Genomic DNA, 72,089 nt, shown 5'->3' with positions numbered 1-72,089 from the left:
GTCATAATCTGTCTGGTTTAGTAGGTTGATCGGGCATGGTCGACAAGTCAGAGTGTGAGTAAAGTGAGTGAAAGGAACATTTTGACTGAGATTTGGCGAGTCCTATGTGCACCAGGACAGACCCATTGATCAGCTGAGAGTAAAATTTCCAGGTCGAATTTTGCTTGCGAATCTGGGAGACCGAGAAAGGAGTAGCTGTAAGTGTGCAAAGAGCCGTCAGTGAAAAATCCGTAAGGTTTCTGAAGCGATTGTGTTATTGTTCCTGTAGTAAACCAGCAGATTTGGTTCTTGTTTTTTGATTAGTGCTCGCAATTTGTGCATTAGTTCGTGTGAATCGGAGTTTGGGAGGACAAGCCGCAAGACTTTGTCAGCCGCAGTACGCGTGAGTGTGATGTCATTGGAGCCACGCTGGGATAGGTCGGTTAGTGAGAAGGGTCACGCACGGATTGGCAGCCGTCCATGAGAGGCAATTGGTTGAGAATGTAGGTGAAAGGAATCTTGGGATTAAAAGTCACTTCTGATTTGATTTTGAATAACAAAAAGGTAGAGAAGATGACATTTTTCAAAGCATTAAAGAGTGCCTTAAGGGGTGATACGTATATTACAACGAGTGTAGGCGAGGCTACATCGCCAGAAGGTATACCAGCTTACATTGTAATGGAAGTGAAGGGTGTCACGGCATGTCTTTGGCTAAAGCAATGGTGCAAATTGACAGAAAAGGATGGGAACGTAGCGTTTCCTACAAATGGGATGTTCAATTTGAGGTTTTGGAGCATTTAAGGATGGTGATATATATGAATCGAAGCCCGTTCCGAGACCAGCACAGTTTGAGGTATTAGCAATTTGGGAGTTAGTAACCTGGCAGCAACAACAACAGAAATTCAAGAGTAGGATGAGAAAGGCAGAGAAGACTTTAGCAGAGGCTAGGTGTGACAGTGTTCAGAGAGTTTGGAGGATGGAGACTTTGCACGGAATAAAGTTGTTTCCGGCAATTACACAGGACAATGAGAAGGAAGGAAGGAAAACTACTAGGAATACTAACAGAAGTCCATCCAAGAGTAGGGAGGCTAGAAAGCCTTCAATAGTGGAGGAAGAATCAGGTGAGGATGAGTTTGTTACAGTTATTGAGAAATCACCCACCACAATATACAGCACATGAGAGTGGTCCAAGTACCAGTGCTGATCCCGCAGCTCTGACACAGGTTAATGGGACAATGAGTCCGATGCAGGTTAATGCTAGCCTGACACAGAATGTGATGCAGAATGGTCTTAATGTGCCTACAACTCCTGTAGTGCAAAACCAGGTGCGTCTGCCACAGGTTCAGAGAATTTATCCCGATGTGCTCATTATGGAAACGACTTCGAACTTAATGGTGCCAATGGAACAGGTTTACCCAAGATCGATGTTGGATCAGACTGTACCAACTCTACTTATACTGCCCCAAGTGCAGCCGCAGGTCATGCCAAGATTCACTCCAGTAACAGGGACACTGGCAGATATGACTCCAATGATGAATCGGAATATGGGAGTTACTCTCCCACAGAGCGTAAGTGCCAGAACAGCCCCAGATGCTAAATCTCTACCAATTAACGTTGGTCCAGCCGTACCCTTATTTGCACAGAAGAAACCTACTGTAGGTGAACAGGGAGCAATGCCCCAGAATATAATGAGGGGAGGACATAATGAAAATGTTCAGGTAGTCTCTCCTGTGGGACAGACTTTTGACGGCTCAAGATCATTGTTAGACCTTAGTCCATTTGTAGCACTTCCAGATACTATGGCAGGATCAATCGTTAGTCAGAGTTTGAAATTATTGACACCACAGACCCCAAATGTAGTTGTACAGCAGGTGCCACCAGTCCAAGCAAGTAGCATTTTGTTGCAAGGATTGACAGCCCAGCAGTTGACTGAATGGTAGGACAAGCTGAATACCCCACAGAGTGCCCCTAAGGGAGGGGAGTATTTGAATCGTGCTAAGCTAAGCATGGAAGCGGGTGACCTCATTGAGGGAACTATACGGGTGAATAGGTTAGAATTCTACACAGAGGCAGAGTTGAGATATTTGTGCCTGAAGATTACGAGAAAGGTGAGCACTGTTTATCAGAAACTAGCAGACTTGGCAGAGAAGTAAGGCATGGAAATAGAGAAAATGAAGCATTTGAAAAGGAGTTAAAGATTAGATTTTGAGGCTAAAGATTTTGAACACACGAGGTCTGCCAGAATGAAGGCACACCTTAAGGAACTGCTTCAAAGTGCTCAGACCTGGGGAGCATTAGACAAATGGGAAGGCAGATGGGTAAAGAAAAGAGACAAAGGAAAAAGGGATTCTTTGGAGCTGACTGCAAATGTGCAGCAGGATAAAAATCCAGTGACAAATTTACCAATGAGAGAGATTCCGGGGGGAATCTTATTCAGGTCCTGTGGAGCAGAAGTGACATTCTGTCATTTACAAATGATTATCCAAAATTGAGAGAAAAGTCAGTAGAGTGGTATCAGCAGACAGACAGGTTTGTGAAACTTGCAATGTGCCTATGGAAGGACTTGAAAACATTACTATAGATAGTGGTTCCAGCTGATCTGTGGATCAAGTGTAAGAGGAGTGTAGATTGTCCAACAAGTGAACCAGAGAAAGACAAGAATACAGGTGCACCGTCTCCTGAGGTAATGAAATATTACTATAAGGTGATTGAATTTTTGAAACCAAGAATTTCTCCCAAGAATATTGATTGGCAGAGGATTGACAGGACAGCTCAGGAACCAAAGGAGTCGATACATGTGTATTATGAGAGATTGTTGCAGGAATTCAAGCATTACAGTGGTACAGAGACAATTGAGGTGAAAGACATGTTCCATTTTGCGTTCAGATTTGTGGAAGGATTGAGACATGAAATTAGCCAGATGATTTAGAGTCATTTGATTTGCTGGCAAGCAAAGCCGGTTGATGGGGTGTTGCAGTATGCAAAATACTGTAGTGATGAGACTGAGTTGAAGCAGAAAAAGTTGAAAGAGAAGGCGATGGTGATGCAGATTAAAGCAGCTCCAACAGGGCTGCAAGGGAATTTTCCACAGCAGTTACCACAGCAGCAGCAGGGGAACATGATATTTCAGCCTCAAATAAGAGGTAGAGGTGGTGGAGGAAATGTGACTCATGGTCCAGACTTGAGTACTATAGTGGTTCAGCATAACGTGCAGAGAATGAAGAAGTTATTGCCCTGTCACGTTTGCAGAGCCATTGGACATTGGAAACAATAGTGTCCGATGATGGTGCAGGAAGGTGTCTTTCAGCAGAGTAATTACATCAGTTCATTCCAGAATGTGAGATGACTGAGAGGTCCTAATCCAAATTTTCAGAATAATGTGAATCAAGTGCAGAATTTCCAACCCATGCAGCAGGTGCAAATGCCATGTGTACAAATGACACAGTTGCAGCCAATGCAATAGCAGGTTCCCATGGTACCTAGACAGCAAATACAAATACCTCAAGCCCCGATGGAACAGCAACAGATGAGGCTTTCTCAACAGGCCACAGGTCAGAGGCTTAACCAAAGTAGTAACACAGTGCACCAATTCCCGTTACACAGTGAGAATGGAATAAATGATGATTGGATGAGCGACAGTTCAGATGAAGAGCAGTGTGTGCTTGCAACTACCTTACAAGGAGATCAAAGAGGTCCCTAGGTGAAGGGAAAGGTCATGGGTCACAGAGTTTCATTCTTGGTTGATACTGGAACTACACGCTCTACAGTGAGAAGTGCAGAAGTTCCAAATTTGCCCCTTTCAGGTAAAACATTTCAGGTTGTGGGAGTAGCAAACCAGTATTTGACAAACCCGATTACAGATCCAGTTCAAGTTGAGATTGGCAACTTTCAGGGATTGCACAAATTTGTAGTCTGCGATTCAAGTCCGGTATCCCTACTGGGAAGAGACTTAGGAGGTCATTACGACCCTGGCAGCTGGCGGTAAGCTGGCGGTAACACCGCCAACAGGCTGGCGGTGTTCCGCCAGCTATTATGACTGTTGCGCAATAGCCACAGCCATACCGCCGGCCCCTCCAACATACCGCCAGGCTTCTGCCTGGTGGTCATAATCCCCAGGGCAGCGGTGCAAGCATTATGAGTCCCCGACCGCCAGCCTGTCCGTGGCGGTAAACACCGTCATGGAAAGGCAGGCAGTAAGGGGACTTGGGGTGCCCCTGGGGGCCCCTGCACTGCCCATGCACTTGGCGGGCAGTGAAATGCGCGACGGGTGCTACTGCCGGCAGCAATGTTGATGTGACTTTTCCACTGGGCCAGCGGACGGTAACACTGTTTCCGTCCGCTGGCCCAGCGGAAAAGTCATAATAGGGAGCCAGGAATACCGCCGGCAATTGCGGTATTCTGGCTCCCACAGCCTCTGCGTTTTTTTTGAAAGACCGCTGAGTTTGTAATGAGGCCCTTACTGTTTAAAATGAAGTGTTCGATAACTTGTTCAAATGAGGGGACTGAGATCCAGACGAAAAGAGATGACGAAGATGACCGAGCCCCAGAGATAGAAGGTGAAACTACAAATGAGGAATATCTTCTGATTGAATTCTTCCTGATGCTCACAGTAAAAGAGCTTCATCCTAATTTGCAGGGAACGGTTAAGGAGAAAGTGTGGGATTTGACAGGAAAATAAGTAGGTTTGATAAAGGCAGTTGAGCCAGTTAAAGTTACTGTGAACCGGAATGCAGTTTTCCCTCAACTTCCGCAGTACCACATGCGCAAGATGTCTTTATGAAGGTTGCTCAGATAATTGCAGACTTTGTAAAGCAAGGGGTTCTGAAGGAAGTATTGAGCAGTCCATATAATTCACTGATAATGGGTTTACAAAAGCCCTGGGGGAAAATTCGAATTGTTCAGGATTTGAGAAAAATAAATGAGATTGTGGTCAAATGTTGTCCCGTGGGCCAAATCCAGCTGTGATAATGTTTCAGATTCCATGTGATGCTGAGTGGTTCACTGTCATTGATTTGTCACAAGCCTTCTTTTCTGTACCTCTTCATAAGAATAGTCAGTTTCTCTTCTGTTTCAAATTCCTGGATTGTGTTTATTGCTAGTGCAGAATTCCTCAAGGGTTTTCAGAGTCACCTTCCATATTTAATCAGATCTTGAAAAATAATTTGGAGTCGTTGGAATTGCCTTTCCAATCAACCTAAGTGCAGTACATTGATGACTTGCTGATTGCATCCAAAACAAGGTGCAAGTATGATGCAATTGCCCTGCTGAACAATTTGGGAAAGAATGGTCACAAAGTGTCTCCGCTTAAATTGCAATACTGTCAAATGGTAGTGAAATATTTGAGTCACCAGATTGAGAAGAGTTCAAGAAAGATATCCAGAGAAAGAATTACATCCATATTGCAGATAAATCCCCCGAACACACAGAGAGATGTCAGGTTGTTTTTAGGAACGGTAGGCTATTGTCGCCAATGGATTCCAACTTTTTCAGTCATTTTGAGACCATTGCAGAAGCTAACTCATGAGGAAGTCACTGATCCCATAGTGTTAGACCAGTTTGGAATAAAAGCGTTCACTGAATTGAGAGAGAGTCTGTGCAAGGCTGTAGCGATGGTATGCTTGATTACACGAAACCTTTCACATTGTTTTGTCATGAGCGTGATGCATGTTCTTTGTCTGTCTTGACACAGATCCATGGAGGTGTAAATCGCCCAGTAGCATACTTTTCAGCTACTTTGGACCCAGTTGCAGCAGCCTTACCAGGTTGTTTGAGGTCAGTTGCAGGAGTTGGTCAGAGTCTTACACAGTGTTAAGGTATTGTGATGGGACATTCCCCTGACTGTAATGGTCCCTCACTCTAATGAGATTCTACTTACAAGAACGAAAACTCAATACTTGACTGGTGCGAGGTTGAACAGATATGAAACGAGTATCCTAGGGTCACAAAATGTGTCATTGAAAAGATGTACAGTGCTGAACTCGGCAACCTTACTTCCAAATGAAAATGTCCAAATTGAGCAAGTGAAAGATGTTGAGCATGACTGTCTTGAAGTAACTGACTTGTGCACAAAACCGAGACCTGACATTAGAGACACCCGATTGGAAGAAAATGACTAAATTATCTTTGTTGATGGTTCTTGTCTGAGAGACAATGCAGGGACACTGAGAACAGGACATGCCATGTGCACAATTACTGGTATTTTGGAAGCTTCTAGGAGTGTATTCTGCCCAAGTTGTGAAACTGGTAGCCCTTACTAGAGTGTGCCATGTTCTGCTCAGCTGAAAGTTACAGTCTATACAGATAGCCAGTATGGAATTGGAATAGTCCATGATTTTGGCCAGTTGTGGTCACAGAGAGGTTTCATTACCTCTTCTGGTTCACCAGTGAGAAATGGTGAGAGAATTAAATAATTGTTACATGCTATTCAAATGCCTGAAAAGATTGCTGTGGTGAAATGCAGTGCACATCTGAAGTCCCAGGACTTTGTGTCATTGGGAAATGGATATGTGGATCAAGTTGCAAGGTTTTGCGCATTGAACTGTATATCATTCAAAGACAAGGGGAACTGTTATCTGAAGAAGATGAAATTTGTACAAGTTATACATTGAAAATAATTGACACTTTGGAAGAATTGAAAACATTACAGAATAATGTTGACAGGGAGGAAAAACGTTCGTGGAGCAAAATGAAATGTGTGCAAAGACAAGAAGAATTGTGGGTTTTAGAAGAGGGTCAATTGGTTTTGCCAAATAGCCTGTTGTCTCAAATGGTGAGGTACTATCATGGTCAAGCACATATTGGGAGGGATGCAATGAATCGGTTGTTCAAACATGATTGGTTCAACCCAAAGTTTATTTAAGTTGCTGAAGCAGTTTGCCTTCATTGTGCCAACAGTTGAACGCGGGAAAAGGGACAGTGGTTAATTTGAGCCGCATTGGAAGAGCTGGAGGTCCATTCAGCAGAATGCAGATGGATTTTATTGAGATGCCTGTATGTGAAGGTTTGAGATATGTGTTGGTGATTGTTTGCATCTTTAGTCAGTGGATTAAAGCTTACCCTACACGAAGACATGATAGTCTTACAGTAGTGAAGCTACTGATTAGGGAACTGATATCGCGTTTCGGGTTTCCGATCTCTTTAGAATCAGATAGGGGAAGCCACTTCAACAATGAAGTAATTAAATTACTGTGTGCAGCATTGAACATCGAGCAGAAGTTGTATTGTAGTTACCTGCCCTGAAGCATCAGGACTAGTGTAACAGATGAATGGTACCCTGAAGTCAAGAGTTGCAAAGATGTGTGTATCCAAGAATTTGAAATGGCCTGACGCATTGCCTTTAGTGTTGATGTCAATGAGAATCACACCCGACAGGATTGTCGCCGCATGAGATCCTTATGGATCTAGCCATGAGGTTGCCAGCTGTGCCTGCAAATGCACTTGTCAACATTACAGATGGTATGGTGTTGGACTACTGCAAAGGTCTGGCTGATGCGGTTCGCTCTTTCTCTCAGCAGTTGGAAGCCACCACACTGCAACCGATCCATGACCCAGGGCACAACCTGAGAGCTGGAGACTGGGTTTTGATCCGGAAACTCATGAGGAAAACATGTTTGGAGCCTCGTTGGAAGGGACCTTATCGGGTAGTTCTGACAACTTCCACAGCTGTAAAGTGCACTGAAATTCTGAACTGGATTCATGCGAGTCACACAAAGAAAGTGGCATGTCCACTGGATCATGAAGAAGAAGAGTTGTTGAGAGTACCAACAACAGTGACACAAGTCTCAGGGCCAGAAAGAGAGCAAAGGGGAACTGAGACCGGATCTGAGCCCGTTGAGGACGGTTCAGTCACTCTTGTGAGAGACGAAGGAGAAGCCCTCCAGGGGGGTGACGGACAGCCTATCTCAATTGAGGCAGCATGAGAGTCTAGTCAGAGGATGGCTTTTCCAGAAGCAGACGATATTGAGAGACAAATAGAGCAATTGCCAGACCCAGAGGGGAAAGGAGTTGAGGTGGATCAAAGTCACTGTGATCTGACTCCTCCTGAACCGATTGCAGGTCCGTCAAGAGAAAACACTGCAGAACAAGGTTCAAGTTCGACTCTGAAGAGAACACTGACAACAGGCCCACTAAAAGGAGATAAGTGGCCAGTGTTGCAAGTAGAGAGAGGAAAAGAAGTAGTTGCTGAGACAACAATAGAGGAAGAAGTAGATACCACAAGGAGAGAAGATCTAAGTGAAGGAGAACTAAATGTTGATCAAAAGTTGAAAAGAAAGAGAATAGCAAGTCAAAGATACGCAGGGCCTGAATGGGCATATGCAACTACAAGTGAGTTGCAGCAAGAGTTTTTGTCTTGATAGAGACATTTCGGGTCAGTATTTTGGCACGTGAAGTAAGCTGATGAACTGAACTGTTGAAACAATTTGAGAGAACATTTTTGAGAAAAGATACTGTTGAAAGTAACTGGGAGAGACATTGATAATCTGATTTGACTTTTGAAACCTGGATTTGACAAGCTGCTTACCGAATCTGACAAGGGATCCTGGAAGTGAGACTTAGAGCTGTAAATAACTGCTTGATTTTTGCTGCAAGTTTTTCTAAATTTTCTTCTTCTTTCTGATTCTGTACAAATCATGAGTAACATTAGTCAACAGGGTAAGAATACTCAGTGCTGTAAATATATGAGTATTGGTTTGGCAATTATGTGTGGGATATTGTTTGTGGTGTTGATTGTGGGTATGTCTGTTCTTGATAAGAGTGAAGCCAACCATATTTCTGCTTTTGAGATGACTGCTGCACTAACGGCAAGAGAGAGGTTTAGGTGAGATGAGAAATATTTTCATGGGGATACTAATGTGCAAGGAGGACTTTCTTCTAATGTTTTCTATCATTTGTTGAGTACGTTGAGGCAATGGAAGTGAGGAATTGTTTTGTGTGTACGCGGATTCCTTCATCAGTTCAGGAAGGAGTTACCTACCATAGTTTGCCATTAATATATGGAATAAGTTGTAGTCTGCTACTAACAAGATGTTAGAACCAGCAGTACATACAGTACTTTTACTCAAATTATGATGCCATGGTTTTGTTTGTTCCTATAATTAGGTATTGGAGTAGGGTAGCTAAGGATAATGACAGGTGATAGTTAGAGGTTTCTTTGAACTTACATTGACGTCTGGCACAGCTTATGCGCACAAGAATAATCATGCTTGCTTGCACCTTTAGAGGACAGCTTTGTAGATCACAGAGATGACAGGAGAAAGTCATTAAAGGAGAAATTAGACAAAGGCTTAGAGAAAATGACCTACAAGAATGATTATGCTTATAGTGCAATTAAAACACAAGGGAAATTAGCTTTAGATGCACAACACATAGGGAAACTTTGTAGTTACAGGCCTAAATCATGAACTGATACTTTATTTGTGGGACCAAGTGAATGTAAGCATGTGTTTTTGTTTCAGAGTAGATGGACGTTTATGTTGAATGGACAGGACCCCGCGAATTCCGGGATTTATTTATTGTGGTCTTAATGCTTAATACCGTCTTCCAAAAGGATGGTATGGGATATGCTATTTGGGGATTGTTTTCCCAAAGATTTATCAAATGGATGATTTGAAAAAGTTTCGAAAGTGACTGAATTACATCATATGAGACAGAGGAGGGAGTCCTCTTCTGGTATAGTGGGAGATATATTTGGAGCAGTGATTCCTTCAGCATATATGACAATACGTTTTTTTAAACTTTACATAATCTTACTCAGGTGGATAGTCCCAAAACGATAGTGCACGGATGTGGGATTGAAGCCTAACAGTATCATTTAAAATGGCCATAGGATCTCGAGAAATGTACAAAATCTAAAAGATCATATTTTATCTGCAGAGGTTTTTGTTAGTTGGGAGCTATTCCTAGATAAGAAGTTACTTTTAGAAACTGCTTGGATTTTGACCTATCAAAAGGAAAAGGCCTACTTACCTCAAAAACCTCCTGTTCCAATGACAGTGTCTTCAATGGTTAGTTCAGATATGTACCCATATCTCTTTTATCTGCCTTTACTTCGCTTATACATTTTAAGAATCAGAATAGGTACCAATCCCTTTAAGGCTATCCTCATTTTGGCTGAAAAGCTAGGGAAAACAAAGGTTATTGTATATGCACTTTTCAAAGAAAATCCACGATTACTCATGTACTAATCAATTTCCCTCTTTCTTAAGTAGGCGTCGGACACTTTTAAGACCATTATTTTTAAAATATGGTGCCTTGTCACATCTTATTGCAATTGATAGTTTAGAGAGTATTACATTTTTTGATGAACCTGTGAGCTTGGGGCATTTTTTATGATCAGTGGTAAACATGGACTGTCAGTAATTTTATAATTAGATAAATGGACATTTTAATGTACCTGTACGTAATTGATGTTTTTAGCCAGTATCCATTCCTCAATGAAATTGTGGGTATATGGTGTTTTTTATGTTCTTGGAGAAATATGAGAAATATGAACAGTCATGAATGAATCTCGCAACAAGATAGGTAGATATTTCAAAATATGTGATGTAAGAATGTATTATTAAATTGTATTCGTTTTAAGGACAAATGTCCAAATAAACTTATTATTTGATCTTGATGTCTGGAGTAAGGGCATACCAGAGATTAGTTTGGGGAAATTTTGTGCAACTCAAGGGATGTCATATAGGTGCGGAGGAGAAAGGTAAAATGTACTTGCTGAAAGGCTGCACTACTGAACACCATTGGTGCTGGAACAATTTACCTCACTAAAGTCATAAGTCTCTGAATTTATAAGGATTGTGAAAAATCCAAGCATCACACAAAAACAAAGATAGCAAATAAGTTACTCCAATTCAGTTAGAAGGTGGTAAGGATATGCTATGCAGCTCATGGTACAGTTGGAACACATTGATGCAAATATCTCACAAAAGCATGGTGTGGTACCACACTGTCATTTGTAGACAGCATATTTTCAATTGAAGTAACCACAAAGGTCACACTGGCATGTCGTTTTACTGATAAAACTATATAGCGCACATATAAAAATGTGTGGAAATTGGGTTTCAGCAAATATTTATCATTTGCACATCACCAGCTAAAGGGCCTGATTTAGTTCTCGGTGGATGGGTTACTGATGCCAGGGTATAATAATAGGGCTCTCAGACCTGCTCCTCGGTTCACTACTGACTCTGTGGAAGGACTCTCAGAGGATGCCTGCTGCTGTGGCCTGCTGTGCACTCTGTCAGACTGCTGCTGTACCTGGAAGAACTGCTTTGCTGCTTGGAACCTGCTTGGAACTTTCATATGCCAGACCCGCTGTAAAGCCCTGTATCACCACCTGCACCTAGGAATTCAGAAGGGTTAGTTTAACTGGCCTTCTGTGCTGAGCCACAGGGACATAACAGGCTCCCAACATCTTAAACCTCCACCTGGACCCAGCCTGAGTGAGTCTTGAACCACCAAAAGGTCTCCATCCATTCCTGGGCCCTTGGTTGTGGAGCTAAAGATGCCCAAGTGGCAATTTTCTAAAACTGAGGACTTGCTATTTTGAACCTTAAACTTTAAAAAAATCATAACTCCTGTTCCACAAATTGGATTGTGATGGTTTTGGTTCATGCAATTTATTAAATGTTTTACTATTTGTCTAAATTGGTTTCAGATTTGTATTATGTTATATTTTCACTGTGTTTTTGTTTGTGTACTGCATAAATACTTAGATTAGCCTGACTGTTTTTTTGTGCCAAAATACCCAGGGTTAAGCACAGGTTAATTTAGTTACTTTTTGTGGTTCACCCTGCCTGCAAGGAATTGTGGCTGTTGCTTAACCAGTGCTCACACCCTAGTCAACCAGCAACCCAATTTCTCACAACTAGAAATAGCCAAGAGTGTGGAAATTACAATGTATTTGGATCAGATGACACTAAAAAACTGGTTCAAACTGTACGTTCTGACAGCACAGCAAAGAAAAAGAACAAAAAGATAGATGGCAAATGAAATGTTTTAGAATGCTATAGATGTGGTACTAGAAATCATCTAGGCAACACAACTACATGTCCCGCAGTGGATTAAACTTACACAGCATGTAAAAAGAAGGGTAATTTTGCATGGGGTTGCAAATAAAATTCTACCTTTGTAAAGGTAAAACCCCAAAACATCTCTCAGTTGATAATGCAACTGAACTGAATTCCAGTTCTGATATTGAGGAAGAGAATGTAGTCTTGGTGATTTCCTAGAGGGGAGTCTGAAACTTGGCTCCACAAAGAATACAAGACCGGTTTGTCAGGTACACATTGGAGAAATGTCCATTTCTATGATGTCAGATTGTGAATTATTTTCCACTCTGATTGGTCCTGATGAAAACAAGTTTAAAAATGTCAAGTTGTAGAAATCTCAAGTTAAACGTATTGCTTATGGTGGAAAGCCAGTGGAGGTGTTAGGTGAATTTGTTTTCATTTTGAGTTTTAAAGATTGCAGTACCCCTGGCACAGTTTATGTAGCTGTGGATAGGTCATGATTGTTAAGAAGGTTGGAACAAAATAATTTAGGAATAATTCTAGATCCAAATATTTCGGAACAAGTTTTTTAAAGAATGAGTGGAAGAATGTGTTTGTGAAAAAGCTTTTCCAGCAGTTTTCAGTGAGAAAATTAGCAAGAATAAAGGTTTTCCCAAAAGTATAATATTGAAAGAAGGGGTGAAACCAGTGGTTCATAAACCCAGATGAGTGCCTTTTGCCATAAAAAAAGAAATGGAACAGGAGTTAGAATTGTTAAGCCAACAAGTTATAATTGAACCTGTTGGAAGCTCAGAGGGGCTGTCCTCAGTGGTTTTGGCGAGAATAGGAATTGGTAGTTTAAGAATGTGTGTAGATTTAAGAGATCTAAATGACAGAATTTGGTTGACAGACATCCTTTGCCAAATATCACTGAAATGTTAAGTTCCTTGAAGGGGGCAAAGAGTTTATTAACACTCGATATGTCATCTGCATATCATCAAATTTCTTTACACAAAGAAAGCCAGCATCTTACATCATTTGTCACCCCATTTGGTGAATGTAGGTGCAAAAGGATGTATTTTTTGGTTGGCTTTAGCCTCAGTGGTTTCTCAAAGAATTCTAGAAATTATTTTTCAAGGAGTGTCACATGGCAAGTGTTTTCAGGATGACATTTTAGTATTTGGTAAAGGCAAGGAAAGTCACAGCAAGACATTAGGTGAAGTGCTATCCATTTTGACTGAAAAGGGAGTAATTTTAAAAGAAGAAAAATATATGTTTGCAGTGAATTTTGTGGATTACTTGGGATACAAATTGACTCCACAATGTATAGAGCCCAAGGAGAGTTTAGTGAATTTCCTGTTCCACAGAACAAAGATAAATTTTGATCATTTTTTGGTATGTTGGAGTTTTATGCTCATTTAATTCCCAATTACAGGGGTAAAACGTATTACATGAGATCTTGCATGAAAAAATCAACAGTTTGTATGGGCTGAGGAACAAAATCAAGAATTTGAAACTGTTTAGAATGAATTCATTTGCAGCCGTTTGATACCTGTGCTCCTACCGTAGTGGTCACTGATGTCAGCCAGCATGGTTTGGGAGTAGTTCTCTTACAGAAAATTGAAGGCAGAGAAGTAGTCATAGCATTTGCTTGATGGGCATTGCAAGGTGTGGAAACCACATATTCAGTCATTGAACGCGAGGCCCTAGTATGCTGGTGGTGAGTAGACTATTTCAGAAGCTATTTATGGGGTACGGATTTTGTTATCTGAATGGATCACAAACCTTTGATAGGTGTTTTCAACATTTTGGGTGACAGTAAAGCTACTCCTCGCACTGCAAAGAGGCATTGCAGAATGTAAGAGTTTCAGTTTCGTTTGGAGCACATTCCTTGTGCAAAAAATGTGTTTGCAGACTGTGTGTAGAGATTACCACTAAAAAGAAAGAAAATGAGGACAATTTAGAGGACGGTTTTTGGGTGGTTAATACTTGGCAAGGATCAGATTAGGAGTGTATTGTGGAGGAGGAATGAAAATCACCTGTGCAAGAAGACATAACTCTTCGACAATTGGCTAACATGATGAGTAAGGGATGGTCGGATAAAGATGCAGAGGAAGATATGAAGGCTTTTAAACATGTTTTCCCTGAATTAAGTATGCATATGGCGTGGTGAAAAGGAGGGATTTACTTGTGGTTCCACGAGCCATGCAGATAAGAGTATTGTCCTTGTCACACGAGAGTCATGTGGGGTTGAGAGCTATGAAAAGAAGAATTAGAGAAATATTTTGGTGGCCTGGAATGGACCATTGTGTGGAACACTATGTGCAGGAGTGTGTGGCTTGTGCAGTGAGCGATAAGACACAAGTACATTTTCCCAATCCTGTGGAAGCTATACCTTTTCCATACAAAATTTGGTCTAAATTAGGTTTGGACATAATAGGACCTTTGTAAGTGTTAAATAAGCAGAACAGGTATGGTCTTGTATTGGTTGACTATGCTACTAGGCGGCTGGAGGTGCAATTTGTAAAGATGGCAAATACAGAGGAAGTAACACAGGTTTTACAAGCAGTTTTCTTTTTTGAGGGAAAGTGCCCCAATTGAACTGGTCATTGACGACGGTTTCTAATTTACATCAAGGGAATTTCAGAAATTTCTATCTCATTGGGGCATAAAACATGTTAAGACTTCCTTATACCATCGCTGCAGCAATGGTTTTTTTGAGCACTGTAAAAGGCAAATAAAGGATAACATCCAGTTGTCTGTGGATTGGGTTAAGTTGAAACTGCCTGGTATAATCTCTAAAGGTCATTCAAAAAATTCTGTACCAATGCAAACCATTGCTGTCAAAGACAGAGTTGTTCAACCTGAGGATGGAAAATGGTGAAACAAAAAAAGATTGTCCATGTAAAAGGATGTGAAGAGTTTAACCAAGTTATCTGATAATCCTTCAGTAATGAAGGCGTACAAGATGTTGTTAAGGTCAGAGGTGGAGAGAAAATCATCTGCTTGGCACAATGATTACATTCAAGCTGTGTTCTGCAGTAACAAAACTTAATCATTATCTGAACGAAAAAGGTGCATAGTCAAGCAATTGGTGATATCTATATTGTGCTGATGTTTGTACTCTTGTTAATATGTGATCTTTGGTTTAAGTTCTCATTTATCTTATTATTTTGAATTTGCTCATTTATGTTGTTACTTTATTATAAGGGAAGAGATGTGCTAGGTTCTGTGCTCAGAACGAAAAGCACGCGCCTTCGCAACAACATAACCAAGGTGGATTAAGAGCTTTGCAAGTTTGGAGAGTGATAGTTGTGGATTGCTGTCTGCCCTGTTAGTATGATGTCACGTTCTCTACAATAAAATAAATATTTCTACCCGGAAAGTACTTGCAGCGCGATCCTTTCTCTGACATTTAACCACTGTCTTTAATCGCATAGCAAATATGGCAAGATAGAAACAAAATGTAAGGGCCTCTGTATTTCTCATCATCTTCTGAGCTCCAGCATGTTTATTATGAGGGTGTTGCAGTGGTGTTTGCAGAAAATATCAGACAAAAAATATTGTTTAGGCACAATAGCGTGTCAAGAATATCAAGGACAAAAATATTGTAAAGGTAAGTTTCTATTGGTAAGCAAATCTTAACTATACTTAACTATATATATATGTATATCTTCAGTGAACGTAGATGTGGAGTTAAGAATAGCAAATCTATACTTACCTCATTGCACTTACCTTCTTGATATTTTTGACATGATTTTGAGTCCCCATTATATTTGTTTCCTTGATGTTCGCTCAGACAACTGCTGCAGCACCACTTGCACCCTTATATTCAGTGCCTATGCTGGACAACTCCTGTGCCTTTAGTTTACGGAAACAACAGACATACCAGAAAAGTCCAAAAGGAGCTAAAAGAATAGGTGTAACCTAAATTATTTAACTGCAAGCTTCAAACACTCTTTAATAGTGCACCAGGTACCAACATTAAAGACAGTTCCTTTCCCGTTTTAGAAAGTGGACCAAAACATCAGCTCTGGCGTATTATGTCCACAAGCTGAAAAATAGAGTTGCCTATTGAAAGGGGTCCCAGTATAGCTGATGCAACAAAGACGTAATCAAAGTAACTGTTACAAACCTTAAGGAAATATTGAATTGCCAGCTTCAGTTCTCAAAAGTTTAGCCTGAGCCTACCTCCTGCAATTACTGAAAAGTCACACACCTTCTTGTCCTTTATGACTAACCAGTACATAGATGTGTAAGACCCAACTAAAGTTCTGACTCTGTTTTTTGATACTTCAAGTTGCTTGGGCCATTGAACGCTATAACTGTTACTCATGAAATAGGTGCAATGGTACCGGGGCCCTCTGGCGTGAGAGTTCACTGCACCCCAATTATGGTAGTCTTTTAATATCCATAAGAGTGCTTTGAGAGCTCATTTCCTTTGCATAAATGCCCCTGGCACTGTTGCTGTTCTACTGCAGTGATACAAGCTCCCATACTGATTTTAGGGACCTGTGTGCTGTGTGCTAGTATTTCTATACTTGAGGCACAAAACCAACATAGTCTCCTAGCTAGTGGGATCTTACTCCATTTACTCTTTATGTCTAATGTGAGTCACTGTGATGGTCCTGGGACAGTTGAAGATTCAGTCCTTGTCCCCAGGCAGAGAAGTAGCAGAGCAGCAGTACAATCAGGGCAGCAATCCAGCACGGCAGCAGTCCTTCAGAGCAGCAATCCAGCAGAGTGGCAGTCCTTCTAGCAGCACAGCAGTCCTTCTTCCTTGCAGATTATCCACAGGTTGAGAAATGTGCTAAAGAGTGTGTCTGAAGGTCCTCTTTTTATGCCCTAGTACACTTCTTCTGGAAGGTGGAAGAAGCTTCTGAAAAGGTTTTCTGAAGGTTCATGGAATTTTCCTGACTCTCCTGGCTCCAAGCTGGCTGCAGTGACAATCTGAGGTTTTTAGGACCTTTGTGTGAAGGCAGAGCACAGGCTATTCAGTTGCAAGTGGGGCTAAACTCAGCTCCGCTCCCCCTTCCTGACAGCAGAAGGTCCATTAAGGCACACCTATTCCCTCTATTGTGTGACCGTCTGGGAGGAATTCACAAATTCTAAATGTTAGCTACTCCCAGTTATGTGACCCAAGGCAGGTTGCAGGAGCAAAGGGGTAAAGGAAAGAAAAATTGCAACTTTCTAAAAGTGGAAGTTTTTTTCAAAATTTTAATTAAAAATCTGACTTCACCATTACAGAGGGTTTATCATTACACATCCCTAGGTACCTTGTGATAGTTACTTGCTCACAATTGAAACTCACAGCTTATTAAATGTAATAAGGAAACCTTAATATTATCCTATGAAAGGGGTAGGCCTCACAGTAACATCAGCTTTAGGAGTTTTTCATGACCATGATATGTGAAACTTAAAAGTACATGTACAACCTTGTAATTGCACATCCCCTGCTCTATGGGCTACTTAAGGTCTCTTAGGGGTGACTTGTATGTAATACAAGGGAAGTTTAAGGCTTAACAAGGTGGGTTAAATGCCAAGTTGACCTGGCAATTTAAAACTGCATTCAGACTGCAGTGGCAGACCTGGGACATGTTATGAAGTGGTACTAAATTGTGTGGCACAATAAGTGATGCATTTCATTTAAAGGCTCTGGAAATATGGTATACTATTCTACACAGGACTTACAAGTAAACTAAATATGCCAAGCAGGTCTTTGCCAATCAAATCATGTTTAAAGGCGAGAGCACAAGCACTTGTGTCCCAAGACCAACAAAAACAAATTCAGCATAAAGTGGAGGGAAAATGGCAAAAGGTTTGGGGTGACCTTGAAGAGAGAGCCAGGTCCAAAATTTCCAATTGGTTCTGTCTTGCATATGTAGTGGAGTCGGCCACCATTCTGTGAAATGCCACCTCTCCATGTCCAGCAACAGAAGCTCATCTACATAAAACAGCAGCTAAATCCTGGTAGGACCTAGCCATGGCTGTTTGGAACTGGTTAGCTCCAAATATGACAAAAAAGTAACTAATAGGGATATTATTTAAATATGGGAAAGTTACACATCTATATTTAATGCTAGAATGACATTTCATCTTATTGGCCCTCAAATGCACCGTGACAGCTTTTAGTGTGAAGAATGTCTTGATAGAATAGAATAAGTACTAGGTTATGTGGGACTCTCGTACTGTGTAATGTCATCCATAGTTTTGGACATGGGACACAAACACATGCCTTGCTGAAATCTATGAATGCACATTTCAGTGGTGCAAATCCAATCTGAGCACAAATTGTACCAGTTGGATACAACACACAACAATGTCCAGGGTCTTGTCTCAGAACATTTTCATAGATTGCTACATCTCTAGAGAGCTTTCCACCAACTCAAAATACAACCACTCTCTAAGACACCTTTAGATACCATTTTAAGGATGGTGGGCTGCCAATGCAGGGGCTGCATTAGGAGGTTTACCAGATCATTCCTCACGGCTCGTTCCTGCTGAAGATTTGATTTCACTAATCTGTCAATAAAGACTTGTTCAGGCATTCTGTTAATTTATCTTTCATGGACAATCTGGTACTGATGCAGCGCCCCAGGATCTATGTTTAACACCTCTGGTCTAATGTAATCAAAAGCAAGGACAAACATCTTCCAGTCATATTTTCCAGTTATAGCTTTCATGTTGCTGCTATTGGCCTTTGGCTGAACGTCTCTGAGCAGTTCATCTTGCTCCTAATAGGTATCAGGTAGCCCATCTGTCCTAGCTCTCCACTCTTTCCTTTTTAGTGGTTTATCTTTATAATAGCCTCTGTGCCATACCCATGCTCATTGTCTTTTTATTTCTCATGCTTCATCAGGAATCGTTTCCTTTCACTAATTCGTTTGTTAGTGATTATTTGTACTTTGTTGGGTTTTGACCGAACCAATACTCATGGCTGCCCACTTATGCTTAGCAACTATGGATTATATGTAAAAAAAAAAAAGAATGGGTATTGCCATGTCTGCTTGCTGGCTGCTTTGCTTCTTGGTCGTGTTCTTTTTTATGGAGCAAGAGTAGACTTTTGTAGGTGTTTCATATATTATATGATACTGAATTATTCAGTACCTACAATTGAGAGAACCTTCTTTGTGTGTCCACATACTTTATCACTATGTACATCTGTATGTCATATTTAAATTCTTTGATCTGTATTTCCCAGACTCACATCGATCCCCATGCATAGCCTCTAAAGTCTGTCCGTATATATTTTCACACCAGGAACCTACATCCACTATTGAGTGGAACATGGTGACAAGTCAGCATGGTTATTCACCAGTCTGTCTCACCAGCTTTAGTCTTGCTTAACGTCTGGCACTTACCCGCCAAGTGAAATTTGATAACTAGTTCGTTGTATTTAAAGAAAAAATGCGATCAGCAGAGCAGCATAAAAGGTTTGTTGAAACTAGCATTTTTCGTTTGCTCCATTCCACTTGGAAAAAATAATTTGTCGTTTTAGCCACTGTTTCCTGGGATTTCAGCAAGTGTACATTAGGTATGCAATATGTTATTCTCTTTTCCTCATTAAATCTAACGCCTTACGTAGCTAATGCTTTCTGGTGCACACTTGAGATTTCCATCACTCCAGGACTCTCCCCAATAATCTGTGAGTACAACTCCTCCTCAAATTGATCAGCTACATCTAGCTGTGTCCGGTTGCCATTAAGAGACCGTCAGACGTTATTTGCATTTAGAGTCAATGGTGGCTCCATTCCACCAATTTCCAGCATACAGCTAGCCATTTCTGTGAGTAACAACACACCAGTGATTCCATCACTGCAGGAGCAAACAGCAGCAAAGGTCTGACCCCGTGACTTTAACAAAGACTCATGTCTTTGAACTTCCGTACTCATTTGTGATTTCAAATTCTCCAATTACTGCACTAGGTATATACCAGAAATTGAGTTAACAGATTGTTTGTGTTGTGCAGGCTACTACTGCACCTCTAGTTATAGTCGCCATAGTGTACAAAGGCCTCATATTTCAACTTGTACACCTGATTGTTGTGAACCACACATGGTAAGGTTGTATCTAGTATCACATATGTGCTGTGGAATCTTTTTGACAACATATATTTAAGACAACCGCTTTTAAAACTCACATGCTGACAGATCTTTGTTGGTATTAATTTCATTACCTCCACAACCTCTTTATACATCTTCAAGAATGTTGTAACCCCGGTGGGGGAAAGAGAGTGCTTATAGGACTTGTTTTTGTGCCGTCAGTGTATCCTGAATGTAATTAATCTGTCATTGCTGTCAGTTGCTGTCAGTGTTCGGGCCAGATCAGTGCTAAAGTTACACTGTCCATTCCCATCAGTTTAGACATACCAACTAGTTTTAGATGTGTTTGTGTCTTCTGTGACCAGTGATCCGTAAGCATAACTGCTTAGATAAATTAATAAACATACCTCAGGTGTCCTTGTTAACAAGAGATGAAGTTCTGTACATCTACCTCAACTCCTCAAATTGCTTGTACCCCCTTCTAATATTGCCAGTAATGCTGTCCGTTCTCTATAGGGTCTTCCAGGCATATCATTTTGCGGGATTTCATTTATCTCCTGATTTGATGCACATTAAGGCCCTCATTACAACTTTGGCGGGCGGCAGTTGTATCCACCGCGCGGCTGCCAATGTGGCCACACTCCTGCGGTGGCCAGTTCAAGATCCCCGCTGGGGGAAACTAGGTTTCCGCCCGCCAGCCCAGCAGGGATGTCAGCCGCAATACGGGAGCCGGCTCCAAATGGAGCCGGCGGTGTTGCGGCGGTGCGACGGGTGCAGTTGCACCCGTCGCGCTTTTCACTGTCTGCTTTGCAGATAGTGAAAAGCTCCATGGGCCGTGGCAGGGGGCCCGCGACTCCCCTTTCTGCCAGCCTTTTCATGGCCGTTCATACTGCCATGAAAAGGCTGGCGGGAGGGGGACTCGTAATCCCCTGGGCAGCGCTGCCCTGGGGGATTACAACCGCCAGGACCAAAGTGGTGTGAGACCGCCGGTTCCGGTGGTGCGACCGCGGCGCCTCCGCCGCGGTCGTTATTCCAAGGAAAGCACCGCCAGCCTGTTGACGGAGCTTCCGATGAAACAGCCCTGGAGGTCTTTGACCGCCAGGGTTGTAATGAGGGCCCAAGTGTTAGATTGATGAAAGACATTTTTGAGTAGTTACACAGGTGCTCCAGTAGTACTACTTCAAATTTTATATAAATTAAGTCAAAGTAAACATGTAAGTGGGGTGAGTGATTTTATTGTAAAATATTGTTCAATATGTTTTTTGGAAACTAATTAATATATTTGAGTTAATTTACAAATGAATACAAAGTTAATTTTGAGATGTATTTTGTGGTATCTTTTTCTTTAAGTAGCATGGGTCAATATTATTTGTTTAAATTAATTTTTATAGTTTTTTTACATTAATTTTGCTGCATATTTCAAACAAATCAAATCTTTAATAATTTCCCTATATTTTCCTATAAATAGACCTCGGTCCCAGTGGTGGACCACTTCACAAATAGGTGAAAATAGAAAAGTTACTAATAGTCTTTTAGGACACCTAGGAGTAAATCTCTACTTCGAAATGGTGCACTGAAAAGATGTATGTTGCAGGAGTAAATCTACGCAAGTAGATCTACAAAGACAAGCATACCATAGTTATTTTACTTTATGATTTCCCCCAAAAATATTTTATTCTTATGCAACTTAAACAACATCTCAAGTCTCCTCATTACATCATCACTTCTGCCTATGACATTCTTAACTCATTGTCAAATCTGACCCTCCAGACAGATGCACACACCCCTCATCACATAGTCCTTAAAAGTCAAATCATTTTTCCCACCAACATACTTTTATATCTTCTCAAGGGCACGTCACAGTTAAGTCGGGAGCAAGACACATTTCGCAGAAACAATATTTGTGATTTGGGTCCATGGTACTTAGATAAATTACCACAATACATAAGTTCTCCACCTTGTCTTGTCCCATTACAAAGAATTTTCCAAAGAAACCTGGGACATCAATTTTAGACCCATGCACATTGATCAGTGCAATTCCAATCTGTCCTCATCATTAGCGGTTAGAAAGCCCAACTTAAATTCCAGGAATTTTTTCAAAATCTGTGTATTCAATAGGCGGTATTCCTTCAGCATCACTATATTTATTTTTAGTCTTTTATTACATCAGCCCATTTCCTTTCATAATGAAATTGTCCTATTCTCTAACATTCCCGGTGAAATAACTAATCCTAGCAATACTGATAATCCGTAATCAAACCTTTGCTCCATGCCAACATATTTTCATCCAAGGTAACTCTAATCAGTGCATTTTCTGGCTAACATGAACCTTTCATTCTTTTTCATTTTAATTTGCAGTTTAATGTCCAGCAATGATTAATGTCATCTTTGTCATCCATCAATGCCCTTCAGTCCAACCCACACTTATCTCCCTCTAGGCTATGTAAATGCAGTCTATAACAGGTGCTGCAGCATCTTGCTCAAAACGACCCTAAACACTCTTTAAATCCTGTCAACCAACTAGACCTGCATAATTATATACTTCAGTCTTAAGTCCTTTCAACAGTTTCTCTAAATGGTCACCAATTGTTTTTAGAAACATGTCCCTTGTCAGAATTCTGCCATCCTGCCTCTAGGCACCGCACACGAAGGCCCTCTGGCCTCCTGCATTTATCTCTTAATATGAGGTTATACACTTCTACACCTTGCCTTCCCAGTTACACTTTTTATTCCAGTCCATACCCCCACCCTGCACTCTATTGTCCTGATGTATCATAGTCTTTGTAGTTTCCTTTTTCTTCAGACCCTTCCTGGCTCACATCCTGGTGGTGGTTTCTTTTTCACTAGATTTGTTCCTGGATCCCATGGTTATTTTAAACTCTTTATGTCTGTGTTCTGAACCCATCTCTATGTTTGCTGCGACCCAAACTCTGTCAAGGTTTTCATATTTCCTTTCTTGTTTCTCCTGGTTTCCTTGGTCTTACGTCCTACAAGCCTCAGTTCAGCCTTCCCTTCATTGGCGGTTCCCTGATTTCTTGCACCTGGTGAATTCCTTGCGCCTGCCTCTGTCCCTGCACCTGTGCTCCTCCCCTGAACCTTCAGATATTTCATCCCTGAGAGCGCAGAGTGCGCCAGCTTGCAACTGACTTCTGTTGAGCCTCCTTGTGCTCTGTGTTCCTGCTGCTGTTACTACAGGTTTGCCTTTTGATTCTGATTCCTTTTCCCCTTTACCTATTTTCCTGTTTTTTTGGCTATATGTAATATCCGTTTCTATCCCTAGTTTTCCTGCATCCCTGTTTCAGTGTTATTCACAGTTCAAAGTCTCCTGACTGCACTCTACTTGTTCTGCCCTGTTATATGCAGACTCCCTGCCTTGTATTCTGTGTTCCTGTTTGTCTGCATATTTCCATCTTGCCTTGTTTGAGTGCAGAACTTTCCTAGCCTTGTTCTCAGATTTTTAGGGCCAGATGTATCAAGCGTTTTTGCATTCGCAAACGGTGCGAATCGCAAAAATCGACCGTTTGTGAATGCAAAAATGCCTTTTGCGATGTATCAAAGGCATTTGCAGCGTAAAAATAAGGAATCACAAAAATTGCGATTTTTTGCAAACGCAATGTGGTTTTGCGTGTCGCAATCTGCGTTTTGCAAATAGCAACATGAAATCCCAAATCGCTATTTGCACATCGCAAATTGCGAGCTAGAATTGCGACTCGTGAATAGCGATTCTGTAAATCTTGTTGCTATTTGCGAAACGCAGATTGCAACACGCAAAACCACATTGCAATGCCATGCAGCAAAAATTCGCAAATTGCGATTATTCGCAGAATGGCATTTTGCACATGCAATTTACCGCAAATTGAAACCAGGTGGAACCAGGTGCAAACTATAAAAAGAGGCCCAGAATGACTCAGCCTCTTTTCCACTATGCCTGCACTCTACGTGATGGCGAGGAGAATGAGGATCCTGGCAGGTTTGAGGAGAGGGAGGAGGAGACAGGAGCGCATTTTCAGAGTGCGCATAACCCTTTGTGACAAGACAGAGGAGGAGATTTCTGAGAAGTACAGGTTGAGTTCGGCCATGATACTTGACCTGATAGCTGAGCTACAACCCATGCTGCAGCGCCCAACACACAGGACCAATAGCATACCCACCAATGTGCAGGTATTATGCTCCTACTAGCCTCAGGGAGCTATCAAGGAGTCATAGCAGCAGCTGGATGGGTATCACAGAGTGCCCTCTCTAGATTTTTAAATGCATTTCTCAATGCCATACTTAGCAGAATACACCAGTACATCAGATTCCCCCACACCCCACAGGAATTACAGCACACTAAAATCACATTCTACCATATAGCACAGTTCCCACACGTCCTAGGTGCCATAGATGGGACACATGTTGCAATCTGTCCACCATGTGTGCCGCAACCGTAAAAACCAACATGAACATACAGGTGATATGCAATGGCTCCGACTTCATTATGGATCTCGTCGCCTGGTACCCAGGGAGTACACACAATTCGTACATATTCCGCCACAGCGGGATTCACACAAGACTGCTAGCTGGGTAATTTGATGAAGGCTATTTTTTAGGTAAATTGCCCCTTTACAATGTTGCATTGAGGTCAGTGTGGCGTCAGATGGCACAAGTACTTATTTTACTCTCTGTTCCTTCTAGGAGACAGTGCCTGCGCAGTGCGCACCTATATGATGACGCCCTACCTGAACCCTGCAACACCAGCAGAGTGGAGGTTCAGTTCAGCACACAGGGCAACCCGCAATGTGGTGGAGCGCTCTTTTGGGCTGCTGAAAAGCCGCTTTAGGTGTATCCACAAAAGTGGAGGCGCACTACAGTACAGCCCAGTGACAACATGTAAAATAGTGGCCACATGTGCGATCTTGCACAAAAGAGCAACCACCAAGGGCATACCAGTGTAAATAACGGAGCCAGACTCAGATGAGGATGATGATCCCATACCACCCCTTCACCCAGCAGACAGGACCAGTGCGGCAGAGGCGTGCGGACATCACGTGCAACCATTTCTGATGTAAGTAATGAAAACACAACCTCAACAATATGTATTCCTGTAGTCAGCATCTTTATTACCTTGACCTCAGGTAACATATGTGTCAATAGGACATAGCTATGCACTATAGGCAGACATGAGCGATTAACAGTGTCACACTATTAACATCATAGTATAACTGTATTGCTACATGTGAAGGTAGTCCCCCGTAGCCCTCAATGTCACTTCTTACGTCCACGCATTCCACTTGAGTGCGTAGTGCCCTCGCTGGCACCCCTAGTGGGGTCAAAGGCAGTACTGTGTCTGGCACTGCGACGCCTAGGATCCATCACAGGGGCTGTTAGACTGCTGAGGCTAAAGGACTCCTCACTATCCCCAACACCCAGTTCATTGGTTGTAGCACTCCGTGCTGTCTGCATTGCATCCAGAAAGTTGGTTATTTGCACCAATCCCTGTGCAACGTCCCGATTGCAATGTGCCATCTCCATCTGTGCGGCCATAGCACGCCGTGATATCAAGCCAGTTGAACTAGCGAGCCGATTAACGGATATGCAGAACACATGGAACATTCCCATGAATTGGTGATCGCGTCTGCGATGGTTGACACGTTCATGCTTCATCTCAGTGCAGAGTTCCTTAATGGCGTTTGTCAACTCCTTAGTGTTTTCTGCTGCTTTTTGCTGTCCCTCATGCAAAGACTCCAACTGTTTGTGCAGTACTCCCATATTGTCATTATGAGACTGCAACTGCCTGTGCACTGTGCCCATGTTATGATCAATTGACACCAACTGCCTGTGCATTAAACTCATGTGTTTGCATTGCAGGCGCTGCACGTTCAGCATGGATGCTTCAAGGCTGCCAAAGATTGATGGGCCCTCTCATTCATCTGTGCACTGCCTGCCTGCTTCGTGACGCCTCCTGAGGGGAAGTGATTGATGCTGGGGCAGGGATTGCTGTCTTCCTGTGGATGTAGCTTCTGGGTGTGGTGTGTGGACTTAGTCTGAGTCCATGTTCAACTCTGGGAGAGGTAACACCCTTGCCCTGCGCCTAGTTGGTGCAATACTCAATGACTCACTGGTGTTCGAGTCGGACTGTGGCTGTGTTTCAACATCCCCCACATATCCACATTCTGCTGCGGCAGGTCCTGAGACATCTGCAACAACAATGTGCAGCATGTCATTTATGGATGTACCACAAAATGTTGCACAATTTTAATATATGTACACTTACATCGTATCAATGTGAGTTGTGTGTGTTGTTCCTCTGTGTGGCTGTACACTTACTTGCTGTCTATGTGTTATTTGCAGGTTAGGGTTGTGGACTAACACTCCCATAAGGCATTGGTATGCTGTATATAAGATGTGGCTTGGACTACTTATCACATTGCATTGCACTGATATCTATTTTCTATGGGGCATTTGTACATGCACATATGGGGATACACATCATTACTGGCCTTACCTTTGCTGGTGCTGGGTGTGCCTGAGGTGTCAATGTCAGTGACCCCACTGACAGCTTCAGGGAACCGTGTGGACTCCACCATGTCCTTCAGTGGTGTAGATAGTGGGTTGGTGACTGGCCCTTCTCCGGTGCTCCTTGCCTCCTGTAGCCTGCTGGCTACCCTTCTTTGGCACGGGAACGCAGGTCATACCACCTCTTTCGTATCTCCTCCACAGAGCGCAGCACAGTACCCACTGCGCATATTTTTGTCTGGATTTCCAACCTTTTCTCACTTTCTGGCACCTGTAGTGAGCTCTTTCCAAACAGTCTGTCATGGTTCCTGACAACCTCTTCAGTGAGCACCTCCAGTTCCTGCTCACTGAATTTGATCTTGCGCTTTCTGTCTTCCTTGTCCTTCTCCTTCCCATCATTGGCCATGGTGCAGTTTGATCCTGGCAGGCTCACTAAGCTGGCTCCCTGGTGCTGGGCTGTGTCTCCGTGCCTGCTCCTGTGGGTGTGGCTCCTGAAAACAGCATGGGCTGACTCACTTCCTCGTTGTGATGTCATCAGGCTGTTCCGGTTTGCCGTTTTCGCAATTTGCGATTTTCAGATACTGAATCGCTATTCATTTTGCGATTCAGTATTTGGACCTCGCAAATTGTGTTAGCGAATTTTAAGAACTCGCTATTTCCGACTCGCAATTTTGATACATCCCATTTTGCATGTCGAAAATAACGATTTCTTAATATTCGCTATTTGCGATGTGCAAACCGAAATCTTGATACATATGGCCCTTAGTCCTGTTCCTGACTGTAATTCCAGTCCTGCTTTACCTGTGCCCAGATTCTGTTTTGGTGTTCCTTGTTATGTTCCCTGATGCTATGTCTTGTATTGTTCTCTAGATATGTACTGCTTCCAAGGTTGCCAGTTAGATTCTAAGGTGCTTGCGTTTGACAAGAGAACCACCCAGCGAACCTTCTCCACGGGAGGTGCTGGGTGCCTCCCAGAACTGTGAGATTAATCTGCTCCTTGGTTTGGTATAAGATCTTTTCTCCTCACAGAGAGAGCATTTTGAGAAGAAGACAAACTATCATTTATGATAGTTTGTCTATTGTTTGACTGCGTTATATTCCTTTTGTGTGTACTTCCTGCTTCCCTTCCAGGCTTTTGACACTTTCTTATTTGTATTCCCTTCAAAGACCACACACAAACCTAGTAACCACCCTTGTCCATTCTCACCCAGCTTAGTCTTCTGACCACTCACTCTTGTAGTCGCCCTGATAGATACCCCTGACATCCAGAGCCTTGATTTATGACACTACCTTTCTTCCTCTACGTAACCATGTGCACATATCAATTTTCCCATATGCTAGCCTGTGACCCACTCCATTTCATGTACACCAAATAAATGCCAGTACATTGCTTACAAAGGACATAAGGGGTCACTACAACTTTGGCGGATGGAAAAGTACGCCCATGGAAATCCCACCGGGGAGGTTGCAGCCAGTGCAGCTGCCTCCTCGCTGGCCCAATCACAAGTTTTCCGCTGGGTCAGCGGGCAAAAACAGAGTTTCTGCCTGCTGGCCCAGCAGGAAGTGGCCTACAGCATTGTCTCTGGCTCAGAATCGAGCTGGCGGCAATGCTGTAGTGCGTAGAGTGCACCAGCACCCGTCACAATGTCCACTGTCTGCTAAGCAGACAGTGGACATTGTGACGGGGCTGACCAGCGGGGCACCTGCGCTGCCCAAGCCAAGTGCATGAGCAGTGCAGGGGCCCCCCTGGAGACAACTGCACCCCATCTCCACGAGCCGTTTCATGGCAGTGCTACCGCCATGAAACCACTGGCAGAGAAGGGAGTCGTAATCCACAGGGCAGCGCTGCTTGCACCACTGCCCTGGTGGATTAGGACCGCCAGCACTGCCACACCATTGTGTCGATGAAAAGTAGCAGTGCTGGCAGTAATGTGGCGGTCAGACCGCCACATTGGCAGTGGTACCATCGCCACCGCAACCCTGGCTGTCATTGGACCGCCAGGGCGTAATAAGGCCCACAGTTTTACACAGAAATTTCTCTTTTTCTACATGAAAAGTGACTCAATTAGGCATCATCATATGTCCCCAGAAACCTCTATCATCTGGGCTACTAGCCTATCTTGTCGAATACTGCTCAAAGGACTACACTGTTGTGTGTGGAAGTCAAACCTTATGAATGCTTTATAGGCAAAGTTTTGAGATTGGTGGAGCTGACACAAACCTAAAGGGGGGATAAAGCTGTTCTGCAAAGTCATTCATGGACTTCTCCTGTGCCATTGCCTTCTGTCCATATTGACCACCACTATGGCAACCTGGTATTTGATTTAAACATGGGGGAATTTGGCTATGATTGTTGCAGCGAGTATTCAATAAACACTAATCAGAGGAGTGGGGAATCAGTGGCTGAGAGTACAGTGTGATGGTTGTGTCTATAAATTAATGGCCTGGTATAGAGCTGGCAGACAGGGTAGTCGCCACAATGTGGCAGACTACCCCACCTGCCAAAGTGACAGAACGTGCAATTTATTTTGAGACAGGTGCACGATCCTGTTTTTGAAAGCAGTGCCCCGCTGGCTCTGCCATCTGAAGAAACCCTATACCGATGGCTTGACAGTTTTTGTATCAGACGGTGTGGCCTATATAACATATGGTCAAATGTTTTTATTTTTCAGGTCAGGACCAGCAGAGTTATGAAATTTTTGCTTTTAAAAAATAAACTGCCTCTTTGGCAGATTGTTTTTGAAGACATTTGCTGAGCAGCCCTTTAAAACATGGCAGCCACTCAACAAACTTTCATTGCCTTGAGAGGAGTTGTGTCTATGAGGAGGTTCCTCTGATGCCACAGAGATCTCCTTAGGGCTGGTGGAGATCTCAAAAGATGGTGGGCTGTAGTCTGGCCAACGTGTCAGAGGAAATTACTTCTTCTGCCCTGATGGATGGCGGGCTGCCCACTATAATCTGAATCAGGCTCTAAGTTTGCTTTTTTAACTGAATATCTTTGAAAGTTTTAACAAAAATATTATCTAAAATTATTTTTCTGCTATCAGAATACATTTTAAAATGTTTGTATTATGATGCTCTGCATGACTATCACAAGGATTACAAATCCCTCGAAAGAAAATGTTTTATCACTAGGTAACTTATTATAAAATTTGAAACCCTAGTGGGCTGTATCAAATACACCTATCATTTGTTATGAACTATTAAGGTTGGAAAGTAGTTCTTAATTTAGTGCAGTCAGGTGCTCTTATCTCCCTCCAATATATGGCCCACCCCTTTTGTACTGGAGCTACACTAGTCAAAGTGCTCAATGTGTCCAATCGTATATAAAGAGATGCAATACAGTTTTTATTTGTCAGTGAACACCATCTCTAAACGCACTACTCAGTATGATAATCTACTACTAAATGTAGTTCACAGTGTCTTCTGGTTGTGCGCTATACATATGCTGTTAATTACAACTGGAAAATGTTTTATACCAATACAATGTTAAACCTTGTATCTCTTTTTAGGTTCAGCCTGCACGTGAGCTTGCGCGCATGCTTGCACAATCTTGTGTTAGTAAACAAAAAATCTTAAAAGGGGCTTAAAACCAGCCACTTGCTTACCTGAACTTACCATTGGCTTACTCCAACGTCGCTCTGATTTACCTGCTTCAGTTGGCCAGCACGCCATCTTCTTCACCTTCTTTGCCAGTCTTGCCGTCGACTTGCCTGTGGACCAAGTACTCCTTCCAGTCACTTCTTTTTGGACACTTGTGTCCTTCCTCTGGCTGCGACACAGAAGGTACTTCTTTTTTCTTCTTGCATGCCGTCTTCTCTCTTCATTTCTGACTTCTCTGTCTTCTTTCTTCATTGCTGTCTTCTATTTTCTTCCAGCATGCCATCTTCTTACTTCGCTGACATCTTCTTTCTTCAATGCCTTCTTCTCTGTTTTGTTCTTCGTTGCCACCCGTCTTCCATTTTCTTTCTGCATATCATCTACTGTCTTTGCTGTCTACTTTACTGCATACCGTCTTGTGCCTTCTCGCGTCTGTACTCTTCTCACATCTTCCATCTTCTCAAGTTTTCTATCTTCTCATGCCTTCTGTCTCTCTGTTCTCCTGTCTTCTCTCTTCTCTCATCTTCTCCCATCTTCTGAGTTCTTGTCTTCTTCCGCCTTCTGTCTTCTTCCACCTTCTGTTTTCTCACACTTTCTGTTTTCTTCCATCTTCTGTCTTCTTCTGTCTTCTTATGCCTTCTGCCGCCTTCTGTCTTCTGCTATCTTCTGACGTCTTCTGTCTTCTTTCTTCTATCTTCTGACTTCCATGCGTACCAATACATTTCGTCTATGTGTTTTTTTCTATGTAACTTGCTTACAAATATTAGAAATTTTTTATAATAATGTTTGTTTTAAATTTAATAACTCAAACATTATTATAACATTTCTTTAATATTTGTAAGGCAGTTACATAGAAAAAAGACAAAGGCAAAACCTATTAGCTTTGCCAATGCTTGTTTTACATTGTTAAGCTGGGGAACCTCGATTTTGGGTGACTCTAGATTTCTCCGCTAATGGCATGGCAAGATCTGTAAAGTAGGGGAATTTGTCTACAGTTACAATATTCAAATTTTCAGAATGCCCAAAATTGTATCATTTGCCTGTTGCTGTCTCATTGTTACACTCAGAATGTTAAGTTCTGTTCTGGACCCTTGAAGAGTCCGTGTGAAATTAGATCGTAGACTCATCTCCATGCAAATACCTCCTTTTTATTTTGCATCTTGGAGAATTTCATGATGGTTTATATGGCATTTATTTATGAAACTGTAATATTTTTGGTGCTGAGAGACATGCTCATGTTGTTTCAGAGTACAAAATACTGAATATTCTTTTTACTTTTGCTCTTGCAGCTATGAAATAAGATTTATGGTCTGATTTAAAGTTTGGTGAACAGGTATTCCATCACAAATGTGGCGGATATTCCATCCTCCTTCTTACAAGTGCACTTTATTCCACCACACTTGTAATAAGGTGAACAGGATATCAGTCACTTTTGTGACTGAGTTCCTGTGCGCCAAACTCTAATTCAGGCCCATAGTCCAAATCAGAGCATCCAGGTAAATTCTAAATCCGAAAATATGATATGTCATCCTGTCAGCACATGAATGCTTCCACAAGTAGCAGTGACATTGAGTGCTAAATGGTCTGTGTAAGTCACAAGCCAATTGGGATGAAATGTTTACACTACCACAGATAGTTCCCTCCAAGGTACCATCTACCCAGGGTACCAGGATCTTAATGTGCCATGTGTGTAATCACCCCCTCGTCTAACAGACTATGGTGGCTAATAGATCACTGAGGGAGTTCTCAGACTAAATGATATGTGTAAGACCACATAGCATTCATGAAGAAATAGAAGATTCATCTTTTTTACATTAAGTCCATTTGAATTTATTTCCCTTTATGTCAATGCAAACTCTGTGGCAGTCACCTGTACCGTTTTAAATAAAGACCAACTCTATCAATACATTTATACATTCTCATGATTAGTATATCAATCAGATGTTCACCTCTGTAGGTAAAGAATGATTTTTAGATGGGTAATCAGAGAAAGTATATTTCCAATGAGATACTGTTAGGTCACAACCAGATGTCTAAATGTTGTATAACCTCATGGTCCCTATTTCCAACTAGTTGATCTTTTTTATGTCCTAAATCGGGGACAAGGACAGCAATGTAGGAATATTTTCAAGAATACCATTGACAAAGTAACTGAATTTAGTTTTATTCCTTGTCTTGAAATTTAACATGCATGGATATTCTGAAAACCTGGCATAGATCTGACTCTCCTAGACCTATGTGGAACATCCATGCACTATATAATCACATGCCTTACACATCTCACGATCATTTAATTTTAGTTACATAGACGATTTTCACTGTCTTACACTGCAAGGCTATTTTTATGCAATGTTTTTGTGCATGCCACCCAATCTCAACCCTTATTCATGTGTGGCTTAAGTTAAGATCCTCCATTGTGTTAGAGGTTTAACCTTTGCATTCAAGTGACTGCCACAGTCGTCACTATCTACGTTATGTTTGCATTGTGCAGGTATGCAATGTTGAATCAGAGTTAATCATTGTTAATTCTTTGTAAACGTCTATTGAATTTGAATTTTGCTGTACTTTACAGCCTAAGGCTAGCATGTGAGGACCATGGCTTGGAGTTATGACATGCAAATTCTCACTGGTCTGCTGTTACTGATCTGATCCATCTTTTTAACAATTTGTACTGATAAATGGCTGCTGAGCGCCCACATCTATGTTTTTTCTAACATGGTAAAGCGTGGCCTTTAGGCAGAAAGTATGTGATAACAAAATACTTGTATTCATCCAAACACCATGCAATAACCACAGAGAAGTTAAAACATTGTTTTTAATATAACATGGCTGAAATACCATTTGGAAATTCAGTAACTCAACAAGACAAAGTAAAAAAACATACAGAGCAGAGGGATCTTAACTAAGAATAAAAGACTGTGAAAGTGCATCCCACACTGTTGTGTAGTATCAGTGATGTTGTCAGCATAAAACGAATCAATAGGAGGTAGAAGAACTCTGTAGGGTGTTTCTTCTGATTGTTCCATTCTGTTGATACGTTTGGAGAGCATGACTTGAGCATCATTAGCGAAATTAGTTCATCCTAGACGTTTACAGAATTCTTCGGCTGCTGCATCAGGCTGCAGAAAGGAATAGAAATATCCACTTTTACATTGCTCATAATGCAAGTGTTAAACAGGTTTGTAACTTCTTTCATATGTGGCAGTTACAGAACTGAGCCCCAGTAATTAAGTGATTTGCCTAGGATCACATGTATAGCCTTGCGTATAGACTGAGATCAGAACTTACGCCTCCAGCCTCCACAGCTAGCTACAAAGTTATATCCCACTAGAAACTTTTTGTAGGGCCAGTATGTGTGGATGCTACTTCTTTTTTCAACCGTTGTGGGATTAAATAGGTAACGGGGTACTCCAGGACACTGCAAACCATTTGATACAGCAATTTCGTTCTTGTCCTTGTGTTGTACCAAATAGGACAGATGTTTCTGTATATATGAAGCACATTTAGAATGAGACGTTTTGGTCTGCTTTTCATCTTCTTTGTGCTGCTCTCACTTGATACCCAGGAAATCACTCCTGTCAACATTGCAGCACTCATCTTCTCACTGATGGTTTGGAAAGTGTTACATTTCTATACCTGGGGCTCAGAAACCTAGAAAAACATGAAAGTCATTGGGGCTCCGAGACTGCAATGAAAAAATGAAAAAATGTTCACTGTTGTTCCGTTAAAGTCGAAATAGGAAACAGGAAAGATGACTTGGTGTAGGAAGTTGGCTCTGTATGCACTATTTCAAAGTAAGGAATAGTATGCACAGAGTCCAAGGGTTCCCCTTAGAGGTAAGATAGTGGCAAAAAGAGATAATACTAATGCACTATTTTGTGGTAATGTGGTCAAGCAGTAGGCTTATCAAAGGAGTAGTGTTAAGCATTTGTTGTACATACACACAGGCAATAAATGAGGAACACACACTCAGAGACAATTCCAGGCCAATAGGTTTTGTTATAGAAAAATATATTTTCTTAGTTTATTTTAAGAACCACAGGTTCAAATTCTACATGTAATATCTCATTTGAAAGGTATTGCAGGTAAGTACTTTAGGAACTTTGAATAATTACAGTAGCATATATACTTTTTACATAAAACACATTTAGCTGTTTTAAAAGTGGACACACTGCAATTTTCACAGTTCCTGGGGGAGGTAAAGTAATGTTAGTTTTTGCAGGTAAGTAAACCACCTACGGGGTTAAGATTGGGGTCCAAGGTAGCCCACCGTTGGGGGTTCAGAGCAATCCCAAAGTCACCACACCAGCAACTCAGGGCCGGTTAGGTGCAGAGTTCAAAGTGGTGCCCAAAACGCATAGGCTTCAATGGAGAGAAGGGGGTGCCCCGGTTCCAGTCTGCCAGCAGGTAAGTACCCGCGTCTTCGGAGGGCAGACCAGGGGGGTTTTGTAGGGCACCGGGGGGGACACAAGTTCACACAAAAAGTACACCCTCAGCGGCACTGGGGCGGCCGGGTGCAGTGTAGAAACAAGCGTTGGGTTTCCAATGTAAATTAATGGGAGACCAAGGGGTCTCTTCAGCGATGCAGGCAGGCAAGGGGGGGGGCTCCTCAGGGTAGCCACCACCTGGGCAAGGGAGAGGGCCTCCTGGGGGTTACTCCTGCACTGAAGTTCCGATCCTTCAGGTGCTGGGGGCTGCGGGTGCAGGGTCTTTTCCAGCCGTCGGGACTTTAGAGTCAGGCAGTCGCGGTCAGGGGGAGCCTGGGGATTCCCTCTGCAGGCGTCGCTGTGGGGCTCAGGGGGGACAACTTTGGTTACTCACAGTCTCGGAGTCGCCGGAGGGTCCTCCCTGAGGTGTTGGTTCTCCACCAGTCAAGTCGGGGTCGCCGGGTGCAGTGTTGCAAGTCTCACGCTTCTTGCGGGGATTGCAGGGGTCTTTAAGTCTGCTCCTCTGAAACAAAGTTGCAGTCTTTTTGGAGCAGGTCCGCTGTCCTCGGGAGTTTCTTGTTCTTCTTGAAGCAGGGCAGTCCTCTGAGGATTCAGAGGTCGCTGGTCCTTGAGAAAGCGTCGCTGGAGCAGGTTTCTTTAGAAGGCAGGAGACAGGCCGGTAGGACTGGGGCCAAAGCAGTTGGTGTCTTCTTTCTTCTTCTGCAGGGGTTTTCAGCTCAGCAGTCTTCTTCTTCGGTAAGTTGCAGGAATCTAAATTCTTAGGTTCAGGGGAGCCCTTAAATACTAAATTTAAGGGCGTGTTTAGGTCTGGGGGGTTAGTAGCCAATGGCTACTAGCCCCGAGGGTGGGTACACCCTCTTTGTGCCTCCTCCCAAGGGGAGGGGGTCACATTCCTATCCCTATTGGGGGAATCCTCCTTCTACAAGATGGAGGATTTCTAAAAGTCAGAGTCACCTCAGCTCAGGACACCTTAGGGGCTGTCCTGACTGGCCAGTGACTCCTCCTTGTTTTTCTCATTATCTCTCCTGGGACTTGCCGCCAAAAGTGGGGGCTGGGTCCAGGGGACGGGCATCTCCACTAGCTGGAGTGCCCTGGGGCATTGTAACACGAAGCTTGAGCCTTTGAAGCTCACTGCTAGGTGTTACAGTTCCTGCAGGGGGGAGGTGTGAAGCACCTCCACCCAGAGCAGGCTTTGTTTCTGTCCTCAGAGAGCACAAAGGCTCTCACCGCATGGGGACAGAAACTTGTCTCTTAGCAGCAGGCTGGCAGAGACCAGTCAGTCCTGCACTGAACAATTGGGTAAAATACAGGGGGTATCTCTAAGATGCCCTCTGTGTGCATTTTTTAATAAATCCAACACTGGCATCAGTGTGGGTTTATTATTCTGAGAAGTTTGGTACCAAACTTCCCAGTATTCAGTGTAGCCATTATGGAGCTGTGGAGTTCGTTTTTGACAGACTCCCAGACCATATTCTCTTTTGGCTACCCTGTACTTACAATGTCTAAGGTTTTGCTTAGACACTGTAGGGGCATAGTGCTTATGCACCTATGCCCTCACCTGTGGTATAGTGCACCCTGCCTTAGGGCTGTAAGGCCTGCCAGAGGGGTGACTTACCTATGCCACAGGCAGTGTGAGGTTGGCATGGCACCCTGAGGGGAGTGCCATGTCGACTTAGTCATTTTCTCATCACCAGCACACACAAGCTGGCAAGCAGTGTGTCTGTGCTGAGTGAGGGGTCCCTAGGGTGGCATAAGACATGCTGCAGCCCTTAGAGACCTTCCCTGGCATCAGGGCCCTTGGTACCAGGGGTACCAGTTACAAGGGACTTACCTAGGTGCCAGGGTTGTGCCAATTGTGGAAACAATGGTACATTTTAGGTGAAAGAACACTGGTGCTGGGGCCTGGTTAGCAGGGTCCCAGCACACTTCTCAGTCAAGTCAGCATCAGTATCAGGCAAAAAGTGGGGGGTAACTGCAACAGGGAGCCATTTCTTTACACTTGGGCTAAACTCTAGAGGAACAATACCTTTCAAATGTTATGGATGAAGATAGATTTTTGTAGTGCAGTCTTTCCTTTTATTGCATTACTGCAATTCTGAAGTACAACCAACCCTGAAAGTGAAAGCTACATACATACTTGCCAAACCTTTGGATAGGTAGATTTAATATGGGAACACAATAGATAAATTGATTTGGCCCAACATTTGTTTCAATGTGATTGCGACTCATCATCTTTTTTTCTCAAAACAATTGATCTAGAAAAATTGCAACCTTTCATTTATTTGTTAAAATAAAATTGATTCTTGGATAAAACGTGTTGATTCTTAAAAATAAAACAAATCATGGTTTTAAAAAATGAATTATTTCTATTATAAAACAAAAAACAATGTTTCAAATTGGTCAGTTCCAAGAAAAGATTCTTTAAACCACCATGAATCCTAAAAAGTAAATTGATCCACAAAGCAAAAGTGGGTTTGCATATCTAAGTTTAAGAAAATAACTCCCCTAATTTGCAGTGTGATGAACCAGTATATTTCTACCAATCCACTGTATTTTGTCTAGAACTAGCCACACCGGTTCTTTCGCACACATATTGTGGACCATTAAACCACTTCAAACATCTCATCCAGTTAATTGAGAAAAGCATGATGTCTTTGAAAGCATCCAAAAAGCTTAGTTGTATTTGCAAGCTCCCAGTTTTGCGGAGGCACAGAAATTTTATTCTTTAATTCTTAAAAAGGAAAGGAAGGACCCTGCAGGCTGTCTGTGTTGTACATAAAATGCTACAAGTAAGTAACTTTAATTTTGCCATTAAGTGATGTTGGAAATGCAAACTGCTGCAAATGGAGAACCAGTTGTGGCCGACCAAACAAAAGGTGGAACTTGAGGATACATATCTTTAAAAGGCGTGGGTAGAGAGTCTGCTTCATGTACCAATATACTTTGGAATATGAGGACAAAATCCAATGCACGCTTCCAACACCGAGCCTCTTTGAGGTTAAAGAAGTCTTTAGATGCTGCCTTAGGGGATATTAATATAATTTGTAGGCAACAGGTTGGTGAATATCAACAAAATTTGAAACCCGACTAAATTAGATATTATTTTAAACCATTATTACACCGAATTCCTGATACTGTTGATTGTGGGCCTGCTCTGTGACATAGTGGGCATTTCGTTCACCTGTTTTAAGAACTGTGGGTACAATGGTCGATTCACACCTTTCCTAAACCCCTCAAATTTCAGCTGATTTCTACTAACGTCTACATACTTCTGTTTCTGAGTCCCCATGAAGAAGTGTTCCTGGAAGGGAATGGCAGTCACGCTGCACAGAAAGGCTGTGAAGAAAGATATGACCTGTCCAAACAACTTAGTTCAATGAAAATGGAAGTAGTCAAAGTGCACAGGAAGAAGATAGTTAAATGCGCTAATCAAATATTTGTCAACCTGGAAGAAAAAAACAGGATTGCTTGGTGGCAAAAGGACCATCACATTTAGAGCTCAGCTGAGCACCTTCTGTGGCATCAAAACGGTAAACAGAGCTGCACCTTTCTTGTGAAAGTTCGATGAAAGGACAGTAGTACAAGGTTTTCTCTCTTGGTATGTCCCAGCATTTATGTCTCTCTCTTATTCCATCTTTGCATAACCCTGCCATTATCAAGGGTACCAAAATAATACATTTTATATAGATTTGTGCATATAAATCCAAAGCTTCGGATTTTGTCTATATATTTGACAGGTACATACTTTTTTCATGCTTGGGGAATATAGCTCACATGTTATCTCTACAGCCCACAAATCAAGGCACATGCATGCTTATGCCTTGGTACAGCTGAGATAGCTCTAAAGGAAAGGAGGATTAAAGAAGAGTTGTGGATTTGAATATTCATGTGTCAGAAGGATACAGAAAGAGTGTTATGTTGAGCTCAACATTTGCATATTTGCAATAACACATGGAGTCTTTAAGCGCACTCTGACATACTCGAGTCAGGTTATGGATGGCCATCCACTTCTTTGGTTGGGCTCCGGGAATATGATCGGCGGTGCTTTTCATCCACTTTTGTAAGGTACCAGGTGCCTGGGGACAAATCGCTCACTTTACCCTGTGGGGTGTAGTTTGCTAGAAAAAAGAGAAATTATGTATGAAATATAACTTCCTGACCCATCCAATAAACATAAAAGTGGCACTTTGCTCGAATCCACCCAACACAGTGGCAAATGCAAGTGACCAAGACCTAACATTTAATAGCACAGCATTGCAACACAACCACACAGAGCAACACTGTAAACAAAAGAGATCCCCAACACATACAATGAGGGGTGAAACCCGATTAGCATGAAAAGGTAACTCAACCTGAGTAGAACTCCAGCATAACTCCAACATAATTAGGACTAAATCAGTAAATAATTAGATTCCAACAAGGCCGCTGGTGATATTTATTTTAGTGAAGAACTTCAACCCAACCAGAATGAAGCGATCCCAGTCTGCACAGAAGTTCTAGCTCGCCGTGCCTAAAGTAGCCATGCCAGACATCAAAGTGACCGAGCCAAAACCATGAAGAACCTTGTTGCATTTCAACCAAATCATGGTAGAACCCAGGCCAGTCACTATACCCTAAAATAGCCATACATTATGAATTCTCCGTCTCATGAGGTAAGACCCCAAGTAATAGAAACAGAATCAGACTCTATGCAGACCCCCAAATCAGCATTGATACTTCGGCACCCATACTTGTAAATTATGCCATGGATCCTTCCCCACCAGTTACACCGAAAACAGCAAATTTGAAAACCTCACTGATGAACAGCACCTTTGAATAATTCCCTGGTGAACTGCGCTTTTGAGCCACTCCCTAGTGAACTGTGCTTTTGAATTGCTCTGTGCTGAACTTTGCTTTCCATTTCTCCTTGTTGAGTTGTGCTTTTGAACCGCACACCGTCAAATGTATGATTGATTCACTCCTTGACAAGGTTTTCTCCATGTCTAACTGAATTGATGTGTATCACTATCCACCCTCCCTAAACCCATACTGCAATATACCATAAATCTAAACTATCCCACTCTCATGTTACCCACGAGCACACCATATACAAACTCATTTACACTGTCAACCCCAAGACACCTCCCTCATCCTCAATCTAGTACGCCTCCCTGTTGGGTTCAGAAATGTTCCCTTTGCACACAATCATGCATCTAACTTCTGCAATCTTCTCAACCTATTTTCCAAACAACTTCTCCATTCTTCAGTGAGCTAAACACATGATTCCAACATCATCTGCCAACTTCGCACACAGGATCGCTAAAGTGAATTGCAAACATTGTTGCTTATAGCACCCCCTCGTGGGAGACATTACTCATGAACCTAGTAAACAAGGGTATAGTACATAGCTGCCAAAATTGAGAGAAATGGTTGCAAACATGTACCTCCCATAAGGTATCAAAATACCTTGAAATGGCATTGCACATATGGTGATGACAGCACTTTTAAACATAAACCCATCAAAGGCTTTTGGCATTACCACTAGTGGGTGGGTGTGGTGCTAGTAATGTATGTGAGCAATGGCCTCTTAACTAAAATTCCATCCCTCAGCACTCATTTGTTTATTTATTTATTTTTAAACAAACAAAACACTGAGAACAATTCAAAGTAAATGTAGCATAATATAATTGGAGCTAACTATGGCGTTTCTCAAATAAATCAAGCCTAACAAAAAAGGAACACAAATGATCCATGACAGATTGCAGGCTGATAATGAAAGAATTCAAATAAACTATCATAGGAGGGAGACTAGCTATGGAGGAACCACAAGCTGCTCACCCCAAAGACAACACACTGACAATGTGCACATAAGCCGGCATAGTATCTAAAAGCTCCAGATTTGTCAAACCAGCTTTTACACATACCACCAACTGTATGTATGCACTAATATTACTTTAGTGAACAAAGTGTTAGTATAAAATATATTAATTATCATTATTTTATAACTCATTTAATAATTCAAATATTATGTATTCATTATAATCACATGATTTACATTATCTCATCCATTACTCCAGTGCTGGAGGAAGTATTCCCAGACTCCAGCCTTCCCCACAGTTTCTTTCCTCACTCACCACCTCCATGGATATGTCCTTTATTTGTGAATTTGACTGAAGCCATGTTCTTGTTGTTTTCTGTCCACAGAGGGGTCCATCAGACTTACCTAAATGATGTGTTTCCTCTTTCAACTTCATGATGTTTGCGAACTCATCTGGCTTAATTTGTTTCCTGGCCTTCAGGCGCCCAGGGAGATCAGAGAGGCTGGACAATATCTGATTGAGAGGAGAACCTGGAGGAGAGAGCAGACAACTAACTTGTTATCTGGGAAACAAACAGCTGGATCTGCAGTGATGAAATTAAGAACATGCTGTGGTTGAAAAAAAACACAGAGCATCAAAAACACAATGTTATAGAACTGTAGAGTTGGAAGGAACCCTGTGCATCAACCATTATATTCAAACCTTGCTCTGAAGCATGGACCTCGGTTAGAACATTGTCCAACCACCTGTTGTGGCGTATTAGCTATTGCTATATGTTGTGTGAGCAGTGTGTAATATTCTATGTGTTACCATCCTCTCCTCCCACAAAAGAACATTACATTAATTTTGTGCAGTTAGATAAACTCATTTAAAAAGACTTTGGGGGTGATTCTGACCCCGGCGGTACAAGACCGCCGGGGCCAGGGTCGGCGGGAGCACCGCCGACAGGCCGGCGGTGCCCTGCAGGGCATTCTGACCGCGGCGGTTCAGCCGCGGTCAGAAGAGGCAAACCGGCGGTCTCCCACCGGTTTACCGCTGCCCTTAGAATCCCCCATGGCGGCGCAGCTTGCTGCGCCGCCATGGGGGATTCTGACGCCCCCTACCGCCATCCTGTTCCTGGCGGTTCGCCCGCCAGGAACAGGATGGCGGTAGGGGGTGCCGCGGGGCCCCTGGGGGCCCCTGCCGTGCCCATGCCAATGGCATGGGCACGGCAGGGGCCCCCGTAAGAGGGCCCTACTGTGTATTTCAGTGTCTGCCTAGCAGACAATGAAATACGCGACGGGTGCAAACTGCACCCGTCGCACATGCCCACTCCGCCGGCTCCATTCGGAGCCGGCTTCCTCGTGGGGAGGGGTTTCCCGCTGGGCTGGCGGGTGGCCTTCTGGCGGTCGCCCGCCAGCCCAGCGGGAAAGCCAGAATGGCTTCCGCGGTCTTTCGACCGCGGAGCGGCCATATGGCGGTTCCCTCCAGGCGGGCGGCGACCGCCGCCCGCCGGGGTCAAAATGACCCCCTTTGTCTTTATAGGGCCAGTCAATTTCCTGTTTAAAGTGATTGTACCATAGAATCTGTGCGGCAATAGCAAGTAATTTATCAGGTTAATTATAAAGCGTTATGGTGTTAACATGGAATTTAACTTGTGCACTGCAGTAAAATGTGTGAGTGTATGTTTAATAGTACAATTGATGCAAATTATATGTTTTAATGGGTCACGTTTATGTTCATTGGCATTGAATAAAACGATGTTTGTTTGTTTGTAGTGGTTACGATTTTGAGGGAGGGTGCTAGAAGCCTTGTTGTCCACAATCGCTGGCGCATTCGTCTTCAAATAAGAGGTCCCCAGACTTCACCTACTCTGGAAAGTATAAAAGTAAAACATTTATAAAGTACTTGTACCTCTATGTTATGGAAGTACAGGCTTCGTCAATGAGAAGTCCGGCTGCTGTAGTTTTTGTCTGCTTTGTGTTTGTGTATTGATAGATGTTTTGCTTCCTTCCCATTTTCCTGTTCGTCAAAGTCAACTCAATGCCTCTTTGTAAAACGCATACTCAGATCTAGCAGTCTCTAATCGCCGGAGCATGTTTCAACACTTTCTTCCCAACAGTTCATCTTATGTTCATGTGCTGATGGAGGCTCCCACCTCTTGGAGGCTAAAAGTGCTACTGTAAGTCTTGCTTATCTAATTTCCTTGTCTCCAGGAGGGAGTGGGGGGACTGGATAGTTGGATTTGATTGGAGTAAATAACAAAATGCTGCTCAACTGGGTTGACATAACTTCCAACTGACTGCCATTAGCCACATGGAAAGAAAGTGTGAAGCCTCGTGAGGTAGGAACCATATATTTATGGTATTTGAGCCCTTGAATGGGCGTTCAGGAAGTACCTTTTTACATTTTAGATAGTCAAAATATCAGCTACCAGCAAACAGAAAGATCTAATACAATTTATCACTTCCCACTTTCACAAGAAAGATAAGAAACATGAAGCTGGAAGGGCTAAGATTTGTGAGGGTTGCTTTTAACTGTAAGTTAAGGTGGGTTTGGCGAAGTGAAAGCCTTCTGAGCAATGCCAAAGTACCTGGAATGGAACTTCAACAAGTGTTGAGCCCTATAGAAGAAAGTAATGTAATGGCTCATTTTAAGCAGGTGAAAAGCTGCTGCATTGTGCACCTGGTGATACGGCCACAAAGTTGTCTTTGACATACCCATGTCTTGATCTGGTGGTAACGATTAATCAAGCCTTTACATAATAACCCCACAAGAACAGCAAAGAAATGAATCACCCCTTCTAAGTATTCATAAATATAGAAGTAATGAAAGCTATCTGAACTAACCTGTGGGATGTGGAGAGCTTTCTCATTAAGAAAGACACTTGAGTCAAAGACTGATGGCACTGATTTGGAATAGTACACCATACATATGAGCCATTGACAATTATCCAAAAGGTCTTAGTAGTTTTGGAAGACACCAACCTCAGTTATAGTACTTCATCACATAAGCGACAAGAACAGCAACCCATATGGATAATCTTATCGGAGGGAGTGGGAGAGCAACCCTGGCATAGGAAAAGGGGGAGAGGGCTGAGTAATAGAAGGAGGAGGGTTTCCAGAGACAATAGAAGACTTCTGGGATTACTTTGTCGATGAATGATTGCCCGAAGGACCGCGTGATTGTGTAATGGATGAATTAGTTGGTTCAGATACAGCTGTAAAAGAAGACCAAAAGATTGATGGAGAGATGAATGTGTCAAATAGTAGGCAAAAAGTAAATAGCTGGGCAGATCATGGGTGGATAGCAAGAGAGGATTCTTCAAAGATTGAGATCAACAGATATCTGGATGTAACGAGGGTCAATTAAAGTTCGGCAGGCAGTCTGCAAATATAATATCAGAAAGCCACCAAGCCATGACAGCCGGTTCGCACTGTTTTTTGCATTTCATAAAGAGAAACAGCCAAAGAAGGGGTTTATTACTGAAATACAAAACAATCTGTTGCCTGACAAGCAGGGAGAATTCTTCCCATACATGGAGGACATTAATGAAATTTCCATCCCAGAATTTTCATGTATCAAGCCAGGCATAGCGATTTTGAGGAGGTAAAATGTTACTCGGAAAGACTGCTCTAAAAAAGGAAGACCTTCTGACACAAAGACCCTGCTAGCCCTGAGGAGGGTGGGCTACCAATACCAGATTTTTAACGGAGTTGCTAGATGAGGCTCTGCTCTCTGAAACCATATAGTTTCCCATCTCTAAGGGTGGAGAGGGACTGCAGAATTTGGTGGTGTAGACGCTCTCTAATCCACAAAAGACAAAGAGGGTGGTGACAGACAGACCAAAGACAAAGATTTCAAAATCACGTTTTTTAAGAACAAATATAAATTGTTTATTGTTTTTACATTCATAAATGCACTATAGTTAATGGCAATTTATTAACGGTCAGCCATATGTGACTGAGAAGTAGACTGGAAGAGAAAGAAAATAAAAACGGCAGAATTGGGCACTCACCTGGCGTAGTGTTTTGAGAGACTTTGACAGAAAACATGCTTGAGGCTAACCCAGATCCATAGGAAAATGCACCAATTCTTGACCCAGCAAGCTGCTCTGCTGAATATCTGCAGAAAAATATGCAAAAGTGGGATCTTCATCATGCATCATCTATCAAGGACATCAGCATCTTTGCATCATTGCATATTTGGCACAGCTCAGAGGAGATATATGGACCTTCGTGTATACTTCTCGCTTAATTTCCAGATATTTCTTAAAAAGACTTCAATCCACCCTCATCCTAAGTACAATAACTCTGAAAAATATATATACAGTACTTAATGGACTATCTTGTACACTCCAAAATTGATCATCTGCTTATGACTCCCCTTAGTTAACCCCAATGGTTTTACAACAGGTAGACAACTCTGCTATGAATTTTCTTGTGTTGTGTTTACTTGTGTTAACATTGTGCTTTTACAAATAGTCTCTTGGTGAGTTTCTGTTTTTTTACCATATAATTTTCGTATGTTGCTTTTTCATTTTTTTCCATAAGCTTAAAATTTGTTTTGGTGATATTGAGAACCCCAAAAGTACATTTTCAATAGGAGCGATTCTCGAACACGTGCACCAGTGAGGGCCGCCTGTAACATGCATCAATTGTTCCTTTGTAAAACATGAGTAGCAACACTGAAACTTCTGTGCTCTGATTGCACCCAGATACAATGGGCAAGCTTGGACACAACTGCTTTAAGAAGTGTACATTTGGGCCCATATTTATACTTTTTGACGCAAACCAACGCCGGCGCTGGTTTGCGTCAAAAACTTTACTGCCAGCTAATACCATTCCTAGGCGCCAGGCTGCGCCTTATTTAAGGATTGACGTTAGCCGGTGCTGCGGGCTGGTCAGATAAAAAAAAAATGACTCAAACCAGGCAGCGCCGGTGTAGGGGAAAATCGGGGTTGTGCGTCAAAAAGTGGTGCAAGTCAGGTTTGAGTCAAAAATCGTGGCTCAAACCGTACTTGCGCCATTTTTTTACGCAGAACCCTCAATGAAATGACTCCTGTCTTAGCAAAGACAGGAGTCATGCCCCCTTGCACAATGGCCATGCCCAGGGGACTATTGTCCCCTGGGCATGGCCATTGGGCACAGTGGCATGTAGGGGGGCCCAAGTTAGCCCCCCCCCCCATGCCACTTTAAAAAAATAAAAAAATGATACTTACCCCAACTTACCTGTACCTACCTGGGATGGGTCGCCCCATCCATGGGTGTCCTCCAGGGGTGGTCAAGGGTGGCAGGGGGTGTCCCTGGGGGCAGGGAATGGCACCTATGGACTGCTTCCATGGTCAGAGACCATGGAAGTGGACCCACATGTCCCTTAACCGCTGCCCTCTCCCAGACGTTAGAAAACGGCGCACATCAGGCTGTGCGCCGTTTTTTAAGGCCCGCCCTCTCCTGTGCGTCAAAATGATGCAGGAGTATAAATAAGGCGCACAGGCCTTAAAGTCATTTTTTGGATGGGAACGCCTACCTTGCATGTCATTAACGCAAGGTGGTTTCCCGCATGCAGAAAATGACGCACAAGGAGGGATTATGACGTTCGCTGGGTCTGGCGTCATAGTATAAATATGGGGCAAGGTTTGCGCTGAATGTGCATCAAAATTTTTGGCTCACATTTGGCGCAAACAGAGTATAAATATGCCCCTTGATCTCTTACGTTTTCCTTTGAGGAATCGCCTTGATGTTGATCATGTAAATTCCCTAAATTGGGCTATTCAGAATTAAACAATCAGATGGATAATGGCAGAGAGTGATGTGGAACAGCAAAGGTTACTAATCCACCATATGGCTCAATGCATAGCAATGTTCTCAGACATCTATTGTATGACCCTTTCAAATGTCAACAGCAACCTGCTCTTGACAATAAAAGAGGTAAAACATTTATGTGACGGACATCGCTGTGCAGATCTGCAGAAGTTCTACAATGGGGCAAAAGGGATGTCATGATAGGAAAACAGAAGACCAAATGTAAAAATGGACTGATGAAATAATTCTGATGTATTTACCAACTTGGAGTAGAAACAACTTTCCAAACCTCAGAGTAGGATTCAAACTCTTGAGTGACCAAGCATGGTAGTACATGCAGCTGATGCACTCGATTTGGCATAAAGAAAGGGAGTCAACATACTAAGTAACATAGTGCTCTGTGTCGGGATAAACGAATGTGGAAACTACAGATGTCTATCAGCTGAACACTTAGATGCCTGAAGAAATATGATCCCATCTCTCCCATCCTGATGGAATTCCATTGGCTCCCCTTGCCGACCTGCAACATCTTCAAAACCAGCTGCATCACTTACAAAGAAACCAGAATTAGCGCTCCTGCTTATCTTGCAGACAAGCTCACCATCTCTGGTGGTTCTTGGCACACCCACACCCAGGACACCATCAGACTGTAGACTAAGAAGTGTAAAAAAGAAAACACAAGGCACCAGGCCTTTTCCATCTATGACCTCAGGAACTGAAACAAAAGATATCCCATCCGCAGAACTCTAAATCCCATAAAATATAATGAGATTTAGATTTTGGAGGATGGGATATCCGTAACCGTTGTGATGGAGTAACTCCTCCAGGGATGGGGAAACATTTTATGTGTTGTGGCAATGACAAAGGGCTGAGGTTTGTTTTCTGGGACAAAATATAGGAAGCCTAACCTCAGAGCAACAAGGATGCTGCTGAAGGAGGAGAGAGTGCCTAATCCTCATGAAGTCCAAGGAGCCTCAAAATAGCAAATCACATGGTTAAGATCAGGGCTGATGGCAGCTAAGAAATACGTCATGAGATTATGGAAAAACAGCAAATGCCACATACAATATATTGGTGACAGAAATGGGGAAGACTGTTTCCAGTGTGATTATAGAGTCCAGATGGAATGATCAAGGAGAGACAGCTAATATGACGTGGTGTGCCTTACTGGTAGGAGACAAGGAGGAGGCAAAGGAGTTTATAAGATACTGTGAAGAGGTTTAGACATAATATTGAGAGAGAATCATCTTCTCTGAAATCAGTCACACGGATGCTACTTGGAATGCAAATTGTGTGCAATCAATTTAAGTTTGTAAATTGATGTAAATTGTATTCCCTTAAAAAAAATACAAAGAGGCTCTGAACTGGACCTCAGCTGCCGCCCCAGACTTACAAGCTTGGCAGCGGGCTATGGACTGGTGTTCCAAAATGGAGGAACCGGTATATGCAGCGCGTAGCTGGCCATAGAAACATTTTCAGATATGGGGTATTAGGTGGGACTATTTTGGGCTCTTTGGATTGTAATGATTATCCTTGTGAGGACTGGTTGCCGGGAGATCGTAGCTGATTGTTCTGCACTGTCTGTTTTATTCCTTCGGATTGTTTTCTGCTTTGAAAATGCAATAAAAAACAATTGTTGGAAAGTGGATTATTTTTAAGAGCAGGTAGGTACCTACACTTAGTAATAGGCCACAGTCTAGCATAAGGCCCAGTCAAGGTCTCAATAAATGAATCCTTGCTCAATGCTTGATAGCTTGGCCCATGAGCAGTTAGGCATAATTTAGGAGACAGGTGTGTAAAGCATTTAATATCAACAAAACAGTGAATAAGAAAAATATAACACAAAATAAAAATGACAACAGCAATATATGAAAATAGGAAATATTGTTATCTTTAAAATTACACTAAAATGACAACAATCCAATGTAGGGAACCAGAGATACAAATTTTTAAAGATTAAATGTAAAAATCTGCTTTCTACTGCCTAGAAGCACCAACCGTGGACATCTGGTCACTCTTGACCGGGGCAAAGTCAAAATTTGAGGCTGACCGCGATGGAGCCCAAGTGGGAAACCCTGAGCGGGAGGCTTCTGTCAAAATTTTACGTGTGGACGTAGTCTTTTTTCTGGAGCTTTTACTCTCGTCGTCGAGCGCAGCTACTTTCCAGGCTCGCTTGCGATGCAACGTTGGTGGCGTGGCACAGTGTGAGGTCCGGGTCAACTCCTGGAAGTTTTGTTGATGGGGAAAAGCTCTGGAGCTTCAGATGGGCAAACCTGAAATTCAGGCTGGGTCGCAGTTCGACACTGCAGGCTTGACCCCCTCCACCCCCCTTCATCCTCCCCCCCTCCCCCCCCAGCGATGGATCAGTCACTTTATGGAGCTTTATTTCAAAGTTGCTCCAAACTTCTTCAAACTTCTGGATCTTCTTCCAGAAGTCTTTTTGGGGTCTTGCAGTGCCCACAAACTTGGTTCAAGGTTCCAGAAGCTCTGAGTTGCTCCTTGGCAGTTGGGACTACAGTTCTCAGAATGACCCTGATCAGATTTCTCAAAAGGTCACTGGACGCTGGTCAACTGGACACTTCTTGCAGGACTTGATGCAGGGGACTTTTGATAGCTCCTTTACATCTGTTGCTTACTGGGAATCTACTTTCTGGGTCTTGGGAAGCAATAGAAAGTCCTTTTTGTGGTGAAGCCCAGAGTGTGCAGCTGGTGCAGTCCTTGTGGGTGTAGTCCTTCAGGTGCACACCAGAGATTCAGCAAGGCAGTCCCTCTTCTTCTGATTTTCTTCCAGCAGGGATCTAAATTACTGGGCAGCTCTTCCATATTTATCCATGCTCCTGGGTTGGCAAGAAGGTGGGCACCCCTGACCAATGGGGTGCACGGTGACACTCTCTCGGGTGACCACTTCCTGTGAAGTGTTGCAAAATCGATCCCTGAAAGCACTAGTTCACAAAAACACAAAATGGAGAAAGTCTTTCCTGGGAGGTTGGATCTGGCTAAGCCCACCCACTGGTATGGCTAAGGTTCCCTAACACACCCCTTCCAGCCCCTCTGATAATTCAATTACAGGGGCTCCTATCTGGCTGTGAGTGCAGGGAATTGGATGAGGGGTCTGGTTTCTGTCCTAAGTGTCTTTCCTACCTATGACGATCCGTTTGGCCAGCCTACACCTTTCTTGCTCTGCCATCTGCTGTTGCAGATCTCCACCCACCAGATGCTTCCTTTGTTTCAGCCCAGGCCACTTCACACCTCATTAAGCTGGCTTGGCTCAGACTGCCATAAGCTCACCACTGAGGAAGGAAAGGATACTACTGGGCTGGTTCAGGTAACTTTTAGAAAGAGTTCTAAAAAATATTTTTCACTGTAATAGTTATAATAAATCTAACATTGGCAAGTTGCTGGATGTATTCTAACTATTAATTTGATATCGTAAATGACATATTAATTTATTTCCTATCAGAAATAAGACTTTATTATTTTAAAATACAGCCTTCCGATATTAGCCTAGCTAATGCACTGCAATGGGGAAAACAAAATTGACAGTTTTCCTCACCGGGGCTTATAAAACAACTTCTGTAATGTCCCTGCATATATCTACAATACACAAAAAACCCTTAGGACACCTAGGGCAGACTTTAGGGGTGACCATTAATTCCAAAGTCGAATTTTTGATTTATTTTATTTTAAAAAGCAGCCAGCAAGAGAGGCTTGCCTTTAAAATGACACCAGACACCAAAGCAGGGCAGCCATGGGTGCCCTAACTCCACCAGAGTCTCTAAACCTATGTGCCTACCATATACTAGGGACATACGAGTAGGGTGTCAAAACCAATTATAATCATACCTAATTTGCATATACCTTTTTAATCAGAGCACAGGTCCTAGGGCACAATCAGAGTCAGAAAATACCAGTATCAGTCAAAAATGGGGGCAAAAAGTGAGGGGACTTCTGCAAAAAAGCCAGTTTTCTGACATACTTTATCAAAAAAAGTACATGGAATGATACAAACAAAGAAATCCAGTACAGCTACTCCTGTAGATACTGCAACTTATTGGAGACATTTTAATCAATGATTGCAATCATCATCTAGGCCATTGCTCAGCCACGGGCTACTGCCAGGATGTCAAAAGACTACCTTAACACATTCAGTTTATGAAAAACAACACCGTGTGATGTGCATCAGGATTTTGAATGGTTTCTTCCCACAGCAAATGTTAACTGTGGACAAATGTCATAGAAAACCTTTCCATCAGCTATTTGTTAGAGAACACAAAATATTGTTAGAAGTATGGCATTCACTGTGTGAAATCCAGATGATCTTGGCACACATTTCTCCACTGACTTTCACAAAACGCTTGCAAAGTAGTAATGTAAAATGTTATAAGTGAGCTTTGAAGGGTAGATCAACCCTTGCTTTTTGGAAGTTGGGAGTCATGACTTGGATAAGGGATGATCAATCTGCCAATTAAATCACAGATCATATTCCTTCTTTAGAAAATGCATTATGGAGATAAACAATGTTGGGATGAACTGAATTCCTGGCTTGAAAAGGAATTCACTGGTTAACCCACCTGCTCATTATTCTTCACTATGCAAAACAAAAGCTCAGTAAGTTTATATCAGTCTAATTATAGCAATCTAGAAGGCCAATAATTCCATGTAGTCTATAGTGAGAACAGGATGAGTGGTGTTCATGTCAAATAATTGCTGCTCCTCATTATGACCCTTAATCTTAATCTCATGATCTGCCTAAAATTCCTGGCAGGGTGCAACACTCTTCACCTCTGTGGATCTGCTCTTTTTAGTCTAGTTTTATAAATATTGTTTTTTTCTATAAAAAAGTAATGTTTGGCCCTCAAAAAGTTGGTTTGGTGCTGTCAACATTGCAAATGTCCCTGCTCTTCTCAGATCCTATGCAGTTTATTGCCCGTAAATCAGAATTGAGAATTTTTATCTCTTTCGATGTTATCCTCTAAAACCTGAATTTTTCTTGTTCAACCTTAAGTTATTTCGCTGGCAATCACCCACCATTGCTTTTGTCTTCATTAACGTTGTAGACAGGAACAAAGTAATTATGATCCCCCACAACAGCTGCAGCCCGTCCTTTAGGGGAGAGGGGCCACAGCTCCCACCTTTTGCCCCTCATGAAGAGTGCCTGTCAGGCTGAGCAAAGGTCAGCCTGACAGCCACTCTTCATGTTCATATCAGGCAGCCAGGAGAGAGACATGTGCGATTTGCGCAGACTACTGGCTGTCTGAGCTGAACTTTGCTGGGCTGAAGAGGTCACAGCTCCTATGGGCGTGACCTCCTCAGCTCAACAAAGGTGCCTTGAGGCCCTTCCCCTCAGTGACGTCAAGGTGAGTGTCAATCAGTGACACCTCGTCACAGAGTGGGGAGGGGTCAGCAGTCTTACTGACCCCATCCCAGAGAGGGAAGGCAGCAGTCCCAACCCTTCTGGGACCTCCAAGGCTGAAAGTAAGTGTGTGTGTGTGTGAAGGTAAGTGTGTGTGTTTTTTAAATGAATGTATGGTGCGTGCGTGTATGTTTGAATGTTGATGAGTGTTGTGAATGGATGTGTGTGCTTGTGTGAATGCATGAGTGTGAGTGTGCTGCCCTCCCTCCTAAAATTACCGGCCGCCATTGCCCCACAACCTGACAGAAAACTCCCAGCTGATCAGGGGCTTTGTTCTTAGTTTTCAGAAAAACACCCATGTTGTGGATTTGTTACAGCAAAAGAAACACATGCCACTATTGTACATTTTATGGGGAGCTCTACGGTTGATTGCAGGTTGCCACCTTCCCAGCAGTTTGGCAACCTGTCCTCCAAAGCTACAGTAGCATCTAGAGAAACAATTAGCCCCATACTGAATAACCTGCGTCAAGCAAAATGGAAGACAGCAACAAAATCCTTTGAAGAATTTGGCATTAAATGCCACTAGTTTGTGATACAGAAAAGTTTGCTATGATGACTAAACGTTGGTGTGTTTTCTTCGTATGTAGCCTTCGATGTTCACATAGTGTTCATGCCATTTGCAAGCTCATTCATTATAGTGAGTTTTCATCCTCTAGTCAGGCATCCCTTTGCAGTAGTTCTGGCAGAGGTGTATATTCTCCCTTTCACCGAAGATTCCTGTCAATCATTGGACTGGTAATAACAATTCTTCTCCTTTGGTATATCTTTTTAATTATTGAGGGAAGTCTGTAAATCTTCTGAATGTAAAACTTGCCATCAGCAGTAAACCTGACTTACCATAAAAATATTGTAACAGAAAGCCTTTGATATTTATCTAAGTCTCTGTATCTTCGTTGATGCCAGTTGACAACAGATTGTTCTTTCTTCTCTTATTGTCCACATTTTCCATCCAAGTCGGAGTAAAGGCATCAAGCTGATACTTGCTGATACTGACTGTCTTGTCTTTCTCTCTGTTTAATATCTTTCCAGGTAGCAATCTAACCATCTGTCTGTACTTCCTTTATGTTAGACAATAATGTTGTCCATAACTTTAACATTGAGGGATTAGATGACGTTTTTATTTCATAGCTGAGGCAAGTGAAGATGCAGCTTTGCTGGTAGGTGATTGGCCTACTTTCTTAGCCTTACTTCCACTTTGTACACACCAAGTAGGTAGTGGAATCAGCTCTGCAGTCCTATTGAGCCAGAGAACAAAAACACAAACTGCTATAGCACCTAACATACACCTTCTCTTCCCTATTAGCAATTGCTAGTCAATACCAGATGCTCAGGTGGTTACCTGTTGAACCATATAACAATTTTCAATTTTTGTATTGCCCTGTCAGGAGCTGGAGCAGGTTTAAAGGTCTGTAAATGTATTGAGGTGTTTCATTGTTTAGTCATATGCTATAATATACAAAACCAGTCCTTGATCTATGACAAGGGAGTATGCTGAACCCTTGCCCCACCTTTCTGGCTTTCACCTTTGATGATTTAATGCCTGCCGTACGATCATGTGTCTGTACAAGGTGTACTTAAGTCCCTCACTGATTAATCAGATGTTGGTCTGTACTCACTGTGCAAGGACTGAGGCCAGGCAGCCATATACAGAAGGTGTGTACATGTTCCCATTTTGAGTGGCGAGCAGGAGCGATGGTTTCGTTTTCTGGTTAAAGAGACCTTGACTGGCTTTCAAGAAAGCTTTTTCCACCTCTTTATTGGAATACGTTTCTTGCAGCTTTAAATTCCTATACAAAGAAGTCGGTATATTAATTTTCTAAAGAAGAAGCAAATTACACTGAAAAGGCACTTTAACTTCATATTTCCTCACCTAAAGGCTTGCAAGCCCTTGTATATCCCAGATTCTGTGTTGGCGTTGGGGTTATTGAGGAAGTCGATGAGCATCATTCGAGCAAAGGACTTCTGCACCAGCTTACAGAATGGAGTGTGGAAGATCATGTGTTGAAAATCATTCAGGGTGAAGGGCTCGGAAATTCCATCTGGGAAGAGAATAAAAGGAGTAAAGCACTGCCATCACAGAGAGGCAGACAGAGAAACGTGGGCTTAAAATGCACCAATATGCTCACTGAGAAGGCAGTGAAGAGGAAGAAGTGAGACAAAAAGCAACTCAATGAAACACCCAATCAAAAGAGGCAAAGGAGAGGCAGGTATGATTGACAAAAATACTCCCAGAGAGACAGAAAGGTGAACATGAAAAAGAGAGGCGATCAATGAAGATCAGATTAAAAGATAACAAGGCACTCACTCAGCGACAGGCAGTAAAAGGCAACAATCTAGTACTATGCAAGAAGGCATGGCAGATGAAATAAGAATAAGAAACAGTAGCTTTCACAACTAACAGACATTCTGAGAAGCTTCAGCCCACAGAAGAGACTAGTAACATCAATGTTTAGAAAAAGGTATTGGTGATAACAGCATCGGCGCTATAATAAAAATAGCACGGAATAAAGAGGAAATTCACTTTGCTAGTTACTGTGCTAATGAGAGAGAAAACGTGACAAAGTGACAGCCAAGAATATATAGACAGCTAGTTGGGAATAAAAAGAGAGGGAGGCTGGATGGATAGAAACAGCCTGATAAAAGTGAAGCACAACATGGTGAAATACTGACTTCACCTGGAAATCCCCTGCTTGCCAAATAGGGCAGACCATAAAGCCATGTTCATTAAATCTTGTATCGCCGAGAAACCAACTGGCAACCAATTAGGAACCCACCAGAAATGTCATGTAATCCCCCCCTTCCCATGACCAGGTACAACTCAAGAAGCAGATACATCTTCACTAAAGCACCAGATACCCAACATGCTCAGCATTCCCAGACATCTGCTAATGAGCAAAAGCCTTGAAAGAACTCTGTCAGGCCATGGCACTGTTAGAGCACTCTTGCCCACATGGCAGCGTGGCTTTGTTCATATTGAGCCTAGGTAGGCCAAAGCCATTTCTGCTGTGTACTAGTTAAACACTCATCATGAGCCTAATGTCAGGTTCAGTGTGTGCAATCCCTACATCACTTCACACACAAACATGCTGCACAGACTAGACAAAAACACTGCCCAATTGTCGCGCCGCGGCGGACCGTGGCTCGAGCCAAGAATTCGGCTCGGGGTGTGGCTGCAATCCGTGGCGGCCGGACATGCCGCGCCCCTGCTATATTCTATTATTCTTGAGGCCCCAAATTGGGCATGGGGCCTCGGAGACTTGTGGGCGCAGTGCACCCTCACTATTTTCTTGGACACCTCCCCCCACACCCCTCACTTACCTCATGAGCCTATCCTTTTGTCCTTCTTTCTTTTCTTTTTTTCCTTTCCTCCTGTATTTATGCACTTCTCAAGCTGCCATGTTCTTTCTTCTTCCCAGCATGCCTTCTTTCTCCCTGGATGCCTTAGGGACCTTTTTCAACATGGTGTCTTTTCTCTGTATGTTCCTATTTTTTGTTCCCAATCCAATATGGTGAATTTCTCCTTCCTGTTGGTCATTTCCTGTTCTTGGGTATGTAAGGTGAGCGATTCTTGTTCTCCTTGCGCTGCAACACTTCCTTTGGTGGTGATTTTGCTCCTGTTACTTTTTTCGCCAGTTATGTTTTTTCCTCGCCTGTTCCAGCTTTTTTCAGTATTAATTTTCCTGTTGGAAAGACTTCCCTTTTTGCTTCTTTTTAGTTCCAGGGAGTTCCTGCTTAGAGGTTTTTCCCTTTTGGGGTTTTTCCTCTGGGACTCCTTCTGGAGGGCACGGACTGCTTTTGGCGTTCCTCTTTCGGCAGCACCATGGCTACCACAAAGGGCCGCCCCTACCTCGGTCAAGGCAGAACCTGCAAAAATCAAGACCTCACTGCAGTTCCAGTGGGCCAAAAACATAAACGACGAGTAGCCCATGACACCAATAGCATCAACCTCATCTATCCCGATTCCATTAATCGTCTAACAGAATCCACCATGAGACAATTAGGCTTGTGGCCTCTTCCTTCAGTAGTTTTCTCTGCAATCTGCCCCGCAGCTGATTTAGTTTTCAGGCTCTGTTATTAGGTCAGAAAATATATACTATTCATCACTGAAATTTGGGTCATCGCCACCTCGTCATACATCTGGATGTCCTCATAGCTAGGGTCCAGAGCTTATAACATATTCTTCGAAGTAACCTAGTGGAGGACTGAAAGTCTCTGTCAACTCCTAATATCTGCATTCTCCAGGAGACCTTGCACCTCACATCCTTGCTACCTGCCACTGACTCTCTCCTCATAAGGACCAAACTCACCCTAAGCCCCATCATCAACCACACCATTAACATCTCACTTGCTGAGCTCAAAATCCCAGAGGACAGGCCTTCCAAGAAAATAGGAGTGATCCTCCTAACCTCGAAGACATCATCACCACCCAGCGCATCAAGGGGCTAATACACATTCATGGGAATAGGACAATCATCTTCACCCTTACTCAGATAACTAAATAAGGCTGATGACTCTGCCATCCCATTGCCCACCCATCACTTTGCCATCCCATTCTCCATCAATCACAAGAGCAACTAAAACCAGCTGGGAAACATTATCATTCCTTTAATGTCTACACACCATTGACACACTCAAGCATGACCATATCCTATCACCAAATGTGCAATCGATGCCAATGTTCTGTCACTTATGTATTGTCCCAGAAGAACTGTAAAACACAACATTGGCACAGCAGTTAAATTATAATCTACAAAAGGAGGTTTTGACAAGAAGTGCTCCATCCGCAAACATTAATTAAAATGGCACAAAATGCCTTCTGGAATTGAACATTTGCAGTTCCTCTTCAAGAATTCATATCATTAAGGTCAAAGCTACTTTAAGCAATTTGGCCAATACTGAAGACTTCAATAGAAGCAGAGCTCTAGTTAAGCACTACATACTGCATAATCCCAATGCCATACACACCCATCACCCACTCTGAAAAAGTTACAACAGCCTCATCACTTTCTTCACAGAAAACATAGTCGAGAACAGACAAAACAGACCACTCAGATTCACCACTGCCATGAACCTCTCCTTCAAAGATGTCACCAAAAAAAGATAGGTAAGTACTAGATATCATTGATGCAGAAAATCTCTCTGCAGAACCACAGCTGGTGCTCTTGTCTTATCTCAATTGGGTGGTGAATCCCTTAGGCTTCTCACCATATCAGGTGACTGAAGAAATAAGATTACATCTCTCCCACCCTGGGGGATCTACATTAGCTACTCATAATCATAAAGACCTGCTGTATCATCTACAAAGTAGAACATTCTCAGTGGAACAGGGAGCCAGTGCAATACCAGACAGGAATGAAACATCAAACAATTCCAGAGGCAAGTCTTCTACAGCAATACATCCAGAATCTGCAGGGGCGTAGCTTGGTTAGCAAGATTGCAGTGGGTGGGGGGAGAGATGAGCTTCAGATTTTTTGACAATCAGGTTGACATGTAATGATTAAATATATTATACGACAAGCAGGGTGCATGGGATGGGCCTAATGGGTAGTGGAAAGAGAGAGGAATGCAGATTGGTAGGGGTGCTAAGTGAAGGAAAACACAATATTTTGTAAAATTACCAATATTTTTGACATCTTTAAAAACATATGGGGGGAAAAAATAAGATAATATCCCACTTGTTCAATGTATATATAAGACCTAGAAGGACAAACTTGGAGTCGCCTGAAATAACTCTATTAGACGACCTGCTTAAAAAGATCCCAGGAGGAGAGACAATTATGATAGGGGGTGACCTTAATTGCAATTATGAACCCATAACTGGATTTGAACATTTAGCAGAAGAAGAAGATCGAGCCAGAGCAATTCCTTATCTAACAATAGAAAAAACTGTCCCAGGCACAGTGGCTGCATTGCAACTTATGGGCCTTACATTAAAACATGGACTGAGGGCATGTAATGGTAGAGTGGGTGAAGGAGGCCTTAACTTGGATACCTTCCAGAGAGGCAACTCTACCTCGAAAATAGATTATATTTTACATAGTATAAGTACATGGGGAAGATTAATGACTTTTAAAATAGATAAAAGAAGGGAAAGCGATCACTTCCCGTTAATAATTGAACTTAGCGCCCACCTCCTAGATTTGGATTTGGAATATGTAGAACATAATAAGGTGGAGTTACAACCCTTCCTCAGTAACAACAGACAGGATATAAAATGGCCTGCAATAATAGGCAATCTGGAGACTATGACAAATATTTACCATACATATTCTAATCTCCTAGAGCCTTATGTTGAAAATGAACTTACTGATATCCCCATCACGGCCATCCACCAATCAATGAGTATTGCACTAAGACCCTTCCTGACCAAACAGCCACGGTACAAGCCCAAAAAGGAGATTGTGCAGATCACCCCAAGCAGCCCATGGTACACTACCAAATGTAGGGAGAGGAAAAGGGAGCTGATAGAGGCTCTAAAGCAAAAGAACCAATTGGCCATACAGCAGGCAAGGGCCAGTTATAAGAAAACACTGGCAACTGCCCAAAGTAACTGGGAGGATCAAAAATGGCAAGATCTCCTGGAAGCAGCAAAAACCAGTGATGCTAGGATCTTCTGGAAAATAGTTACCCATGGTAGCAAAGAGGGGAAAATTTCTACTGATCATCATATAGATCCCAATACATGGGTTAACTATTTTACACACCTTTATTCTGATCCCCCCAGCCTTGATTTCTATCCCTCAAGACATAAAACATTAGCCACTCAGGGCATCTTACCCGAGTTACAATTTAGCCTGGAGGAGACGGTGAACGCCATTGAAGCAATCAAGCTGGGGAAAGCCCCCGGTTTGGACAAGATCCCGGGGGACCTGTTCAAACATAGTTTAGAAATTTGGGCACCTTATCTAAATCTTTTAAGTAACGCTATATTAAGGGGAGGTCTTGTGCCCGAGACATGGAAAGGGGCAGAAATAATCCCAGTCTTCAAAAAAGGTTCCAGGGATGAACCAGGGAACTATAGACCTATTAGCCTCTTAGATGTCACGCAAAAAGTATATGCTAGACAGCTGCTGAATAGGATTAACAGCTGGATAGATGGAAACAGCATACTGACTATATACCAAGCTGGCTTTAGACAGCAGACGAGCACAGTCAATCAGGCCTTTAGGCTATTGACGATAATGTGGAAATATACTAGACTAACGAAAGGCCATCTCTATATCGCATTTGTGGATCTGCGCGCAGCCTTTGATCTAGTGCCAAGAGCCTCCTTATGGGCTGCACTAGGGAAACAGGGTATGCCAGGGAACCTCTTGAGCCAGCTAGAGAGACTACATGAAAATACATTTGCAAAGGTTCGGTGGGGGCCAAAGGGTGAGTTGACAGACCCAATACCTATTAAGAGGGGGGTGAGACAGGGTTGTGTGCTTGCCCCAACCCTCTTCTCACTATACATTAATGATCTGGTTCACTATCTGAAGCAAAGCAACCATGACTCACCAAGATTGAACGGTGATTCTGTCCCCGCCCTCCTCTTTGCAGATGATACCATCCTATTATCTCAAACTCCCATGGGCTTGCAAACTTAATTAGATAAATTTAGCGAGTACTGCAGCCGGAAGGGATTAGAAATCAATACGAACAAGACCAAATACCTGACTGTTAACCCTCATAAAGCACTCAAGAGAAACATTCGGATTAGAGGGCAGGCATTGGAACGAGTAACAAATTTCAACTATCTAGGGATACTCCTTGATGCTAAATTGTCATGGGCACCGCATGTTAACAAAGCTGCTATTTCCTTAGCGCATAGCTCCATGGCAATTAGCAAAAATTATAAATGTTCAAGGTCTAGTATTGTCTCACCAGTATTTGAGATCTATAGGTGCAAAGCACAGGTTGCTGCCCTATATGGTGCTGAACTCTGGGGATTCATAAATCTAACCCCATTGGTTACCCAGGAAAATAATTTTATAAGGGGGGTACTGGGTCTCCCTCCATCTACTCCACTGATTCCTTTAACCTATGATATTAACATGAAACAAATAGGTAAATTGGCAGCCTTGAGGCCCTTGCTTTACTGGTGCAGACTCTGGTCTACCCCTGAATTAATCCATTATAGGCAAGCGCTAATTGAGATTATAGACTTGGACAAGGCAATTTCCCTCCCGTGGCTCCATTATATAAGACAATGCTTTTACACTCTTGGCCTTAAATTTTACTGGGAAGAACCACATACACTAACAAAACAATCTAAGATTCAACTAAAACAAGTATTTTGGGACTTTACCCTTAACAGCCCTCTCTACAGCAAGGATCTAGGCAGACTTACTTTAAGTTTCCTGGATATCAAACCATTACCGTATGCTGAGGAATGGATAGATACTATCCAACCTAGACGAGCAAAAGTTTTATTTATGAAGCTTCGATATGGGACTCTCCAGGTTAAGGCTTTTACTTCTAAATGGGGTCCCTCCAATGGGAGAAGACAAGAGGTGATTTGTGGGCTGTGTAATATGGAGACTCCTGAAACGGCGGACCATGTCCTTTTAAACTGCAATGCCTATGATAAACCAAGGAGGAAATGGCTTCGACCTATTTGCAGGAACGTTGGAATCAGGAACTATAATGAAGCAGCAAGATTCTTGAGATCTAGTACGATACCATACGTTGTTTTTGGTTTAAGCCGGTTTTTACTAGCAATTTCATTTATTAGAGACAAGGCGGGCCTAAGGCTCTAGGATTCAGTTATTTATTCATTTTATTTTAAATAGTCCTCCCCTACCAAAACAAAATAAGTGCCTGATGGCACTGGAGGCAAAATCTAAGGGCTTTATAAAAATGTAATACTGTAATTGATTCTTATTTATAGCTTTTAAGATTAATATTTGCTTCTATCCAGACAGTCGGTTTTAGTAGCTAAATGAATATTAATTGTTGTTGGAATAATGTGTCTTTTGTAATACTTGATTGTCTGCCTTTTTTGGCCTTCAGCCGAATATAGGCATGTATGGGAAAAAGAAATCGTTGGGCATTAGAGATTTTCACTCAGCTCTTAAAAACTAGCAAATCAAGACCACATCTGATGGTGGTAGGCACATTGCCAAGATTCTTAGAGGCACTTTGGTATGCTAGGGACAAATGTCTTACAAAACAAGCACGAAATTCTATCTTTACAATGGTCATTTTTTGTGCTTACTTATAGTTCTAGAGACCAAGTGAACTTTCTTGCCAGTACACAGCCATTGCTATTAACAGTCAGATATCAATCCCATTTGTTTTGTGCACACAGATTGTATTTATGGTTATTCTATAATATTCTTGGTGTTTTGTAAAGTGATGTGTACTGTGTATTTCTACAGTGTTTTAATCGATCATTTGCTTATTCTTTTCTTTTATCTAACTGTACTGTATGACCTTGGGGGAGTCCTGGATTTTATTTTTTTTAATCTTATGATGGGTCTGGTTTTACTGTTTTAACCAAATCGCTTTTGTTTTCTTTTAGAAATGTATGAATTGTGTCGGTATGCTTTTATGGTATTGTTTTACCGAAATAAAGCTGAAATTGAATTGAATTAAAAACATAGAGGGAGAGTGTGTGTGTGTGTTTTGTCTGAATGTATGTAAAGCTTCCTGGTGAAATCTGGCAGAGCATCTATATCCAACTATGTATCCAAAAATTAATTTATTATGGTGGTGTAGCACTCCCCCCCCGAAGCTACGCCCATGAGAATCTGGGAAGACAACCCTCTGCACATCAGGCCTGCTCCAATTTTCCTACTATGTTCTTACAGGTTAGGACAATGCTGAAGAAAACTCTCTTCTCACACTACCCACCTGAGTCAAACATAAAAAGACTGTCCAGCCAACTCCTTCTCTCAATTAATGTTAGGAATCTACCAATCTACTGCACTGAATGCCCAATTACACCAAGCTTAGAAACAACGAGAGAGGAACGAGAGGGAAGCACAAGAAAACAAGCAATAAAGGGCTAGAGGAAGAGAGAGATATATGACAAAAAGTATAAAGCTGTAACTCCGTTTGTGTAAAGGTGTGAGGGGGGACCTGGTCTCATGTATATACTGACTCTACGAGCTCAGGGGCCCAGTCTAGGAGCAAGAAGGCATTATAATCAGTTTACCTGGAATGACTATGATGAGTGATCAATAGTATAAATTCCTGACTTGGTGAGTGCCTGCTTGGCTGTGTGGCTGTATTTGATGTGAAAATTGCCAAGCCCAAGCTGAGTTAACTGTTTAGTAAAAGATGTGGTTTCAACAAGAGAATGTTGACATGATTGACCTGTTGGTTGTTTGGAGGTGGTTAATACTGGAAAGACTGAAAGCTGTGTCGTTGCAGATGGACATCACTGGAATTAAAGTTGTATAGAGGGAGATGGATGAACAAGATTGAATGAAAGTTGTTAAGCAGGGTGATTGATAATGGATTGGATGTAAGTAGTTTTTTGGGAGAGGTGGATGGTTGGATAAAATTATATTAACATTAGTATGGACTTTGTGATGGGATGGTGCAGAGGTAGTTTGGTTGAATAAGAAAACATCTGGGGGTGAAGTGGATAGAAGTTGTTTGGTGGGAAAAGAGATACTTGGAATAGGATTGAAGGGAAGGTGCCTTGCACCCGGGAGATGTATTTGAGGAGTTTGATGGAAGTTGTCTTTTCCACAGAGCTAAATTGAGCGTGGGGGAGATGTGTTTGGTTGGAGAAGACAGCCATTAAATTGGAGGGTCGTTGTGCAGTGTAAAACGCTCCAATTGGTTGTATGGAAGTGGTTTGGTGGGTAAAGTAGATGGTTGTGATTGCATTGGATGACATGTTTCACTGCAATAGAGTATGTTGAAAAGAAATTAGAATTACGTTGCTTGTTACACTACTTTTGATATTCTGCAATGCAACCCAAAATCTGTTTTGACTGGCAGTAGAAACAATTCAGATGGGATTGTAATGTGCTAGTGCAGATGCCACCACTATCCCTGCCCTCCTACACTCACCTCTCTGCCGCTGCTCATTAATCTTCTTGCGGTACACCGCGTAACACTGGTCGAGGGCACTGAAGTAGCACTCAATGGAGAGTTTCCCATCCACCACTGGGTACTCGGAAGACAGGTCTGGCTTGTAGAAATCATAGACATGCTGCATGTGCGTCCCTCTTACACCTGGAGAAGACCAAGGCATTATTTTAGCTTTCCCCTTAAATAGTTTAGGAAAGCGCGGTAAGAGATTGCATGTCAGAATATTGAGTACAAAAATATTGTGCTACAAACATAATGAAGCCAGAATATTAACTACCAAAATTTGGTGAAAGTAACTGTACATAAATAAGGCTAGATTATTATTCTTAACTCCACATCCACCTACCATGAAGATATATATCAAAATGCTATATATGTCGAGATATTGATTGTAAATCTGGACTTGTCTATGTAAGCGTACCTTCAAGATACTTTTGTGTCGATATTCTGGCTACAATATTTTTGTAGCATGTTATTTAAAGCTTGATTCCGGTAGTATGCCCAGCAGGTAGCCCATGACACACTTCTCTTCTCATAATGGGCTTTACTTGAACTGTGAGAAGACCTGAACACGCACCTGCATGATAGCCCTGCCAGCCTACTCCCGGGAGCTGTGGGAAGCCCACATTAGAAAGGCTGGCACCTTGGTGGGCCCAACTCACCATTTCACCCTTCAAAGTGCGATTAAATGAGTTGGGAAATAATAATTATTTTTATTTAAATGCCAAGTGATAATTCATTTTGCGATGTATATAAAGGGCACTATTGCCAAATGCATGGCTTTAATGGCTCTTACCATGAGTTGGGTAGGACAGGAAGAAACTGAAAACACTATTCCGAAGTTTGTTAGAATAAAAGTAAAGATTTCCCAACTCCACCCATTGTGTACATCCCTTCCCATATACCCTTAATGACAATGGCATGTTGTTGTAAGCCACCTATGGGATCTTTGACTGCTAGCCCAGCAAGATGAAAATAATCACAATAATCACTTAAAATAATGAATTAGTGCAAACCTCTCTCAAGGGCTAAGGGAGCATTGGGCCCAACGAGCATTGCTACAGCCCCTGCGCCTCCTGTGGGTCGGGCACTCCCTGTAGCATATACTGCAATGTCGCCACACACCACCAAACCATATCTGCCTGCAGAATGAGAGAAACAGATAAAGATATTGGTTAAGGTTAGATACAGGTGGGAAGATAATATGATTAATAGCATGCACAGACAACTCGTGCCCTAGAAAGGCAGAATATGCATACTGTAGCACGGCGGGGTGCGTTGCATAGACCGCAGGCTGCGCGGCCTAACAGGAAGCAATAACCACACTGCAGCCTGCTGTATGCTTAACTGGCGCGCCAAGACCATGCGGGCCGAGTGCCTCTTTATTTTATTACCTCCGCTCCGGACACCGTATAGCGTCACGGAGCAGGCAACATTGTAGGGGAGAGCCCGGGTGTCTCTACACATACCAACAATCAGCACAAACTGCACTAGAGGGAATTACCTACATGTAGGGTTGAGGCAAGGTGATCAGCCATTCATGTATACTGATATACTGCCTTTTACTTGCTTTTAAAATGTTGCTCATACTACGGAGATTACAAATGGATCTTAGTGTGAAACTTGAAAAGTCCAATGAATTTAACGCTCTGCCAATTGCAGTACCTCAACAGTTTCTAGTACCTAAGACAAAATAAATTAATTGAAACCTCAGTCATTCATGTGTCAAAGACAAATACAGAACATGCGTCCATGATCCTAAACTATATTTCAGTGGACGCCAATGGCACTCCTTGCTTAAGAATTCATCCATTATTGGCCTAAAATGTTGGTTGGCAAAGTGCTTTCATTGGTTATGTCAAATAAGATCAGGGAGCGATCAGACTAAGAGAATGGAAGATAATTGCAGATAATTGGAAATGCTGGTTATTATTAAAGAAGAGTTGTGTTTATCTGAGGCATAACAATAATGAGTTGTGTTGCATCCTTTAGCGATAGATTGCAGCCTCTGTTAGGGTAGAAACTTTACAGAGTAATTTAGAGTCCTTTAGACAAGAAAGCCAAGAAGCTTGGTATGTCTTTATTGGACATCCAGAGCTGTTCCGTTCACCATGAGAAAGTAGGGACTGAAGCCTACCTAATGTAGTATGTGCCTGCTGCACCTTACATAGCATGTGAGCTGATAAACAAACTAGGGGCCATATGTAGAACACATTTTCCAATTGACACAGAATGGGAAAAACCCTTTGCTACATCTGGCCCTAGGACACTGTTTTTTTTAAATATTATGAAAGTGAAAGGCATGCATGAATGCGCTTGTTTGTTCCTTGTGTAGCAGTGCTACACGTGGCCCTATGGGGGATTGGGGTGGGCACAGGCAGATAACCTTTACCCTGCAAGTGGTAGGTGGCTTAATGGACTGCGTGGATTATGTCTGCCAGTGCGTGATCGTACACTTTAACAGATATGCATGCGCAAAGTTTGCCTGAGCTGTAAAGTTTATATGTGAGGAGTGCCTAGGAGGCAAAGTGCTCAAGGCCGGATAGTGTTAGATTACTCCTTAAGTGTATCCAGTGCTTAATTTAAGATAGTGGTTGCTGGTGGAACCCAGTCAGGCTCATTTTGGGCACCAGGACTTGTTTTTCCTCGTCAGATAAAAGGGGATAAGAATGAAGAAGCAAGATTGAAAAACAGCACAAAGGGGTGACATAAGGGGTGAGAAAGAATCTGCAATAGTGCAATAAAGGGGGTGGGAGTGTAGAATGATGGAAGAAGGAGACATCAGGTGCCATCAGAATGAGAAGGCCTTGGTATTTAGCAACCCCAACAGCCTGTAGCACAGGCGGAGGGCATCTGAGGAAAAACTTTGGGCCCCTGCACTTATAATTTTACAAATTATGCACTGGGTGTTTCCCCTGGCGTGAATAGCCTCTTAAGGGTTTCCACTGGGCTGAGACAAGGAATCTGGTTAGTCCAAGGGCCAAATATGTATATACTAGGTGTTGTCTGTGTGGACCTGTCCCCCGCAGTTGCAGATCATGTGTGTGAGCTGGCACCAGACACAGGCATGGGGCAACAACGGGCAGAATCGGAAAAGTAAGAAGACAGTTAAACTCTGTCAACACAATAGGGCCACTGTCTCTACTGTTGACTCTGGCTACCAGGCAGTCACCTACCTTGTTCTGGTTGCATGCTGCCCCTAAGCATGACAATGCACAACCAGACTAGCCTAGATTGGTTCCTAGCTTGGGCGCCATTGCGGTGCACATCTGGGGATTTTCCCTAGATAGTGATTGGTGGGAGGATACACCCACAACACAGATCTTCAGCGGCAGCAACGTCCAGCCACAATGCTGCTCTCTTTTCCCTATAGGCCTATAAATGTTCAGGAAGCCTGCAAGTACCAAGGATAATATTGCCTGGGAGCCAACATGGTAAGAGGGATCACAATGGTAGAGTTAGTACAGTTAGTACGGCTGTTCATGACCCGTAAGACGATCTGGTCACTAGAGTACAATGTGCATTACTTCCTGTGAAAGTCATTCTTTTTGTATGTCTCATGATTTCTTCTTCTTGAGGCTGTGTACGGTTCTCACCTTCCTGAAAGGAATCCCCTTGGTACTTGCCATGTAGAAATTGAACATTTGCCTACTATGGGTGCCTCCATTACAACAGCCTGGCACTGCAGTCCTGTGTGTCTAGTTATTTGACAGAAAGTTTGAAACAGTCCCTCACCTGGACTGAAACATTCAGGTGGAAGTACAAGGAGTCTATGGTTTGGGTTATGGGAACTGGCCATACAATACACACCGCCTGATCTTCCACTTCTAATAGAGGAATCACACCTCCCTTCTTTCCCTGCCATTTTGGGTCCCTTGATTCAGACAAGGAGCAATATCCTACAGTGTGGGCCTCATTAATCCTTGGTGGGACGAGGTGGTACCAAAGGTTCCAATTATCTTAATGGACGAATTAATCTTAACTATATGTAGTGAGAGTATGTGTGCCCTTCCCCTGCTCCTCCCTTACATATTAGACACAAAGTTTCACCTGTTGACTTGTCCGTGAGATCGCCCTGCATGTTCACCTATAGTCATTGTTACTCTTGGCTTCCGCTCAAAAAGGAAAACAACCCAGTAGAAACTTCTTCTGGCCAGGCAAAGGTCATATCAGTTTTCTCATTAAGCACCCTCCCGTTGTCCCACATTACAAAAGGCTATTTTGGCACTCTCCTTACCATCCCAAGAGCTGGATTCCACCCAGTTGACAGCATTGAAGAGGGAGGCGGTGCCTCCATAGCAGGCATTGGTAGTGTCGATGCCCTCAATATCTGTGTTTCCAGAGTCCTCGAACAGCTGCATCAGCACGGTCTTGACTGCCTTGGACTTGTCAATGATTGTCTCTGTTCCCACTTCCAGACGGCCAATAGAGGAGCCCGACAGGCGATTTCTTTCCATGAGTCGCTGCACCACAGTCAGGCACAGGGAGTTGATGTCTTCACGGTCAGAGCAGAAACCCATCCTCGTCTGGCCCAGGCCTACTGTGTACTTCCCAGCGTCCACCCCATCAAACTTCTCCAGCTCTGTCTGATCCACAAACTGTGAGGGGAAGTAGACCTCTAGGGCCAGGATGCCCACGTCCTGGGGCCATAAATCAGACCTGGCCTTGAACAGCGCTGAAGCAGAGGCAAAGCTGTGGACAAGACACATTGACATTAGTGAGGTTCAATCATATGAGGTGGGGGCCTGGGATCTAGTATTTAGCTTGTCAACTCCGGGGGTAAAAATGACAGCTTCTAAGCTTTGCTCCATTATAATCAAATAGTGTGATTCCGGGGAAATTAGTTTCTCTCCTTTGAGCCTCAGTTCTCTCATCTGAAAAACATTGGTAGTGTTTAGAAATAGTACTGGAATGTTGGGGACCAGTCCACTGAACAAGCTTCTCAATCTAACCTATTTTTCAGGGGAAAGAAAATCGCATAATGCACATGTGCTCTGTGTATGATTCTAGCTGACAATGGATTTCAAAGCATAACACTAGTGAAAGTCTGATGGTGACTTCCGAAATACCAGATTGACTTTGGTATTTAAAACAATTGGACCAATAATGTAATAGCCTTAAAGCCTGCTGTAGTGGGCAGCACCGGCAATTAAAGTTCAGCTCTCTTCTTACCACAATAATGCTCCAGTGGTCTGTTAATGGCAGATATAACCCATGCTGTATGCCAATGTAACTTTTTTTGGATACCTGTAGAGGACACAACCGACGCATGCCGCAAAAATGCAACTTAGGAGTTTAAGTTTAGCGGAGAGGAGGAGGAGAGGAACAACATGGGGAGATTGTGGTGGTGAGAAAAGTATGGATGAGGGGTGCAACTGGTCATACACGAAATGATGAGAGAAAAGTAAGGTATTCATTTTTATTGCACTATTTTAAGTATTTCAATTTAATGAAACGTGAGTCGGCAACGAAAAAAAAGGAAAGAAGGGGGTGAAGTCATTCCTGATAAATGAGTTATCTTTATGCATTGGCCACACTGTACATATATGTCATGTTTCTTATAAAATGCACAAGAGATGCAGAAATACTTCCCCTCTGGCATTGTGCAAAAGTACCCTTTTCCACCCTTTGGTAAACTCAAACCTAGATTGGGATGTTTTTTCCAGATACAGCATATTTTCTCAAACTTATGTGGGAAACCTCTCCCCTCATATGTCACCTTCTCTGACGCCATGCACCAATCCATATTATGTCACCATTCCTCGACGATTGGCAAACTAGGATCTCCCCACTTTTGTGCTATATCTCTCCTCACTACTACCAAACCATAATACAGCGCAATTTTCAGTATCTTACTATTGTCTGATCATCCTAGGCTCCCAATAGTTTTGTGTACACTTTAAAGTGCGGTGGCATTCCGTTGGCCTTCTACAATATGTTCACAGCACAGACCCAGCACCTTTGTATGGGTGGACAATCCTATGTGTTTTGGAGCATACCTGCCAGACCCATTCCCTGAAGCAAATACCAGATTATGCACGTAAAAATGAATAAAGCTGCTGACTTGTATAATACATCCCATTGAGAACCTTCTGCTAGACCAATCAAAAACCCAATACGCCTCCTCTCACATTTATCCTTGATTATGAGTGAGTTGGTGTTTTCTGACCCCTGTTTAATCCCCTGTTTGTGAATTTGGTGGTATTTATCTCATCCGGTAATTACCAGTGGAAGTAGATATCTCACCCTCGATAGGTTAAACCTACTGGCATTTAATAAGAGAAAACTGTACAATATTTACTGTACCATCCAGATTTTGTAGCGTTTAGCACACAAAAAAGCATTATTCCTCAGAAATGTGTAATAGGTGTTATCTATCGCACTTGAAAACGTATCCCATGGAATCGTTATTTATTTGGTGCATTAAAAGTGTGTTTTACTGCTTTGCTGACTTTCATCAGTTTAAGGGTTCTTTACACACACTATGGAATAAAATGAAATATGCCTGCTACCATGTTTCATAGCTTCCTAAAAGCTCATTCTAGTGTTGCCGTAAATTTTGTCCTGTGTTTTGGGAGATCTCTTCCCAGTCGCTGGACAGTCTCCTCGCTCTGGACATTGACTTAGCAAGTGTGCCTTTGACTTTAATGAAAGTCATGAAAAACGTCTGATTTTCTCCATGTTGGGCAGTAATAGCCTGCCACAAGCAGAGTGCATTGAGCCCCTCATGAAACTGACAGCCTGCTGTCTTTGGACCTGAAGAAGTAATACCAGCCACGCCCCTGGCTGTCCTCTCTCGTGGTGTGGGCGTTCTTATTCCTGGACGCTTTCTCCCATATCCTAAAGTACTCTGGCCCATATTTATACTTTTTTAGTGGCGCATTTGCGCTTGTATTTTGTACGTTTGCGCCGATTTTGCGTCAAAAAATTACGCAAATATGGCGCTAAAAAAGTATAAATGTGGGTGTTTGGGTGCTGTGTTCCCTGTTTTTTTTTCGGGACGAGCCTGTGAGTGCATTCGAGACACTATTGTGGTCAGTAAAGGGCCTGGAGCCCGCCTGTCACTCACCATTTGTTGGCTTTTGTGGCACTCCTCTTTACAGCATCGTAATTCGTCAAGGCATGCTTGGCACCATTTCCGTTCCTCATTATGGAGCAGGGATCAAGCACTAATTGATTTCAACTTAATTAGTACCCATCTGCTGCTACCAACTGATTGAGGTACTATTTTGTTCTAACTTCCAGTACCTCACAAAACAGGTGTGTGACTGGTAAAAACAAAATCGCAACTTTTTTTAAAGCTAACTTGATTTTATTTTTTTGTCATCTGCTCTCAGTTTCCACTCGTTTTTTTTTGTTTTTGCTCGTGGGCGCTGTTTTCAAAAGATGGCTATTAACTTGTTTGAAATGTGCGAGATCTATTGCATCGCAACTGCTTGTCTACACTTTGTTTCTCCAGGCTCTTAACTCTCCATCTCCCTTGTTGTGGGATGTGCTCTCATCTCTCTTGGTAGTTTCTCTCCATTGTCTCGGTAGGCTCTCTCACCGGTCTCTGGCACCCTCTGCCTTGTCCTTTAATACTTTCTCCTCAGACTCAATGCCATTGGCAGATTTTTATAGCATAATTTTTGGTACAATGCCATTAGACATTAGAGAGCTTTGCAGAAGCACCAGATTACATTACAAAAGATCAGAGTATTTTTATTTTTCTAAAGGCAAAGGGAGATTGAATGATTTGCTCAGAATCCCAGGATGGTGAGCCGAGGGGACTCAAAACTGGCTCCTCAATTCGAAAAACATTAGCTCTGGCCCTGAGGTGATGTCTCTTCAGGCATGCCTTGTCTCTGAACACTTTCCTTTCTGTCCCAGCACCAAATATCTTTTACACTGTCTCGGTTTTTCCTGGAGGTTCTCTATCTCTGGAGGATGCCTTCTCTCCTAAGTGTATGAACGCCCTTTTCAGGTGTCACCTGCAACAGGCCGTGCGCTGTAGCTTGCAGAGAGATTGTATACACCAAGGGGATTGGAGCCTGACCAATGCTTACCATTTATTGCCTTCATTGTCACTCTTATTTTCTGCCTCCTAATTGGGTGGTGCGCCCCGGCTTCACTTCCTCTTTTTTTCTCGGTTGCAACAGCCAAGTAGGGATTGCTTCATCTTGATTATAGTCCTTCCTGTGCAGGCGCTGTGACTGGGGTACTATTTTTCTTTTTTGTGATACTATTTATATCCTCAACCCAGCCCCCTTTGTTACCTCGCCTCTTCCTTCACCTTTCGTTTTCAGCCTCTGACTTCATTCATGGAACCTCCGAGGTTGGCTTTTCTCATTTGACATTATCGTCCACTCACCTTTTCTCTTCCTTTCTTTTCTAATCGTAACAGGAGCAGGTTTTTTATAATGCGAACCTATACCTGGTGCAGGTCCCTTGAGACCTTTGGAGACCTGAAGCTGTCAATGCGGTCCGCGTCATAGCGCTTTTCCCCCTTCCTTTCAACCATGTTGCATAGCGGTCGCGCTGCTTTGCACTATGGCTAAAAACAATGAATAGGACAATAGATCTGGCACATGCGAGACCTATTTGCTTTGGCTTTGCTTGTTTCTACTTCTGGGTGCTGACTCCATTGACTCAGCTTGTCTCAGTGTTGCCTCCCTCCCTCTGTCTCTCTGCAGCATCTCTGGAGGCTCTTTCCTGTTTATTGACGCTCCATTGGTCCAGGTCTCTAACCCTTCCCCCCCTCTCTGAACCGCCTCTAGCTTGCCTCTGGGTGCTTTCTGCTGTCCCCGGACGCTGTCTCCCAAGCGTGTGGGCCCTCTTTAGCCTGTCTCTAAGCAAACTCTCACTGCCTCTGGATGCCTACTGCTGGCTCCGGACGCCCTGTCCCTGGTCTCTGAACCCCCTGCCTCTGGGCCCTCGCTCATGTCTCCGGACGCTCTCAGCGTAGAGTCTGGGTCCACTCTACCGTCTCTAGGCACTCTCTCCCCTGTCTCTGGAAGCTAGTTCCTGTCTGTAAAAGTCCTCGCTGGCTCTCTTATTTCCTTACCCTATCCCGACTAATGCACGTACCTTCTGCTGAGGGCTGTTGGTGCCTCTCTCAGGCAGTGCTGTCTCTGAAGCTCTCGAGTGAGTTGAACATAGCGCCTCGTTCTGATAAAAATCCGAGACATGTTGTTGTCCCTGTTGTGCCAAAGGAGAGAAACCGGAGAGGGGTGGCTCAGGCTCCTCTTTATAGCGTCCTAGCACGTCGCCCTGCCCATCCCTACCTCCTATTCTTTTTCACAGTGGGCTCCCAGCTACCAATCCAAAGTCTCTGCCTCTTTCACGCGCACCCTCCTGTCTACCTCACTGTTTGCTTTCATCTGAAACTGTGGCAAAGGTGACTGAACTCTGACCAACTTAGCAGGATCCGCTGGTGCCTCTTGTACCTTTGACCCCACCACTCCCCACAGCCCATATAACAGCACATTCTCGTCAGGCTTGGCTGTAAAACAGAGTTTTTTGAAAGGCATT

The 72,089-nt window shown here is 42.8% G+C and overlaps 1 protein-coding gene across 1 annotated transcript; it reads right to left on the bottom strand.

The window, feature by feature from the left end:
- Nucleotides 1-32,903: 32,903 nt before the first annotated feature.
- LOC138293047 (hydroxymethylglutaryl-CoA synthase, cytoplasmic-like) lies at nt 32,904-71,794 on the bottom strand. The gene is made up of 10 exons (XM_069232036.1): nt 71,646-71,794; nt 66,817-67,271; nt 63,596-63,721; nt 62,559-62,723; nt 53,419-53,587; nt 53,165-53,335; nt 44,350-44,456; nt 40,757-40,882; nt 38,535-38,672; nt 32,904-33,225 (listed from the first exon to the last, which is right to left on the bottom strand). Exons 1-9 carry the CDS (start codon nt 71,744-71,746, stop codon nt 38,545-38,547), a joined length of 1,548 nt encoding a protein of 515 aa, XP_069088137.1. The 5' UTR covers nt 71,747-71,794; the 3' UTR covers nt 32,904-33,225; nt 38,535-38,544.
- Between the last annotated feature and the right edge of the window lie 295 nt (nt 71,795-72,089).

This window comes from Pleurodeles waltl, chromosome 4_2 (genome assembly GCF_031143425.1).
Source record: "Pleurodeles waltl isolate 20211129_DDA chromosome 4_2, aPleWal1.hap1.20221129, whole genome shotgun sequence".
Taxonomy (NCBI): domain Eukaryota; kingdom Metazoa; phylum Chordata; class Amphibia; order Caudata; family Salamandridae; genus Pleurodeles; species Pleurodeles waltl.
Note: the sequence above shows the minus strand (reverse complement) of the source record. Positions and strands in the feature narration are given on the sequence as shown.

Bases quoted from the DNA above. Each gene is read 5' to 3' on its own strand.
- LOC138293047 (XM_069232036.1), bottom strand. From the start codon at position 71,746: ATGTCTCGGATTTTTATCAGAACGAGGCGCTATGTTCAACTCACTCGA. The intron at 62,724-63,595 runs GTTTGCACTAAT...GGTCTTCTCCAG, and splicing joins TCCCTTAGCCCTTGAGAGAG to GTGTAAGAGGGACGCACATG. The intron at 53,336-53,418 runs GTGAGGAAATAT...TTCTTTGTATAG, and splicing joins AAGGGCTTGCAAGCCTTTAG to GAATTTAAAGCTGCAAGAAA.